The following is a 72,089-nucleotide window of genomic DNA, read 5'->3' on the forward strand; positions in this document are numbered from 1 at the left end:
CTCAACCGGTGCTTCAGTCCTTTTGTACTTCGTCATCCTTTATCACGTCCTTCTACTAGGAAAGTATATCCTTTCTCCCATCTACATTGTCCAGTTCCTTGGGCCAGGGATCATGTTTACTAGAGTCGTCCGACACCTCCAACTACATAGGTCCAAAACCGTCCTCCTTCTCTTCCAATTCGAATTCCAATTCGAAACCTGTCCCGACACCTACTTTTTTATTGGTCTCTTTGCTTTTTCTTCTACTGATATTTTTTCTTAAGCACTGGCTAGGTGCCAAATACCGTTCTCGGAGCTGGAGTAAATTCAAGCTACTCTGGTTGGGCATACTCCTGTCCCACATGGGAATCACAGACTTCACCTTCTCGTTTTACAGATGAGGTCAGTGAGGCCCAGATAATTCATTCATTTATTCCTTCCTTCCTTCATTTATTCATTCAATAGCATTGATTGAGCGCTTACTGTATGCAAATCACTGTCCTCAGTGCTTGGGAGAGTACCTATAACAGTAAACAGGCACAATCCCTGCCCACAGTGAGCTCACAGTCTAGAGGGGGAGACAGAAGTCAATATACAGAAATAAAGAAGGAAAGAAAAAAATTGAATCAATCAATCATTTACAAAGAGGGGACTTGCCCACAGGGTGACATAGTCAAGAGCCTGAATTAGAGCTCTCGCTACCAGGTCCAGCTGCTTTCCTTTCACATCACTGTAAATCATACGACTTTTCTTCCTGTTTCACAAATCCGTATTTTGGTGTTGTGTTTAACTCTATCAATTGATCGATCGACCGAGGAAACGTGTTGATTGAGTGTATTCTGTGCGTCGAGCTCTGTACTCTGCTTTTGTGGGAGTACAACCCAACAATCAAAGAGACACATTCCGGGGCCACAACGAACGTTCAGTTTCCGCGGGAGACAGGCAATAATAGCACTCAATTCATTGCAGCTAAAGACGGAAAGGCTGGGGGCTTGGGGTTGTGGGGAGAAGTTCAGCGCGGCTTCTGAGTTGCGCAAAGCAGCCCTTTCCCAGACTGAATATCGGCTACCCAAGCCTGCATCGAGCCCCTCAACGTCCTCGGGATTGGCTGTGGGGCATGGCGGGGATGGTAGCTTGGTAGGTGGAGGCGATCACTGTACAGAGAGAGCATCAGACTACGACTCCCAGAAGACTTTGGGCCTCGACACTCCACAGAAACCATCTGACATGGTCTGATTGACTGGGTCGGTGCCTGTGCTAGGCTTCGCGTCAGATGACAGTGAGCACGGATTACTAATAACTGTTGGCTCCCGTGGAAACATCCTGTGGAAAACCAAGGACAGTTGCCTGGATCAGCGGTGAGCGGATTCATGACAATGAAAGAATGTGTAAAAACCCCCCCTGATTTAAAGGCCCGGCCTTCAGTACATTGGGACGCTCAGTGCCTTGGCGATTGGTTCATTCATTCATTCAATCGTATTTATTGAGCGCTTACTGTGTGCAGAGCACTGTACTAAGCGCTTGGGAAGTACAAGTTGGCAACATATAGAGACGGTCCCTACCCAACAGCGGGATCACAGTCTAGAGAGGAGAGACAGACAACAAAACAAAACATATAGACAAAATAAAATAAATAAAGTAGTAAATATGTACAAGTAAAATAAATATAGTAATAAATCTATACAAACATAGATACAGGTGCTGTGGGCAGGGGAAGGACGTAGGGCGGGGGGGGTAGGGAGGGGGATAGGAATCGGGGGCTTAGTCTGGGAAGGCCTTCTGGAAGAGGTGAACTCTCAGTAGGGCTTTGAGGGGAGGAAGAGAGCTATCTTGGCAGAAGTGTGCAGGGAGGGCATTCCAGGGCAGGGGGAGGACGTGGGTCGGGGGTCGATGCCGGGACAGGTGAGAGCGAGGCACAGTGAGGAGGTTAGCGGCAGAGGAGCGGAGGGTGCGGCCTGGGCTGTAGAAGGAAAGAAGGGAGGTGAGGTAGGAGGGGGCGAGGTGATGGAGAGCCTTGAATCCGAGAGTGAGGAGTTTTAGCCTGATATGTAGATTGATTGGTAGCCACTGGAGATTTTTGAGGAGGGGAGTAACATGCCCAGAGCGTTTCTGCACAAAGATGATCCGGGCAGCAGCCTGAATTGTAGATTGAAGTGGGGAGAGACAAGAGGATGGGAGAGCAGAGAGGAGGCTGATGCAGTAATCCAGTCAGGATAGGATGAGAGATTGAACCAGCAGGGTAGCGGTGTGGATGGAGAGGAAAGGGCGGATCTTGGCGATGTTGCAGAGGTGAGAGCGGCAGTTTTGGGTGACGGATTGGATGTGAGGGGTGAACGAGAGAGCAGAGTCGAAGATGAAATCATGGTTGCGTGCTTGTGAGACGGGAAGGATGGCAGTGCCGTCAACAGTGATGGGAAAGTCAGGGAGAGGGCAGGGTTTAGGAGGGAAGATAAGGATTTCAGTCTTGGACATATTGAGTTTTAGATAGCGGGCAGAAATCCAGATGGAGATGCCTTGAAGCGAGGAGGAGAGGAGGAGGAGGATGCCTGAAGGGAGGGAGAGAGAGCAGGGGCGGAGATGTAGATTTGGGTGTCATCAGCGTAGAGATGATAGTTGAAGCCATGGGAGCGAATGAATTCACCAAGGGAGTGAGTGTAGATCCAGAACAGAAGAGGACCAAGAACTGACCCTTGAGGAACCCCTACAGTAATGGGATGTGAGGGGGAGGAAAAGCCCGCAGAAGAGGCTGAGAATGAAGGGCCAGAGAGATAAGAGGAGAACGAGGAAAGGACAGAGTCTGTGAAGCCAAGGTTGGATAGCGTGTTGAGGAGAAGGGGGTGGTCGACAGTGTCGAAGGCAGCTGAGAGGTCGAGGAGGATTAGGATAGAGTAGACGCCGTTGGCTTTGGCAAGCAAGAGGTAATTGGTGACCTTTGAGAAGGCAGTTTCGGTGAAATGAAGGGGACGGAAGCCAGATTGGAGGTGGGTGGAGGAGAACGCTGGCGTTGAGGAATGAGAGACAGCGGGTGTAGACAACTCGGTCAAGGAGTTTGGAAAGGAATGGTAGGAGGGAGATAAAGCGATAACTAGAAAGTGAGGTGGGGTCAAGAGAGGGGTTTTTTGAATGGGGGAGACGTGGGCATGTTTGGAGGCATAGGAGAAGAAACCAGTGGAGAGTGAGTGGTTGAAGGTGGAAGTTAAGGAGGGGAGGAGGGACGGGGCGAGAGATTTCATAAGATGAGAGGGAATGGGGTCAGAAGCACAGGTGGCCGGAGTAGCACTTATGAGGAGGGAGAAGATCTCATCTGAGGATACTGCTGGGAAGGGTGGGAGAGTTGTGGAGTGGGTTGACAGCCGGGGGACAGAGAAGGGGTAGGAGTGACTTTGGGGAGCTCAGACCTGATGGAGTTAATTTTACTAATGAAGTAGGAGGCCACGTCGTTGGAGGTGAGGGAAGGAGGAGGGGGAGGAACCGGGGGGCTGAGAAGGGAGTTAAATGTACGGAAGAGCTAACGGGGAATATGGTCATGGGTGTCAATAAGGGAGGAGAAATAGTTTTGTCTGGCAGAGGAGAGGGCAGAGTTGAGGCAGGAAAGGATAAACTTGAAGTGAACAAAGTTGGCGTGCTGTTTAACGCCAGCAGCGTTCAGCAGCTCGAGCATAAGAGCAAAGGAGGCGGACAGTGGCAGTGATCCAGGGCTGTGGGTTAGTGGCACGAGAGCGGTTAAGGGAAAGAGGAGCGAGCGAGTCGAGCTGAGTAGAGAGGGTAGAGTTGAGAGCAGAAATCTGATCATCAAGATTGGGTAGAGAGGAATGGGAGGCGAGGTGGGGCGTGAGACCCTCAGAAAGATGGATGGGGTCGAGAGAGCAGAGGTCTCTGTGAGGTAGTAATATAGATTTACAGGGGAGAGGAGTGTGAGTGAGGAGGCAGGTGAGAAGGTTATGATCACAGAGGGATTTCAGAGTTGATGAGGGTGGAGATAGTGCAGCGGTAGGAGATGATGAGGTCGAGTGTGTGACCAGGTTGGGGAGTAGGCGAGGAGGGGTGGAGCAGGAGGTTGGTAGCATCTAGGAGAGATAGAAGGCAGGCGGCAGAGGAGTCACCAGGGATATCCATGTGGATGTTGAAGTCTCCGAGGATCAGAGTGGGCATGGAAAAGGAGAGAAGGAAGGTGAGGAAGGGGTCAAATCGTTAAAGAAGATGGACGTGGGGCCGGGGGGGCGGTAGATGATGGCTACAAGAATCTGAAGAGGGTGGTAGAGGCGAATAATGTGGGCTTCAAATGAAGGGAAGGAAAGGGAAGGGGGAGGAGGCATAGTGCGAAAGCGACATTGGGGGGCGAGAAGGAAACCGACACCTCCTCCTTTTCCGGTGAGTCTGAGGGAGTGAGAGAAGAAGAGGCCTCCACTGGAGAGAGCAGCCGAAGAGACCGTGTCGTCCGGAGACAGCCATGTTTCATTTAGGGCGAGGAGGAGTAGCGAGCTGGAAAGGAATAGGTCCAGGATGAAAGGGAGCTTACCTATAACGGAACGGGGGTTCCAGAGGCCACACTTAGCAGCAGCTGTGGAGGGAGGGGAGGAAGGGGGAAGGGTGCGAGGGGTGGGAAGGGTTTGGATTGGGATGAGTTGGCGGGGACCTAGGCGGGGAGAGTGGGAAGAGGGTTGGCGATGACAAAGAAGAACTGGTTTGGGGCGGGGGCGGGGAGGAGTGGAAGGAAGGGGGTGGGAGTTAGGAGTTGAGGGTTGGCGGTGGTACAGAGGGATCCTGGAAAAAGGGTGACGGGTGGGGTTTTCCGGGGGTAAAGGGAGGGAAAGAGCTGGGCGGGAGAGGGGAATGAGAAGGTGAGGAATGGGAATGGCAGTTGGGAACAGGGGAATTCATAATTCATGGTGAGATCAGCATAGCACAGCAGGACAGCACAGCGGGAGGTTAACAGTGGAAATTCAGAAGCAATAACACATTAGCAATGATCTAAGTAGGTGATGACATCACAAAGAGTAGTTAACAATTAACATGCTATGGCAATAATAAAATAGGCAGATGACAATATCACAAAGAGCAGATAACAACTACTATGTGATGGCAAAAAATAAGCAGATGATGACATCGCAGACGGCAGTTAAATAAGCAGGTGATCATCTCATGGAGAGACGTTAGCAATTAACATTCTGTGGGAATAATAAAATAAAATAAAATAAGCATAACAGAGAGTAGTTAACAATTAACATGCAGAAGCGACCATAAGATGGGCAGATGATGCTTAAAGCAGAAGGATGTCAAAGAAGGTCAAAGAGATTAATGGAAAGCAGAGTCCAGGGGCTCTTGGCAAAATTGTCTTGGAGGTGTAGGAGAATGTAGTCCTATGGATGGCAGCTCCGGAGTAGGGCGGAACTGTTAAGGGGGTTCAGGGAGCGGAGTTGCCTAGGGAGAGGAGTGAACAGCCAAATAGCATGAGAGGGCTGACTAGGTACGAATGAGGTTGTCGTTAAAGTAACTTGGTCATAACAAGGGCCTTTTTCCCGCGGGAGGGGAGGCGGGGGGTGGGGGGAAATGAGTCAAGTCCGGACCGGGAGTGGGGGAGTGGGGAGACTCTCAAAGATGGTCGCTTAAGCGGTCGTGGGGGAGGATGGAAGCAGGGGGAAACAAGGACCCACGGACAAGCAAGGGGATACAATGATCCATGAACAAGCAGGGAGACACAGTGTTCCACGATCTAGCAAGAGGACACAATGTCCCACGATCCCAGTTGGCTACTTGGACAGAGTGTAGGTGGCTTGGAGGGGTGAGTGTAGCGATGATGGAGGGAGTGGAGATCCAGCCCAGGGGTCTCGGTGTGGTCGAGCGGGGTTGCAGATGCCAGGGTGGGGGCCGGTCAGGATCCCGGCCTCGGGGCATAAGCACCCGATAGCAGGCTGCTTGGGGACGGACGGGTGGATGGACTGACGGAGGGAGGGAGGATGGGGGAGCCCCGGCCCTCGCGGCGGCGTCCGAAGGACAGGATCCTTCTGGGAGCAACGGGGCCACGCGGTGTGATGGCGGCCGGCCGGGCGGGCCTCTAGGGAACGGAGTCCCGGGCTCCTATGGCGGCGCTCTGCCGAGAGGATCCTTTTGAGAGCAGGGCCGCGCGTTGGTTGTGTGGTAAACTCTCCCGAGAGTCAATGGGATGAAAGGAGGCCGATTTGGACCGACTTTAGGATCTCTGTGTTCCCTGCGCTACACCCTACAGAGAGTGGTAGCAATTATTTTTAAAATGCCGTAATTACTATCAATCCCAACTAGAAAATGTTCTAAACAACAGCCGCCTGCGCCTTCCACGCTCTGGCCCATAACCACCTCGTTGGGCACGATGCGACTGGTAATTCAGGAGGCTGAGGTGAATGGCAGTCAAGAGCGAGGGTCAGCTCCCAAAAGTCCCAAAAGAGCGACTCCCAAAAGTCTTTGTGACCCGATGCGCCACGCCACGACCCCTCCCACTGCCACACACCCGGGTTGTTTCTGTGGGTGCCTGGGCTGGTCTCTGTCGCCTCCGCTTTCATGCAGTGTTGTTGGTTCACCGATTACTCTTGGCCAATCGGGGTTGTGGGGACCGTATGACCAGAGCAGAGACAGCCTGCATCCCACATCGGGACTTGCAGCCTGTGGAAGAGGGTTAACACATAGTTCGTCCCCAGGTTTAGAGATATGGCAGCTGAGGCACACGGATTCCAGAGCGTGGAATCCCCACTTTGCAGATGGAACTGAGACAGTTGCCCAAGGTCACACAGCAGAAAAGTGGCACTACCAGGATTACAGTCAAGGTTCTCTGACTCCCAAGCCTATGCACTTTTCACTAGGCCACAATGTTTCTCAAAATCCAATGCAAGAACCAGGTTCAAGTTCTTGTAAAAGCACCTTCAAGAGAGACAAGTCCATCTGCATTTGACAGCGCGGAGAGGGCTCATTCAAATAAAAGGTTGTGTTATAGCCTAGCTCGGGTAAGATGCCCGAATACAGAATGTGGGCCCTCTCAGTGCCTTGACACATGGTAGAGTGGTAAGCTCTTTTGGGAGGGAATGGTATCTAAAAGGTACCTAATTTGGAAAGAGGTTGGTGTCTCCGTGTTCTCTATGTGACACCTCAAGGGGAGTGGTTACAGGTACTTAACAAATATCATAATTACTATAATTTTGAATGAAAAAATGCCCTGAACATCTGCCTCCCGCGCCTTCCGCCCTCCATAAATTGAACGCGGCTCCCCCGAAGGTGAACGCTCAATAGAGTGAACATCACACTAATAGTCCTAGACGTCTTTGTGCCCTGATCCGCCATGCCACGCTCCCTCTCTTTGCGACAGGGCTAGACATGGCCGCAGGCCTTGCCGCGGGGCAAGTGGTACTTCTTAAGTGGAGTGATCGCTGTCTAGAACAAGCATCATACTACTACTTTCAGAGTCTTTGTGCCCCGAGCCGCCATGCCACTCTCCCTCTCCTTCCAACAGGGCAAGACATGGCCGCGGGCCCTGCCAGGGCGCATGACAGAAATGGTAGTTCGGTAGGCAGGAGTGAACGCTGCCTAGAACGAGCATCACACTACAACTCCCAGAAGACTTTGTGCCCTTCGCCGCTCTGCCACTCTCTTCCTTGGGAAACTAATGAGGGTTTGCTCCTGTGGGAGTATTTTGGGGAGGGACAAGGGCAGCTGCCTGGACCAGCGGGCAGAGGGCTCATGCCATTGAAAGGATGTATAAAAACCTTTTCCCGATTTAAGGGGCCTTCCTGCAGTACATGGGGCCGCTCAGTGTCTTGGTGGATAGTTGTGTGGTAAACACTTCCGAGAGCAAATGGGATGAAAGGAGCCCGATTTGAACCGAGTTTGGGCTCTGTGTGTTCTCTGTGCTACATCCCACAGGGAGTGATAGCAAGTACCTAGGAAAATACCACAATTACTATCAATTCCAAGCGGAAAACGTTTTAACCAACTGCCGGCCATGTCTTCTGCTCTCGGGGAATGATGGGAGTGGGTGTTCAGTAGACAGAGGTGAATGCCAGTCAAGAACGACCATCAGACTACGACTCCCAGAAGTCTTTATGCACCAATCTGCCACGCCACTCTCCCTCCCAGGGCTACACCCCCGGATTGTTTGAGTGGATGCTTGGGCTGGCCTGTGTCACTTTCGCTTTCTTGCAGTGCCGTAGTTCAACGATTACTCTTGGCCACTTGGTTTCCGGACCGTACGACCAGGGCAGAGGCAGCCTGCATCCCATATCAGGTCTCGCAGCCTGTGGAAGAGAGTTAACACCTAGCTCATTCTCCAGTTTACAGGTGTGGCAGCTGAGTCACACAGATTGCAAAGTGTCTTGGCCAAGGTCACATAGCACAAACGTGTCGCAACAGGGACTTCATCCCAGGTCTGCCAAATCCCAGCCCTGCGTCCTTTCCAACTCGGTTCACTGCTTCCCGAGGGGGGTGCGAGGTTGTTTCGACGGCGGCGGGCCTCTGGGAATCCAGAGGAGTCGGCCGGACCCTGATGAAGCCGGGCAGCTGCCCTCCTGTGGCAACTCTGGGGTATTACATCGGCCCTCAACCGATGCTTCAGTCCTCTTCTACTTTGTCATTCATTCATTCATTCATTCAATCGTATTTATTGAGCGCATACTGTGTGCAGAACACTGTACTAAGCGCTTGGGAAGTACAATTTGGCAACATATAGAGACGGTCCCTACCCAACAGTGGGCTCACAGTCTAGAAGGGGGAATCATCAACTATGACGTCGTCCTACTAGGAAATATATTTTTTGTCCCTCCTCCTGTTTAGGTTGTCCTGTTCCTTGGGCTAGGGACGATGTGCACTAGGACCCTGTGCCAAGGTGACCCTGGACACCGGCTACCTCCAGGTCAAAATGCTACCTGTGACATAACTTCTCTGGCCGGAAGTGGGGGGGTGGCAGAAAGATAGGTGTCCCTCACCTCAGTGCCGACCAAATAAGGTATGGGGTTGAGAGGGGCGGAGATTGAGCAAGCAGAGGACAGAAGCCAGGACGGCCTAAGTCATAGGTAATAAATACCCATCGCCTCCTACCTTCTGGGCAGAAGACCAAGACGTGTAGCAGCAGCAGCTGCAGCAGCGGACCAACGTGTCTTTCTCTGCCCAGAACGTCAGATGTCCTCTCTGCAACCAGGAACAACCCACCGAGGAAAGGGCCGCGGGACGGGTGAGTGTCTCGCCGAACGTTGGTGGATGGGAACCAGGTGCTCCACTACGGGCGGGGAAAGCATAAGTGAATTCCTCCCCAAGTCGGAGTGCCGCTGGCGAGGGCCAACCGCCTCACCACGTGTGAATAACGCATAAGTGGTTTCTTCCTATGTGGGAATGCACGTGGCGAGGGCTAGGTGCCTCACCACGTTCGCGTAACGTAGAAGTGTATTCCTCCCGTTAGGGAAGCTCTAATAGTACTAATTCATCACATTCCTCCCGAAAGGGAAGTTCAATTCACTGCGCCTAAACATTTATACAATTCAATTTGCCTTGCGGAACAAATTTTATATAAAACTCAGGCTTTCCACCCCCGGCATCTCTCTCTCTCTCTCTCTCTCTCTCTCTCTCTCTCTCTCTCTCTCTCTCTCGCTCGCTCGCTCGCTCGCTCGCTCGCTCTCGCTCTCTCGCCTCACGATTCCCGAACGAACACGTACCCCGGCGACGGGTGACATAAATGGCGATGGGGATGGGATCGGCAATAGGTGACAGAGAGCCAAGATGACTGTTTGAATTCCTTGTGGGTCAGGGATGGAAAACCCTGAGGTGGCATAGCCTCTGGCTGTTGGGCCACTGGGAGAATACAGCCTATCTGGTGAGGGACTTTTGCGGTTTGCAGAAGGCTACCCAAATCAGGAAAACGGAAGGAAAGACCGCCCTCCTCGGTCTCCTAGCAACGGCGCTGCAAGCCGCTCCCCGGGGCCGACGACGATGGCGGCAGGTAAGGGAAGCTGTAGAGGTGAAACTAAAGGAGTGAAACTAAACTAACGTGACATGAAATGCCTCTTACTGCAGACAGCGGCTGAGGTAAAAATGCGGCAGGCGATCCTTTTAGAGTGGAAATTGGCAACGCGGGTGGCTAAGGAGTTGGAAGAGTGGAGGAAATTCCCCATTACTGAACAGAAACTTAAGCGGGTAATGTACTCGGGGCTGGATGGGGAAAAATCCTCTGAGGAGGGGGAGGGAGATCCCCATCCCTTACCAGAACTGAAACCGCCCCCTTCCCCGCGGGATTGGGAGGTGTCCCACAGAACCCCTAGAGGCAGCCCAAGCCCCTCAACCCTATTATCAAGGAAGATAATCCTCAGGGAAAGGTCACTACCCAGCCTACAAGCTTCACAGCCACTGAGCTCAGGCAGCTCTCTAGAGAGTTTTCCCGGGACCCCAGGGAACTGGTGATAGGCTGGCTGGACAGGGTATGGAACGGAGCGGCCGCCCAGGTGGACATCAACCGAAATGAAAGCAGCTTCCTAGATTTGGGCCCAGGGGTGGATGTGACCTACACTCACACTCAAGTTCGTACCCTTTGGACCCTCGCAGTACATTGGGTTCGAGCAGTCCCCCAGAGTGAACAGGGAAGGTCTGGCGCCCTCCGGTGGAACGACTCACCTGCATTAACCCAGTGTCATCTGGTGCTTGGAATTGAACAAATCCTGGATGATAGGGAGAAAGCCCAGGAATCTAGCCCCTGGTCCCTCCCCTCCCCAGAGGGCCTACTTCGTGAAATAGTAATGGGTACACCCCCAGGGCCAGATCGCGGGCTGGTCCACCATTTGAGGGATAGGGCTACTGGGGCACAAACCTGGAGCACCTTCACCGGTGTGGTCAACAGTGACTGGTCCCTATTCCAGTCTTCTGAGGTGCCGATTACCCGGCGTTTAGCAGCCATGAATGGAAAAGGCCTAGGGTTAAGGATGAGAAAGCCGGTTCTAACGAATACTAAAGGGCCACCCACCGACCCCCTCAGCGGGTCGGTTCAGGAAGACTGGGCACAGGAGAACGGGTGGCCATATAGCGGGAGTTGAGGGAATGGGGTTTTCCTATGGATGAGCTGGTTGGACTTCCCACCCATATCCTGAAACTGCTCGCTCAGGAAGGTAGACCAATGTCCCCACCCACCACTAAGCAGGGAAACTAGAAGGGGAATCCGGCGGGCCTTTCACAGCCCGAGTGCTCCCCATAAATGACCGTCCCAGAAAATGATCGTCAGGAAGTCTCCTTCCCGGGAGATGCCGGGACCCAGATATCTATGATTAGGAGGCATGCTTGGCTAGGGAGCAAACCATCAATTATGGGAAATGTTTCCATAATTGGGGTCACCAAGAAATGGCAGACCCTCCCCATCACTCGATCATCCAGCTACGTGCAAGAAATTTGCAAGTTAAGGCATGGGGGTAGGAAACTTAACCACTTTGCCGTCAGGGTAGTGCTATTAGTTTGGAAGATCAAAAGGGAACTCATTTGAAAAAAGGCTCCTCCTTCCAGCAAAGGGTTGCCTCCCTCTCAAGTGAATGGTTGTCCTCCTCAATCTAAGGCACCTCCCCCTAGAAACTACAATAGCCATAATTGAGAGTGAATTTGAAATTTTCTTCCAGCCTAGGAACAACTGTAGGCGTGGTGATTTAACTATTATTTCTGAAATTTTACTACCTTAAATTTCGCTAAATTGGTAAAAGAGAAGCAAATCAAATACAAAGTGTCATCTTGATATATTTGGAATGATAATTGAATCCGACTGGGCAAACCTGTGCAGCTAGTAGCGATGAGAGCTGTCCACTAACTCTGGTAGAGGCTTGGAAATCCTCCAAGACCTAGACCCTTCTCTTTTGCAGACACCATGCCTGGGAGAGGGGGAATGACGACACATCACTCTATGAAACTGCTTGGCCTGCTGGTCATCTAACTTGTTAAATATTATTAGGAAAAAGCTATTATTTCAAACTTTATCGGTTGTACCTGGCTGTACTATGCTCCTGGATACTTCTGTACCTCACAATTCTATGGTCAGGATTGTCCGACTTCCGGACAGGTTGAGCAAATGAATCATCACTGAACTGCTTCCCAGGGAGTCTGTGTTCAGTCTTAGCCATAATGTGAGAGCATTAGGGAAGGGAACCTTTTTCTATCGGACCACCTGTTTCAACATGACTGGTGCCCCTTGCCCCTTCATTCCGGTGATTCTGGACAATTGGACACGATGATCTCTAGCAATGTACCATGAAGCTCACCAGGAGTCCACACCACCAGAGAAGTTTGGGACTGGTTCCATGGACTCTTTAAACTGGGAGGAGCTCGCTATTCCATGAGTTGCTGCTACTTTTGCTCCTGGCGGTGAGCTTAGTGGGAAGATGTTGAGTATTAAGTTGTTTGGCCCTATCCACACAGCTGCGACGAACTCTACAGCTGCTCCCAGCTCCCGCCTCTGTGCTCTATCTTAAGACTTTTGTAGTCCATCAGTCACCTTCCCTACCTTTGGTCCGCACACCTTGATGGCTCCACCTCCCGTCACACCTGGCCAGGGGATGGGCCCTGTCCTCTGCCCCAACCCATGGATCCACTTTCCCAGCTTCCGTGGCCAGCCAGGGAAGAACATTGGTCCTTGCGGTCAGGGGAGGGATGATGCTGGAGGGCACTTCACCCCACCACCACGCGCCAGGGAAGGGACGCAGGGAAGGTTGAGGTCAAGTGGGTACATGTGGCTAGGGCCAAGGGGTTGGTATGCGCCAAGGCGACCCTGGGCAATGGCCATCCCAAGGTCAAAATGCTACCTCTGACGTAACTTCTCTGGCCGGAGGGGACGGGGCGGAAAGATAAGTGTCCCTCACCTCCATGCCGACCTAATTAGGTTTGGGGGATGAAAGGGGCGGAGATTGAGCAAGCACAGGACGGAAGCCGGGACGGCCAAAGCTACACGTAATAAATACCCATCGCCTCTGACCTTCTGGGCAGAAGACCGAGACGTTCAGCAGCAGCAGCTGCAGCACCGGCCCAACGTGTCTTTCTCTGCCCAGAACGCCAGACGCCCGCTCTGCAAACAGGACTAATCCATTGAGGTAAGGGCCGCGGGACGGGGGAATGTCTCGCCTAACGTTCGAGCGGGATCCAGGTGCCCCGCTGCTGACGGGCAACATAAGTGGATTCCTCCCGTGTAGGGAGAGCACATGGTGAGAGCTAACCTTCTCTCCACGCACGTGGGCAACGCATGAGTGAATTCCTCCAGAGTGGGGAACACATGGGCGAGAGCTAGCTGCCTCACCCACGTGCGACTAACGTATGAGTGTTTTCTTCCTGTTAGGAAAGCTCTAATATTACTAATTAATCACATTCCTCCAGAAAGGGAAGTTCAATTCATTGCGCTTCAACAATGAAATTATTCAATTCACCTCGGAGGATAAATTTTATAAAAAAAAAAACAGGCTTTCCGTCCCTGGCATCTCTCTCTCTCTCGCGTGCCGCACTGATTCTCAAACGAATCCGCCCCCAGGCGACGGGTGACAGCGACCCGTGACCACTTTGCCTGTAGACAAAACCGTGGCTGTATTTATACCTTCGTAACCTCCATGCTAAACCTCCTAACCTACACTCTGAGAAATGCAGAGGTGAAAAATGCCACGAGGAAACTATGGAGAAGAAAAGTGTCAAGACACAAGGTAAATGGTCCAAAATGAAACTGAAATGCGAGAAGCAGCTGACTTTGTAAGAGAAAATGGACGAGGAGAAATGTGGCCATGAGTGTTCGTGGTCAGAAACTTTAATTGTGTATTCCCTTTCGTTATTTAGAAACCTCTCCAGATTTTAGGTGCTTCTTTTTCATCTTCTTCCAGCCGTATATAGTGTGTGTTTCTAGCTTTCTACAGGGAATAATAATAATAATAATAATAATAATAACAATAATAATAATAATAATAATAATTCTGGTATTTTTTAAGTGCTTACTGTGTGCCAGGCACTATACTAAGCGCTGGGGTGGATACAAGCAAATTGGTTTGGATGCACTCTACCCTACGTGGGCTCACAGCCTTAATCCTCATTTTACAGATGAGGAAACTGAGACACAGAGAAGTGAAGTGACTTGCCCAAGGTCACACATCAGGCGAGTGTCAAAGCTGAGATTAGAACCCACTTCCTTCTGACTCCCAGGCCCGTGCTATATACAATATGCCGTGTTGCTTCTCAACCCACCTGCTGCTAGAGTGTGGGGTCTGTTTCCTGGATGAACACTACTACCTACTCTAATTTACCAAAAGAACAACAACAAAAAAAAAACCTCTACTCAAAGCCCCCCAAACAGTAGAATTATTCATAGTGTCTTTGTCCTAGCGTTCTATTAGACCATTTGTGTCTGGCTATAATCAGTGGAGGGTATCTCCGCCCAGAGGGATAATATAATAAAAATGGCTGAGATGCTGCACAGAGAGGATGTTCATGCCTTTTTCATGGTATTTGTTAAGTACTTACTATGGGCCAAGCACTGTTCTAAACACTGGGGTAGATACAAGGTAATCAGGCTGTCCCACATGGGGCTCACAGTCTTAATCCCCATTTTACCAATGAGGTAGCTGAGGCATTGAGACGTTAGATGATTTGGACTTGGACTTGGACTTAGGACTTGGACACCTCCTTCTCTTGCTTACTGCACTACAGCTATGTGAATACACCCAATAAAGAGGCAGAACTGATCACTCTGTCTCGGTGTCTGGTCTTCGGCTCGTCTCCCAGTCTAAATGACTTAGCTAAGGTCACACAGCAAGCAAGTGGTGGAGTCAACATTAGAACTCACATCCTTTGACTCACAGGCCCGTGCTCTTTCCACTAAGCCACCTTACCTCAGGATAATTTCAATTGGAGTTTTCTGCTGTTCACCAAGTCTAAGGTGGGACTTGCAAAGGGTGCAATGAGTTGTAGTGGTCTAAAAAAGAGCAGTTCAGGCTGTTAGCATATTGAGAGTCAATCATGCTATTTGCAAAATTGCACCCAGCTTCCCAGAGGGACAACTGCTGAGAGCATTGCTGAATTCTTCAGTTTCTCCGCATATTCTCTCCCACTGAGGGAAGCTTTGAGATGACAAATCAAAGTCCTCTAACTGCCAAGAGAGGAAAAACATACAAACAAGAATGATAGAAAACTGGGGTGAACTCATCAGTGTTCAATTCCTAACTGAAACTTACCACTTAAACTCAGTACCAACCTCCCAAGTGAATGCCCCTTTTGGACTTTTCTGATGTTTCTGGAACTCTAACCAGGCGTATTGTCTCCCGAAGGAAGATCATCTGGCTCTATGTCTTACCTATTTTCTCACAATAGGGGTTAATGAATGGGGAAAGGGAGTGGGCCAAAGAGTGTGGATGGATCAGAAAATGACGAGCATCAGTTAATCAAAACGTTTTATTGAGCACTTACTAGATGTGGAGCACTGTATTAAGCGATTGAGAAAGTACAATGCAAGAGCTGGTAGATGTGATGACTGCTCACAAGGAACTTATACCTACAGAACCAAGGCCTGCTGATGGTAGACCAGACTATCCCCGTTTTAGCAATCAATCAATGATATTCATTGTTTACTGTGTGCAGAGAGCTGGACTAAGTAATTCGGTGAGAATAAGGGAGAGACGTAGCATGGCCTAGTGGAAAAACCACGAGCCTGGGAGTCAGAGGACCTGAGTTCTAATTCCACCTCGGCCACTTGCCTGCTATGTGACCTTGGGCAAATCACTTAAATTCCTGTGCTTCAGTTCCCTCATCTGCAAAATGGGGATTCACTGCCTGTTATCCCTCCTACTTAGACTGTGAGGCCCATGTAGGACCTGGTCAGTGCTTAGTGCAGTGCCTTGGCACACAGTAAGCTCTTAAAAATACCAGAATTATTATTATTATTATCTTGTATCTACACAGGTATTTAGCACAGTGCTTGATGCAGATACTGAAGATACAAAAACTGAACCAAAAAATGGTGACAGACTGTGGGTGGGTCTCATGGCTGTGGGGGTGCGGGAGTGTAGGAGCGGGACATTGGTCCCAGTGGATCGTGCTAGGGTGCCTCGTGCTCTGCGCAGCTTTGGTGCTAGAATGTTGTAAATTGCGCAGGCTCTCCACCAAAACTATCGTGGTCCCCAGCTCCAGATTTCTCTAGGCGTACAGAGGGGGTGAAGGGGTGGAGTGTGGGAAGAGTGCCCTATTTGTGAATACACCCCCTCACTACGCCTGAGCAACCCACAGCAAGTACACAGAACTGCTACACTACAAGTTTGTGGAACGGGAATTGTCCCAAACGATAAACATCCTGGGAATACGTGGAGAGTTAACCGGTACGAGGGGGCTTCGTATATAAGAGGTATTGCAGCTATTTTTAGTTGTAGGTGTTTAGTCCGAGCCCTTCAGAGCCTGCCCTGCTAATTAGGACTTGGACAGTTCCTTCTCTTGCTTACTGTGTTACAGCTATGTGAATACACCCAATAAAGAGGCAGAACTGATCACTCTGTCTCGGTGTCTGGTCTTCGGCTCATCGCCCAGTCTAAAAAACCCAGAGCTGCCCTCTGGTCAGCGACCCAAACTGAGTTGGGGAGCATCTCCCTGCAGGGTCTCATGTGAGACAGGAACCGACCTGATTGATTTGTATCTATATCAGCACTTAGAACAGTGCTTGACACATAGTAATTGCTTAGCAAATACCATTGAAAAATAATTCCATTTTATCCCTCCGTTTTTTTGTTGACACTTGAACGAAGTGACTCATATCTCTAATGTCCCTGGAGAATGAATATGAAAAAAGATAAGGCAAAGAATCAATAAATCTATTTACTGAGCACCTACTGTGTGCAAAGCCCTGTACAAATAACTTAGAAGAGTATAACAGATATGGTAGACACATTTCCTGCTCACGACAAGATTATGTTCTGAAGGGGTAAACAGTAGAATCAACTAGAACTATTATGGAATGAAGAAATTCCTGTGAATTTTATCCTCAAAATTATGGTCAGGAAGACAACGGTCATTGTTCTGGAGTGCAGTCATTCAGTCATATTCCTATTGGGCACTAGCTGTGGCACTCTTGGCGGTCATGATTGAAATTCAACTTTCTGCTAGATGTTCCAAGTCTGAGCCTCAGAAGATCTGTACCAGTCATAGAGGATGGTCGATTCAAGAAAATAACCAGAACCTTCTCTCTTGTCTCCGGTGAAACAGACATTCATATAAAGCATATTCTGCAATGAGTGATAAAACTCCCAAATTACTAGCTCTGTCTGTTCTTCAAATATTGCTTGTGAAGAGATGTTTTGAAATAACTCGGCTCCGTCAGCAGAGTAATTTAATATGTTGGGGTAATAGTTGAGGATTTATTGAAAAATGAGTCACTTGGCAGGATTACCTAAGGACAATGTCAAAAGATTGTTTTTCACGTTGATCCAAACTCTTTGCGTTTCTGAGGAGAACTCCATGCCCCCAGAATTGAATTACTGAACAGCACTGATTTAAATGCATAATATAGACGAAAAGCTGAATAAAAATAAATGTAATTTACCTCAAAGGGAATTTCAATTTGCCGAGTGATGGTGTTAAAATTAATCAAAATGGAATACAGGTGAGCAAATTTCACAAGAGAAGTAAGAATAACAGGTAATGATGAAATATTTGGCTTTTCTGACAAGTACATATCTTATCTAGCACAAGAAACAAGACATTTAAGACCTTTTAAAGAAGATAAATGCCACAAGAGGAGAAAGGTATTGGGCAACATAGTATTGCCACTACAGTATACCAAGAGAGAAACCAAAATATTAATGGGTCCCCGAAAGTGAAGACCAGTGCAGCAATATCCATGTAATAATGTGGAGCAGAAAGGTATCAGGAGCAAAGAACCTAAATCAATCAATGGTATTTATTGGGCACTTACTATTTGCAGAATAATGTACTAAGCACTTGGAAGAGTACAATACAAAAGAACCTAAAGTTGAGACAGTGACTAAGCTCAAATGAAAACAGAGGTCCTCTTGTTTACAATTGGTCAAACCCTAATAATAATAATAGTCTGAAATTGTAACATCACTCCACAGTTACAACTGTCAAATTTTCAGATAAATGTACAGGATATATTCTAGCAGCCTGGTGTGGTGGATAGAGCAAAGGCCCGGGAGTCAGAAGGTCATCGCTTCTCATCCCAGCTCCACCACTTGTTTGCAGTGTGACCTTGGGTAACTAAATTGACTTCTCTGTGCCTCAGTTACTTCATCTGCATAATGGAGATTGAGACTGTGCGTCAATGTGGGACAGGGACTTTGTCCTACCTGGTTTGCTTGTATCTACCCCAGCACTCAGTACAGTGCCTGGCACATAGTAAGCACTTACCAAATGCTATTATTATTATTATTATTATTAGTGAAATGTATCAAAAATATCAACATTGACTGTGGATTAGGAAATACTGAGACCTTGGTTAAAAGTGACAATTGATCTCTTTTAATATAAGGGAAATGTATGCTTTAGTTATTCAAATTCCAATTTTCTAAATGGGAAATCCTGATTAGGATTATGGAGAGTGTAGAAGCTAGCATTAAGACTATTTTAGTAAGCCATCATCATCCTTGTAGCATTGCATTCAAAAAAAGTGAATTGGATTTAAATTTCCTATGTATCACTGCCTGTCTAGGATTAAATTCCTGTGTATAGATTTAGCAGAAAAAGGGTCAAAATAAATTAAAAAAAGACTATTAGTCAAAGCTAAACATTTAGGAGAGAGCTCCATTTGGCCTTAGGAAATTCACACCATGTTTGGCAATAGGACCAAAAACCACCAGAGTTTTCATTCTGGAAGCAGGTCATAGCTACATTTCCAATTACCTTGGAGGTGAAATGAGCGAAGAAGGGGACATTTAGTTGAAATAGGATGTCAAGAAAACAAAGCAAGAAGCTCAAGGAAATGCTGCAGAATGGATGAACACATAAAGAATTTATATCTACTTGTCTTTTCTTTCATTCAATTGTATTTATTGAGTGCTTACTGTGTGCAGAGCACTGTACTAAGCACTTGGAAAGTACAAGTTGGCAACATATAGAGACGGTCCCTACTCAACAGCAGGCTCACAGTCTAGAAACGGGCTCACAGTGTTTTGAGTTTAAGGATGCCACTATTGAGGTATTTATTGGGCTACATAAGTGTGACTAACAATTCCTTCCACACTGTGGGCATATAAAGATGCTCTCTTCCCCCTTTTTGGATATTTGTTAAGTGCTTACTATGAGTCACTCTTCTAAGCACTGGTGTAGATACAAGATGGTCAGGTTGGACACAGTCCGTGTTCTACATGGGGCCCACACCTTTAATCCCCATTTTACAGGAGAGGTAACTGAGGCACAGCGGAGTCAAGTGACTTGCCCAAGGTCACACCGCAGACAAGTAGCAGGGCTGGGATTAGAACACAGTTCCTCTGATTTCCTGGCCATTCGCTATATTATTGCATTTGTCATTCCCAGTTTTAACCAGTGAATCAATGCCGTGTATTGAGCACTTACTATGTGCAAAGCACTTAATTAAGCACTTAAATAATAATAGTAATTGCGGTATTTGTTAAGCATTTACTATGTGCCAAGCACTGTTCTAAGCACTGGGATACATACAAGGTAATCAGGTTGTCCCACGTGGGGCTCACAGTCTTAATCCCCATTTTACAGATGAGGTAACTGAGGCACAAAAAAGTTAAGTGGCTTGCCCAAGATCACACAGCAGACAAATGGCATATCCAGGATTAGAACCCACATCCTATGACTCCCAAGTCTGTGTTCTTTCTACTAAGCCACGCTGCTGGGAAAGTACAATATAATAGAATTGGTAGAAATGATTTTCGAACACAAGGACCTTATTTCTAACTGCTGAATGCCAGGCTGATCTGTCAGCTTCTGCTGTCTCCCAGATGATTGACACTATGTCACATCATTTCGGGCTTTGTTTCACTCGATCCTGAAAGCATTTCTGCTTCCGATCGATCGATTAATCGATTGATCCTGTTGCTCACCCTGCTTATGGTTACCCTATTTCAGCTCACCCACTCACCCAAGAGCAGCTGTTCGGGTTTCTTGGGTCATCTATTTTCCTACAGCGTCCCACCCAGTGAAACAAACAAAGGGACCAGAGTTTCTTTGGTCAATCAATCACCCAGTGGTATTTCTCGAGCATTTACATAAGGAGCAATGTAGTAAGTACTTGGGAGAGTGTGATACTTTGATACCGATGGATTGTCTGTTTTCCAGGACCACCTTGTTTGTGACCCTCTCTAGTCATTGGATACTAACTATTTTTCATAGGCAGGGTTTTTGGAACTTCTCTACAAGTCGAATGTGGCATCTGATGGTTATGGTATTTGTTAACCATGTACTATGTGTCTGATGTTGTTCTAAGCACTGGCGTAGATAGACATTTATCAGATTAGACACAGTCTCTGTCCCACATGCGGTTCACAATCAAAGTACTTGGGAGAACAGGCATTGAATCCTATCTAAAGCTGAGGAAACTGAGGCACAGAAAAGTTAAGTGCTTTGACTACGGCCACACAGGCAAGGGGCAGGGGTGGGATTAGAACCCAGATCCTCTGACTCCCAGCCCCATGGTTTTTCCAATAGACCATGCGGTTTCTCTCTTTTGTGTAATATAATTTCTCCATTATAATTGCTCCATCTACCTTGAGATTCATTTGGATTTGTATGCCATGTAGGCTCCCACTCTCTTAAAGGAAGTCTTAATGTTCTTAATTCTGTTTTCTACTTCTTTTTCTATTTTTGCATCATTTAAAGATGTAAAGAATTGTGGGTCAGTATTTAGGTCTATGTCATTGTTGAAGATTCTTGTTTGTGTACAGGGTGGTAAATAACCTTGATTTTCAAATTAATCTGTAGCCCACAGCAGTTTGCTGACAAACGGTTCCCTAGAAAAGTGGTCCCAGAAAGAGCTCAAGCCTGGGAGTCAGAGGACCTGGTTATAATCTTGGCTCTGCCATATGACTGCTGTGTGACCTTAGGCAAGTCACTTAACTTCTCTATGCCTCAGTGACCTCATCTACAAATGTAATGTCTGTCTCCCCTTAAAGACTCTAAGGTCCTCGTGGGCAGGGATCATGTATACCCATTCTGTTGTACTGTCATTTTCTAGGTTCTTAATTCAGTGTTCTGCACACAGTAAGCATTCAGTAAATACTATTGATTGATCTCAGAACTTTCTCCAACCCATTATTCAGTACCCTCTCAGGAGCGCATCTGGATAATTTCCAGTACTCTACTAATCTCGGCTATGGGAGGGAGAGTCAAACAGAGGCCTACCCATTCCATTCCATTACTATCTTGGGCAGTGGCTAGCGAGTGGAAGGCAATCTGCTACAAATCAAAACTTACCTGTGTTGGGCAGCAGCAGCATGGGAGAGAGATGAGAGTGGAGACTCGTGTACTGAGAGGAAGAAGGCAGTGGTAGACCACTTCTGTATTTTTACGAAGAAAACTCCATGGATATGTTACCAGAATGATTGCAGGTGGAAGTGAGGAGATCTGGGCGAGAGGTGTCCATGGAGTCGCTGTGGGTTGGAGACTACTCAACAGCATAAGACAAGACAATAGGGTAAAACCACCCCCAAATTAGTAAGCATCTCTCACTGAATTACAATGTATGCTACAAGAGGGCAGGGAAGGCATGGCTTCTTTACGTTTTTCAATCCCAAACACTTAGTACAATGAACTGCGTTTAGTGGAGTGCACTCAGTGAGTGTTCAATAAATACTTTGTCAGAGGAGTTCTTGAACTGTCTGTTATTATTATTGTTAAGTGCTTACTACAAGTCAGCTATTGTAGTAGCCCGCCATCACACCAAGCGGCCTTGTTGCTTCCGGAAAGATCCTCTCCTCAGAGCGCCGCCACTGAAGCCGGAACTCCGTTCCCGAGAGGCCCGCCCTCCATCACACCGCGTGGCCCCGCTGCTCCCGGAAGGATCCTGTCCTCCGGACGCCGCCACGAGGGCCGGGGCTTCCCCACCCTCCCTCCCTCCGTCTGTCCGTCCCTCAGCAGCCCACTATCGGGCGCTTATGCCTCGCGGCCGGGGCCCTAGCCCCACCCGGGCATCTGCATCCCCGCCCGACCACACCGAGGCCCTTGAGCTGGACCCCCACACCCATCATCGCTACACTCACCCCTAGAAGCCACCTCCACTCTGTCCAAGTAGCCAACTGGGATCGCGGGACATTGTGGCCCGCTGCTAGATCGTGAATCATTGTGTCCCCCTGCTTCCACCCCCCAGTACCACCGCTTAAGGGACTATCCTCCAAGAGCCCCCCAGTACCCCCCTTCCGGGTCCGGACCTGACTGATTCCCCGCCTCCATTCCCCCGGAAAAAATGCCCTTGTTATCACCAAGGTACATTAACGACAACCTCATTGGCACCTACTCAACCCTCCCATGGTATTTGGCTGTTCAATCTTCTCCACAGGCATCTCCGCTCCCTGACCCTCCTTAACAGTTCCACGCTACTCCAGAACTGCCATCCATAGGATCCCATCCTCCTCCACCTCCGAGACAGGTTTGCCAAGAACCCCGGGATTCTGCTTGCCATTAACCTCTTTGACCTGATTTGACTAACCTATGGACAATACACGGTCGCTTCTGCATGTTGATTGTTAACTGCTCTCTGCGATGTCATCGTGTGCTTATTTTATTATTTCCATCGATTGTTAATTCCTAACGTCTCTCGATGATGTCATCACCTGCTTATTTTACTGCCATCGTATATTCATTGTTAACCGCTGTCTGCGATGACATCACCTGCTTATTTTTTGCCATCACATAGTAGTTGCTATCTGCTCTCTGTGACATCATCATCTGCCTATTTTATTATTGCCATAGCATGTTAATTGTTAACTACCCTTTGTGATGCCATCGCCTACTTATATCATTGCTACTGTTTCATTGCTTCTGCATTTCAGTTGTTAACCTCCCGCTGTGCTGTCATTTACCCTGCTGACCTCACCATGAACTATCAACTCAATTGCTCCCAACTGCCATTCCCTTTCCTCACCCTCCCCTACCCCTCTCCCACCCAGCTTTTTCCCACCCTTTCCCCCACCACCACAGCTCCCCCTCACCCACTACCCAGGATCCCCCTGTACCAGCGCCAACCCTCAACTCCTCCCTCCCTGCCCCCTCCCTCCCCTCCTCCCCGCCCCCAACCTATCCCAGTTCTCCTTTCCCATCGCCACCCCTCTTTCCACTGTCCCCGCCTAGGCCCCCGCCAACTCATCCCAATCCATACCCTCCCCACTCCTAGCATCCTTCCCCCTCCCTCAGCTAGCTCTCTTCCTCCCTTCAAAGCCCTACTGAGAGCTCACCTCCTCCAGGAGGCCTTCCCAGACTGAGCCCCCTTATTCCTCTTCCCCTACTCCCCCTCCTCAACCCCCCCACCTAACCTCCTTCCCCTCCCCACAGCACCTGTATATATGTTAGCACATATTTATTACTCTATTTATTTTACTTGTGCACATTTATTCTATTTATTTTATTTGGTTTACATGTTTTGTTTTGTTGTCTATCTCCCCCTTCTAGACTGTGAGCCCGCTGTTGGGTAGGGACTGTCTCTATATGTTGCAAACTTGTACTTTCCAAGCGCTTAGTATAGTGCTCTGCACATAGTAAGCGCTCAATAAATACAACTGAATGCATGAATGAATGCTGGGGTAGACACAAGCTAATCAGCTAGGACATGGTCCCTGTATCACATGGAGTTCACAGCCTAAGTTGGAGGGGAAACAGATATTTCACCCCCAATTTACAGATGAGGCAATAGAGACTTTAAATGATTTGACCAAGGTCACACAATAAGTCACTGGCAGAGCCGGGATTAGAATCCACTTCCTCTGACTTCCAGGCCTATGCTCTTTCCATTAGACCATGCTCCTCTTCATCCTTTAATGACACTCCTTCCCTTTATTCTCTATGCTTGTATTAGAAAAGGCTATAAATGAACGACAAGTAGCCAGAGGATGGTGGTAAAACAGCATCTAAAACTAGAAGATTTCCAAATTATCAATGAAATGATGTTCATTTGACCTCTGACCTAAAATCGATAAAAACCAACGACCAAGTTTCCCTTGATCAATACAGAGTGTGTTCTCCAAAAATGGGGGCAAGAACATTCTGCCGCTGATTTTTCCTTATTTATATTAATAACCCTTTTCCTAAGTTGCCACTTATTCAAGGGCAAAAGTCACTGTTTTTCTCAGTGACTTTCTAATGGAATTTATCATCTCTGCATTTCTCACTGTGTAGATGAAGGGATTTAGCATGGGGGTTATTATAGTATAAAACACTGTAACAGCCTTCTCAATGGATGAGGTAGTTGTGTGCTGCACATATTCAAAGATGCACGGAATAAAGAAGAGGATGACAGCGGTGAAGTGGGAGGCACAGGTGGAGAGAGCTTTGAGTTTACCCACGGCACTGTTGGTCTTCAGGGAGTGCAAGATGAAGGCATAGAAAATCATCAGCAGGAGAAAGATTAACACGCCCATGCCACCACTGTTAAAAGTAACCAGCATGCTCAAGATGTGAGTATCGGAGCAGGCCAGTTTCAGCAAGGGGTATAAATCGCACATAAAGTGGTCGATGACATTGGGACCACAGAATGGCAAATGTGCCATGAAGAGATTTTGAACTGCGGTGTGAAGGAAGCCTCCGGCCCAGGCCATGGCCACCAGTGAGCTACAGAGATGTCTGCTCATGATGGTCGTGTATTGCAACGGCTTACATATCACCACGTAACGGTCATAGGCCATCACTGTGAGGAGAATGATTTCAACCCCGGCAATAAAATGCTCTCCAAAGACCTGGGTCATACAGCCTTTGAAGTAGATGATTTTCTTCTCAGAGAGGGAGTCAATGATCAGTTTAGGTGTGTTGACTGAGGAATAGCAGGCATCAATGAACGACAAGTGAGCCAGAAAGAAATACATGGAGGAATCCAGAGTCTGACTGGAAACTACGGTTACCACAATGATCAGGTTTCCCACCATGGTGACTATGTAGATTATTAAAAACACAACAGAGATAATTTTCTGCATCCTTGGGTCCTGCGTGAGTCCCAATAGAATGAATTCTGTCACATTGTTTTCATTTTCCATCAACTCGAGGTAGGCAATCAGTACACAAGTGAAAGCTGCAGATTTGGTAAAGAGAACGATGAATTTTGTTAGGTTTGTCTTGAGATGATTAAACGATGTTTCATAAAGGAGCTCAAAACACTTTCATTCATTCATTAATTCAATAGAATTTAGTGAGTGCTTACTATGTGCAGAACATTGTACTAAGCGCTTGGAAAGTACAATTCAGCAATAAAGGCTATCCGCGCCCACATCGGGCTTACAGTCTAGAAGAGGGGAGACGGACATCAAAACAAATGAACAGGTATCAATATAAACAAATAGAATTAGAGGGATATACACATCAAAAGAAGTAAACAGGCATCAATATAAATGAATAGAATTATTGATGTACATATATACATATACAGATAAGTGCTTTGGGGTGGGGAGGGGGGAAGGGCAAAAGGAGCATGTCAAGGTGATGTGGAAGAGAGGGGGAGCTGAGAAAAAGGAAGGCTTAGTCTGGGAAGGCCTCTTGGAGGAGATGAGCCTTCAGAAGGGGTTTGAAGGGGGAAAGAGTGATTTGTGGATTTGAGGAAGGGGGGCGTTCCAGGCCAGAGGTAGGACATGGATCAGGTGTTGACAGGGGAACAGGCTTCTAGACTGTGAGCCCACTGTTGGGTAGGGACCGTCTCTATATGTTGCCAACTTGTACTTCCCAAGCGCTTAGTACAGTGCTCTGCACACAGTAAGAGCTCAATAAATACTATTGAATGAATGAACAGGCGAGATGGAGCCTGTGTGTGGCTCAGTGGAAAAAGCCCGCGTTTGGGGGTCAGAGGTCATTGGTTCTAGTCCCGGTTCCAGCACATGTCAGCTGTGTGATTTTGGGCAAGTCACTTCACTTCTCTGTGCCTCAGTTTCCTCATCTGTAAAATGGGGATTAAGACTGTGAGTCCCACGTAGGACAACCTTGATTACCTTATAGTCCCCTCCAGCGCTTAGAACAGTGCTTGGCACATAGTAAGCACTTAATGAACACCAACATTATTATTATTACTACTGTTATTATTAATATTATTATCATTATTATTACCAGAGAATCAGAGTGTGAGGGCTGGGATGTAGAAGGAGAGAAGGGAGGTGAGGTGAGTAGGGGCAAGGTGACGGAGAGCTTTGAAGCCAATAGTGAGAAGTTTTTGCTTCAACCATTGCAGCTCAATTTTCCATAAGCTTTCCTCACGTATGGTTTGACTGTGCCCAGATTGTTAATTATGGCATTTATTAAGGGCTCACTATATGCCAAACACTGTGGAAAAGGCAGGAGTCATTTTCACAAAGGAATATTGAGATAATTGTTTCCCTGCTCAGGGTTCTTTTGCCAATGTCCACCTGGCCAATATTGAAAGTGGTTTAAATCCAGCCCACCAAAACCCAGCTCAATGTTCAAGCCCTTGGACTTAGTTTCTTTTCAAAATCTCAGGGACTGTGAGTTCAGGAAGGTGTGGCCTTATGACACAGAATCACGGGACTTAGAGCGGGAGCCCGTTCATTTTTATCCTGCCTTCCTCTCTGAATCAAGGCAGTAAGAAGGGGACTCCTGGGTCTCTTTCTTCCCAGAAACGTGCAATTTGGAGCTGAATGCTGTTGAAAAATAACTCACTCCAGCTTCTAGCCTTGCAGTTACTGCTAGGACTTGGTGGTATCCTTCAACAACTAGACGGGGAAGCTAGGAAGCATCCAAAATCAGGGTCTTCCTGGACGAATTGTGAAATACAGTCAACTGGACAATGTACAATAGCCTTCACATCAGCGTCCTTTCCATAGATAACAAACTTCTTAATTGTCTATTATCTTAACTACCAGTTGACTAATGCATTTATGGCTCCAGAAATGGACTCATGACTAATATTTCTCAGACCTTTAAAAAGACTCCTAAATATTTGGCTTGAGTTGTAAATATAACACCAACCAGATAGGAAACCTGCATGACTTAATAATAATAATAATGATATTAATAATAATAATTATGTGCCACACACGGTGCTAAGCCCTGGAGTATATACAAGATAATTAGACGGAACACAGTCTCTATTTCAGATGGGTCTCACAGTCTAAGGGGAAGGAAGAACAGCGACATGAGAAGCAATGTGACCTATTGGATAGAACATGGGCCTTGGAGTCAGAAGGACCTGGGTTCTATCCAAGTTCTGCCACTTGTCTGCTGAGTGACCTTGGAGAAATCACTGCACTGCTCTGTGCCTCAGTTACCTCATCTGTAAAACGGGGATTAAGACTGTGAGGCTCGGTTGGGACTAGAACTGTGTCCAACAGGATTAGCTTGCAAATACTCCAGCACTCAGTACAGTGCCTGGCACAGAGTAAGCATTTAGTAAATACCATTAAAAAATGGTAGTCAGAATTAGAATACAAATCTCCTGACTCCCAGTCTCTTTCCATTAAATCACATTGCTTCTCATTGCTTTTCTCCGAGGGGTTCACTAAATCCCCCAACCTCAGGATGTGGGGAGAACCATTAAAACATGAAGGTGCTGGGTTCAAAACAATTCAAAGGAAATACTTCTTCATGCAGCAATTGCTGAGCACCTGGCTAGCAAAGGAAGTTGTGCAGGCACAGAGTTTTGGGAGCTTTAAGAAGGATTTCAACTAATTTGTGGACAAATCATTCAAAATTGGTTGCACTAGAGGGAAAGTTTTGATTATATGGGGAAAAGAAAGGATTGTTAAAAAGTCCCTAAACATTAGGTCAGATTAGGTAACTGAGGCATAGAGAAACTAAGTGACTTGCCCAAAGTCATACAGCAGAAAAGCGGTGGAGCCTTCTGACGCCCAGGCCCATGTTCTAGCCACTATACCGTGACAGCAGTGGGCAGAGAAAAAGGGTTGGTGAATCGGAGATTTCTAAGGAAGTGAGGGGAAACCTCCCAAAAGCCTCACACAGCCACTGAAAGCAAACACAAACAGGGAAGCAAAGGGAGAGAGAGTCATAAATGGAGTCACAGAGGGATTCAGCAAGGCAAAAACAGAATCTCAGATGGGTAGAGACTGTGTCAGAGACAAACAGCCATAAAGTACTGGAATTCAGACACGGAGAGAAGTTCAGGAAGAAAAGAGACAACAATATAAATACAACATATTTTACAAAGCTTTTTAAGTTTTAAGACCAATAAAGCTTAAAGCTCAGCAAACGTTTTTATATTGTCAATAATCTAGCTTTAGCTTCAGGTTCACAAATTTACTTTCCAAGGCTGATCGATTTCACCATTATGAGGAAAAAACATCGGACAAGAAATTCTTAAACTCTTCCCTAGCCTGAGTCGGTCCAGTTGCCGGTATTCTATGTCAGACTCTTTCACGTCTCCTCTCTCAGCTATGCATGTTTCATAAGGCTCTGTTATGGGTCCCCTATGCATCTACGCCCATTCTCTCTTGGTGCTTACCCACTTTCATAGTTTCAGCTACCACCTCCATATGGAAAACTCCACAGAGCACATAGGCATATCATCATCAATCGTATTTATTGAGCGCTTACTATGTGCAGAGCACTGTATATATCTGTAATCCTATATTTATTTATTTATATATAATTATTCATATTAATGTACGTCTCCCCCTCTAAACTGTGAGCTCATTGTGGGCAGGGAATATGTCTGTTGTTATATTGTACTCTCCCAAGTGATTAATACAGTGCTTTGCATACAGTAAATGCTCACTAAATACAAGTGAATAAATGAACGAATTCCCAAATAGACCTTAGCCCTATCCCTCATGTTTAACCTGCAATCCCACATCCGTCTTGCCTCCAAGACATATCCACTTGGACATCCCACTGGCCCCTTAATCACCATCATAATCAATGGCATTAACTGAGTGCTTACGATATACAGAGTATTGTACTAAGCGCTTGGGAGAGTACAATTGAGCAGTTGGCGGACATGTTCCCTGCCCACAGTGAGCTTACAGTCTAGAGGGGGAGACAGACATTAGTATAAATGCATAATTTAAAATATATAATTTAAAGATAGGTACGGAAGTGTCATATCTTTATTTCCTGTTTTACAGGTGCTAGGTACAGTCCTTTACTCCCTGTGGGTACTCAGTAAATATTACTACCACTACTTCTTCTCCCCTTTATCCTCCTCTCCTCTTCCTCCCCTCCTCCTATTACTATTACTAGTGAAGCAGCGTGGCTTAGTGGAAAGCTCATGGGCTTGGGAGTCAGAGATCATAGGTTCTAATCCCGGCTCTGCCACTTATCAACTGTGTGACTTTGGGCAAGTCACTTAACTTCTCTGGGCCTCAGTTACCTCATCTGTAAAATGGGGATTAAAACTGTGATCCCCACATGGGACAACCTGATTACCTTGTATCTACCCCAGCACTTAGAGCAGTGCTTGGCACATAGTAAGTGCTTAACAAGTACCATTATTATTATTACTATTATAGGGGATCTGAGAAGACAGTGAATAGGACAGGTAAAATGATTTTATTTTCTTAAAGTATTGCTTCCAACAGGAAGATATTCTGGTGCTCATACCAGTGATGAGGTTTGAGCCTACAAATGAAATGGGAATCAGAAATGGTTTAGCAAACCTTTCTGAATATGTTCCAGACATCCTGCTAAACAATCAATCAACCAATCAATCATATTTACTGAGCACTTACTATGGGCATAGCATTGTACTAAGCGCTTGGGTGAGTGCAATTTAACAGAACTGGTAGTTATGTTTCCTGCTCATATTGACATAACAGTCAAGAGGAAAAGAAAGAGCTTATATAAGTAAATTAAGTATATGTAATCAAATGCTGTGGGGCTGAGGGAAGGGTGAATAAAGGGTGCAAATCCAAGTACATAAAAGATGCAGAAAGGAGTGGAAGAAGATGAAATAAGGGCTTAGTTGGTCAAGGCATTTTGGAGATGTGCCTTCAAAGAGACTCTATTTGGGGTAAGGAGAGTTTGTGTAACCAATCTGCAGCCAGCCCATCACTGAAAAATAACTCAAGTAGGGAAGTTTTGATGTAAATGAATTTCAGATCTTGATAGCCTAACATGACCCACTCTCATAATCACAGTGAGAGATTTCAACCAGTAGAATGAATTCTATCTCTTTGTTTTCACTTATATACTTTCACCCAACTTTCTACATCACCTCTTGGTTAATGGATCATTTTAGCATACTGGATTGATCCTTACATCACTTCAGTCCTGTGTTCAAATATTGGTTTCCAAACATTCTCTTTTTATCAGTTTGTATCAGTGAACACCAATGCACATCTCTCACCTACAGGATTTCCATCCAGAGTATTATTCTCACAGTTCAAGGAGATGCCAAAGGTTTCTTTGAAATTTTTGATCAAGGATGGATTCCTAGATAATAATATTACTTAGTAATATTGAGAAGCAATATTTCCTAGTGGATAAAGCACAGGCCTGGGAGTCAGACGGACTTGAGTTTTAATCTGAGCCCTGCCATTTCTCTGCTGTTGTGACCTTGGGCAAATCGCTTAACTTCTCTGGGACCCAGTTACCCCACCTATAAAGTGGGGATTAAGATTATGAATTCCATTTGGGACATGGGCTATGTCCATCCTGATTAGCTTGTATCTACCCCAGCCCTTAGAACAGTGCATGGTGCAAAATAACTGCTAATCAAATACCAAAAAATCAATATAAAAAAAAATGACATGAACATGTGGCTATCTCTGAGCAATCAATTGTTTTGTGATGCCACACACTTATAAAGCCTTTACAATGAGGCTAAAAATTTGGTAAGCATATTTTTGAGAATCAGAGACATTGCCAAAATATCAGAGAAAATAGTAAAAAAGTATCCTTTTTAGTTAAATGGCTTCTCATGAGATAAAAAAAAGAAATTTAGTAATAAACTGTACAAGCCAATGAGGCAGAAATCCTTACCTTGAGTTGCCATTGTGGATCTTGATGTTCTTTGGTGAATTCAGGATTTTACCATCCGAGCTCTTAGATCTTCACACGATAAAGCTGCTTTAGAGAGGAAGGACACAGTGCACTCTTGGGGTAGACAGGTTGGATATGTGGTCACAAAACAAGTAAATCATTTAGGTAAAACTACTCAGGGTATTCAAGCTCAGCTGGCAGCTGGTCTACCACGTTCATTTGGCAAAGATCGTGTGACCATATGCTCTGGCAGAGGGCTGAAAACTTAATGCCTGGAGGACAGCTCACTGACCTTCCTTTTTGCAAATCTATAGCTGCAGGAAATAGGAAAGACCACTAGGAGGGCACCGTTTTATTAATGCCTTTCCATCTCTCCTCCCAGGCTATAACTTCACAGGTTTCTCTTTGCACTGCAGACAGGCATTAAAAGGGTATCCCATACAAGTTCACAGCTCTATTATAATGCTTAGGTGTCTCTCCCCTTCTCTCAGAGGAATTACCTTTTTTTTCTTGAAGCATATGCCAAAGCAGTTAAACCCTGGGCTATCTGGGAGATCAACTGTGTCTCTGCCTAATCAACTCCTTTAATTTAGGAGCTGCCCTGGGGCCAGTGTTGCTGAGTCAGATTCTTCAGATGTGTGCACGAGATATATGGGTGTGCCAAAATGCATACCCATGCCTATGGACCATGCACCTGAAAAACATAGCCCCTGAACCTTGGAGAAGCAGTGTGGCATAGCTGATACAGCATGGGCATGGGAGTCAAGAGGTCATAGGTTCTAATTCTGGCTGTGCCAATTGTCTGCTATGGACCTTGAGCAAGTCACTTCACTTCTCTGGGCCTCAGGTGCTTCATCTGTAAAATGGGGAATGAAACTGTGAACCCCAAGTCGGGCAGGGACTGTGTCCAACCCAATTGGCTTATATTCCCCCAGCACATAGTACAGTGCCTGGCACCTAGTTATGGTTTAAAATTATTATTATTATTATTATTATTATTATTATTTTTATTATTTTCATCATCATCATTATGGTACCTCGAGTGAAACAGCGATACGGAGGGCTGGGGAATTTCTGGGTGCATGGATTGGGCTGTTGGCTACAGTTCTCCCTGCCTTTCAGTCATTAGTATTCACAAGGGCTTATTATAGTTCTCTGCCCACAGTAACCGCTCAATAAATGCGATTGAATGTGCTTACTTTGTGCAAAGCACCGTAATAAGTGCATATTTATTGAGCACTTACTGTATACAGAGCATTGTACTAGTAATACATAATATACATATGTACATAGAAATACATAATATAATGCAATAACATTGATGGAAACTATCTCATACCTACAATGAGCTTACGGTCTTCCAAAGTGGAGTAAAAGGTCATCGGTCTCCCCTTACCCCCTTCATATTTTCAATCTGGATGGCTCCATTGTCATTAATTCCTCTCCCCTATGAAATCTTCATCTTCTTACCTGGGCTTCTCATACAGCTCTCCCTGAGTCTACAAGGCCTAGCTCTTCTCAGATTCAACTTTCTCAAGCCACCACTCTGACTCAACCCCTTACTGACTCACTCTCCCTCTGTTCTCTGGGGTAGGTACAGACCAATTAGGTCAGACACAGTCCCTGTCTCGCATGGGGCTCACAGTCTAAGTAGGAGGGAGAGCAGGTAATGTATCCCCATTTTACAGTTGAGGAAACTGAGGTACAGAGAAGTCAAGTGACTTGCCAAGGGTCAAAGAGCAAGCAATTGGCAGAGTGAGGATTAGAACCCGGGTCCTCTGACTCCAAGGCCTGTGGTCTTTGTGCTAGGGCACAGAGCTTCCCTACTCCCCCGATCAACTCTACGGACAATAGGTAAGTTTGAAACTGTCAGTGAGGCAAGAGTACATGCGCAAGACAGGTCATAGGGGAAACTGTGGGAGGGTCTGGGAAATTAAAAATGAGGAGTTAGAGAATGGAGTATCTACCTCTAGTTCTGGTGGCCGGGGGGAGAGGATTCTTTTGAGTCTCTCGTCTTCTCCCTTTCCTTCCCCACAATGAAAGTCATTTGTCACAGAGATGGAACTAGGATTCCCACCATCACCACCAACCTGATGGAACAGGATATCCTGACATTGCCTCCTCCCCTGACCCATTCCACTGACTTATTCCAGAGCATTTTCTAGCACCTTGTGACCAGCCCCAGCTCTACAGGGCTACCTCAATCGTTCTGGGCTGGGTTAGGGAGCCCTGAGAAGTCTCTCAGGCCTCCAGTCGACCCTGTTTCTGCGTTGTCTGAGCTGAAACTCTTAATGGACTTTTGGCTTAAACTTCCTTGTCCAATCCCTTGTGCCTGAGTATCTGAGAGTCCACCTTTGGGCCTATACCTAAGGACTTCTACTGACCCCCTCCATACCTGAAAGGGCAGCAGGCTTTTCCTGACCCCATGGGCCAAAGATATGGAGGTCCTGGGTAACCGTTTTCTGTTTATGTCTCTCAGACATGTGACAATATTAAATGCCAGGTGGTTGTGGTAAGAAACTTTTTTTTTTCACTTTCACCCCTGCTCCCATCTATCTCTATCTCCTTGGGTTGCTCAAACCTAAGTTCTCTTCTCTCCCCGCCATCTCTTTCCTCCCTTCCCTCCAGCTCCAAGACCCCAACCATCCTCTCCTCTCAACTTTCCTCCAGTCAATCAGAATTATTTGTTAAGTGCTTGCTGTGTGAGAGCATTATACTAAGCTTTTGGGAAAGTACAATATAACAGAGGTGGAAACCATGTTTCCTGCCCACAATGAGCTTATAGTCTGAAACAGCGTGTCTGTTGCCTTTTCTTCCCCTTCTTGTCCCTGTTCTTGCTTCAGCACCTCATCATGTGCTTTTCTCCAGAGGTGAACTGTGGAAAAAGAGGGAAGTGTGGGAAAGCAGGTGAGATGAAACTCTTCTGACTCAAACCAAACATTTACCATTCACTTTAAGATGCTGCCTTTAGTTTGTGGGGGAATGAGAGGTGTGAGAAAGAGAAGCAGAAGGAAGTCTTGAATGTGTTCTGAAGGAGGGACTAGATATAGAGCTGACCAACACTTTCACACAGGTGCCTCTGCCACCCAGATAATCCAAAAATTCCCCAAGACGGGTCTTGCAAACCCATTTCCAGTGTTGTGCTTCTGCTCTTGTCACAGCCTCAACTGAAGCAATTAGTGCATTATTTGTGTTGACTGGGCCTGGGTCTTTCTAACAACTACCCATCACTTTGAAAACCCTGGGGCTGGTCAGTTCCTAACCTGGATAGGGCCCTCATAGAGGGATAGAGTGTCTTATGATCCCAGGCCTTCCATGCCTATAAGGAATTAAGCAGCCACACATTAGAGGATGGAGCTCTCTCTGCCTAGGGAGAATACTTTCATAGTCAGTCGTATTTATTGAGTTTTTACAGTGGAGAGCACTGTACTTAAACCTTGACAGAATACAATGCAACATTAAACAGACACATTCTCTGCCCACAATGAGCTTACAGTTTGGAAGCCTCTTCTCTAATAGCTGACTCCTCCAAAGAGGAGGGCCATTTTGATAGCAGCCCAGCAACCCATCCACACCCCAGATCATCTAGCAGGACTCAGGGTTCCGCTGCACCTCCATCCTGCAAGTGACCCAGAACTGTCTTCCCAGTGGAATGGTTTCACCTGGAATTAGAGGCAAAAACTCTGGCTCTTGCTTCTTCCTGGTTTTTTTAATGGTATTTGCTAAGCTCTGACTGTGTGCCAGGCACTGTATTAAGTGCTGGGGAAGATACAAGCTAATCCGGTTGGACACAGTTTACATCCCACAAGGAACTCGCGGTCTTAATCCCCATTTAACCAATGAGGTAACTGAGGCACAGAGCAGTGCCCTGGCCAGGGTCCCACAGAGGAGAAATGAAATTAGAACCCAGATCCTCTGACGCCCAGGTCTGAGCTCAATCCACTAGGCCATGCTGTTTCTGAGGCAATCGAAGTCTGCAAAAAGATTGGCTGATGATACCAGCCTGTGCCATTAGCTCTTCCCAGAGTTTCACGGTGTTGGTTGGGGTAATTAATTCTCACCCGACTCTCAATTATGTAGACTGTTCTGTCATCTAGGATTTGACTGCATCAGGAGAGACATTCTCTATTTTTGAGCAAGGCTGTGAAGTATAACGGGAAGCCTCAATGCCTTCGTTATCACCTCCAGATAGAGCCACATAGTCCCTCTGAAGTGCTTCTAGGCCTGATTAATCAGATGCTTAATAACTTCTTGGGTCTTCTTCTGTGATGGCACTTGGAACCAATCCATTCTCTATCAGGTAATAGCTTGTGTCCCTGAGAGAAAGGTAAAAACCAACTGACAAATTCGTCACCACAAGCACCTCTGTCTTTTCCTTTTCTCTCTTTTTTTTGTAAATGGTATTTGTTAGGTGCTTACTATTTGCCAGTTACTGAAGTAGGCGCTGAGGTGGATACAACATAAATCAAGTTGGACACATTCCCTGTCCCTCGTGGGGCTTAAAGCCTTAATCCCCATTTTACAGATGAGGGAACTGAGGCACAGAGAAGTGAAATGATTTGCCCAAGGTCACACAACAGATAAGTGGAGGAGCTGGGATAAGAACCCGGGTCCTCTGATTCCCAGGCCTGCGTTCTTTCCAGAGAGTCATGTTGCTTCTCATAGTGGATCCAGACTGGTCCCTAACAACTCTCATTTTCAGGAGCAGATGCAGATGTATGAGGCATTGATCCCTCACATTGGACACTGACCTATTTAAGCAGCTTTCTTTGGGGTGGAATAGTTTGTCAAGCAGTCTCAATACCTCTGATCTGATCCTGATGTCCTCCAAGTTGGTTTTGTTTTCTGATTTGCTTATTCTAGTGCACAATTAATGAATGAAAGCACACTTTGCCTTCATAGCTAAGCATCGTGATATGGATGTGGAATGCTATCACAGATGATTCTTCCCAATACTATCCCTCTCCCGATTGTTGATTGGAGAAAGAGTTAGCGTTGGTTTGTTTTGAAATTCACAAGTAGTTCCCATCTTCTATTTCCTGCTTCACAGGAATCGAATTAGGAAACACCCATTCTATTGTTAATGACTGTGATATGTCTGGTACAATGTGATATTCAATGTAGCTATAGTAAAAAGGCAATAGGAAAAAGACAACACTCTGTTGCTAAAGAAACATTTATTTTATTCTTTAAAGTAGAACAGGTCTGACTGCGCTATTGAGCAGGCTCCTCTCATTTCTACTCATTTGGGTTGAAAGAAGGATAAAAAGATAAATTAAAGCAGCTGTAGCAGGAGCAAAATCAGCCTCTTATCATATAAAGGTTGCTAAATAAGCTGAAGTGAGGATGACTACCTCTACATATAAGAGACTCTTTAGTAGTTCACGTAGTGGTATTTCTTGAGTGCCTACTGAATGCAATATTCATTCACTCAATCACAATTATTGAGCACTTACCGAGTGCAGAGCACTGTACTAAGCACTTGGAAAGTATGATTAGGCAACAGATAGAGACAATCCCTACCCAACAATGGGCTCACAGTCTAGAAGGGGGAGACAGGCAAAACGAAACAAGTAGACAGGCATTGATACCATCAAAATCGCAATAAACTCTAACAAGCTCTTGGGAAATACAACAGACATGTAAGACATGAGCTCCACTGAGCTTTGAATGCCCTATACATTTTTCCTAAAAATATTACCTGAAATCCATGCTTGTCACTTCCTTCACTTGGACAAATATCATCAGTTTCACGGGGTGATGCCTATTTACCTTCAGAAATCACTTTTCTGCTCCATAGTTTCCTGATGGCATTTTTCATCTGGACATTTCTCAGGGTGTAGATGAGGGGATTTAGCCTAGGGGTTATAATTGTGTAAAATACTGCAATAGCTTTATCCATGGGGAAAGTGGAGGTGGGCCGCATATACATAAATATACATGGAACAAAGAACAGGACATCGATGATGATGTGGGAGACGCAGGTAGAGAGTGATTTGCACCTACCTTCTTTACTGTATGTTTTCAGGGAGCACAGGATCATGACATAGGAAATCATCAACATGACAAAGTTTAATAGATAGATCAACCCACTGTTGATGGCTACAAAGAGGCCGAGGATGTGGGTGTCTGTGCAGGCAAGGTTCAGCAAAGTGTTCAAATCACAAAGGAAGTGATCGATGATGTTGGGGCCACAGAAGGGTAAATGGACCATGAAGAGAATCTGGATCGTTGCGTGCACCAGGCCTCCTGTCCAGACTACCACCACCAGCATACCACACCACACACACACAGATTCATGATGGTCATGTAATGCAGTGGCTTACATATTGCCACGTAACGGTCATAGGCCATCACTGTGAGGAGAATAATTTTGGCCCCGCCAAAAAAATGCTCTCCAAAGATCTGAGTCATACAGCCTTTGAAATAGATGATTTTCCTCTCACAGAGAGAGTCGATGATCAGTTTAGGTGTGTTGATTGAAGAATAGCAGGCATCGATAAATGACAAACAGGCCAGAAATAAATACATGGGGGAGTCCAGGGTCTTCCTGGTGGTTATAGGTATCACAATGATCAAATTTCCCACCATGGTGATGTTGTAGATGATTAAAAAGACAACAAAGATGACCTTCTGCATCCTTGGATTCAGTGTAAGTCCCAATAGAATGAATTCTGTCACATTGCTTTTATTACTCATCAATTCAGGATAGACGATGAGGGCACAGGTGAGAGTTGCAGATTCTGTATAGAGAATGATGATCCTCAATAGTTTTGCTTTGAAACGATCAAGTAACAGAACTCAAAGTACCATATCTTTCATCTTGTCAATTTTCTCCAAACTCAGGGCGGGATGGGAAAGTATTTACTGTACTCAATTCACACGGCGGGAAATTGAAGCAAAACAGGTTAACAACATAACTCTTCAATTCCAAAGGACAATTACTGTCCCCTGTTTCAAAGACTTATTGAAGATACATCTCCTTTAAGGGGCCTTCCCTGATTAAGTCCCAGTTTTCTTTTCTCCCACTCTGTTATGCATCATCCTGACTTGCTTTCTTTATTAATCCCCCCCCCCGCTCCCAAGCCCCACAGCACTTATGTACATTTCTGTAATTTATTTATTTACACTAATATCTGTCTCCCTATCTAGACTGTAAGCTTACTGTGGAAAGGGAATGTCTATTTATTGTTACATTGTACTATCCCAAGTGCTTAGTCCAGTGCTCGGTACACAGTAAGCACTCAATAGATACAATTTAATGAATGAATGAACTTACCCAGAGGTGTCCTTAAATGGTCAGTGGTGGAGTTGGGAACACAGTCAATATCTTCAGAGCCTTTTCCATGCATTCATCCCTGGAGTACACTCTGTTTGATTTCCATGCCCTTTTCAGTAGACAAGAAGCTCAGTAACTCTTACTATCCCAGTCTCATAAATGCCAACTGATAATCAAATTCATATTCCCCCTAAAACTGCATTAGGCTGATGGCTCAGAACCTTTTAAAATCCTACTGGGCAGAAGATGATAAACCAAATATTTAGCAGACAAGAAAACTATAATCTTTTGTATTCCCCTGATTCTCTTCTGAGATTATTTCTCTTCTTATGTCAGCTTTAGGTTTCTTCCTCCTTCTTATGGGATCAGTGCTCATTTATTTTCCAGAGAAAGAAGAAAAGATGTTCTGCCAAGGAAACAGATTGTAGGTAACCCAGGAATCTCACATAGGACCATGAAATACACAATAAACTCGGAATTTAATGTAAACTAGCAGACTCTTTTCCCATTGATAAGAGGGATAATTGCAACCTCTCCAACTTCTACTGGTGGTAGGGCCAATCTTAAAGTCTTTGTTATAATGTTAATGCGTGTGTATTGGTACAAACAAAGCATTGGAAGGTGGTATCCAAACTTTCAAAAACTATCAAGCTCTGAGAAAAGACCTGAATAGTGGTTTTGAGCAGAAAATGTGTCCATGTATTGTTATACTGCACTCTCCCAAGTGGTTAATACAGTGTTTTGCAAACAGTAAGCGCTCAATAAATAAGATTGATTGATTGATAGTCCTTATTTTTAAAGGTGTTTGCTAAGTACTTACGATGTGCCAGCACTATACTAAGTGCTGTGGTAGATACAAGTTGATCAGGCTGGACTCAGGCCCTGTCCCACATGGGGCTTTTAGTCTTAATAATAATTTTACAGGTGAGGTAACTCGGGCACAGAGAAGTTAAATGCCTTTCCCAATGTCCCAAAGCAGACAAGTGGCACAGCTAGGATTAGAACCCCGGTCTTTCTGATTCCCAGCCCGTGCTCTATCCATGAGTCTATGCTGCTTCCTAGGTCCTTGGTGAAAAATGCATAGCAGCCCTGTTATAACGAAGAAACTCAGATAGGTCTCAGTATGGACAGAGATTAGATGAGAATAGATTTAGGAAGCTATCAATCAAGATTGTGTGCACAGCAAAGCGACACCCCCAAGATTAATAATAATAATAATAATAATAATAATAATAACAATAATAATAATATTTGTTAAGCACTTATTCTTTTCCAGGAAATACACTAAGCGCTGGGGTGGATACAAGCAAATCAGGTTGGGCACAGTCTCAGTCTCACATGAGCCTCAAATTCTCAATATTCATTTTACAGATGAGCTAACTGAGGCCCAGAGAAGTGAAGTGACTTGCCCAAGGTCACATAGCAGACAAGTGTCTCAGCTGGGATTAGAACCCATAACCTTGGTTGGTGAAAATGGCAGAGGTTTAAAGACTATGTACAACAAAACAGGAAATGTATCCACACCTCTGAGCTCCTGATGATCAAAACAAAACAATTATCTACGAAATTCTGCCATGGGATTTATAGTTTAGGCTAGGTTATGCAGATAAGCAACGGTGGAATACCAGAGTGGAAGAGATCAGATACATGCTGAATGCCATAGTCTAAGGGCAAGGGCTAACAAGAAGAGAATTACCATTTTACAGATGAGGAAACTGATGTACAGAGAAGTGAAGTGACTTGCCCAAGGTCACACAGGAGAGAAGTGGCAGAGTTAGGTTAGAACTCAGGTTCTTGACTCTCAATCTCATATTCTTTCCACTTGGCCATACTGCTCCCAGTTGCAATATGTTTATTAAAGAATCCTTTCAAGACAATATCAAGTGAATGTGAGTATAGACCTAAAAAGATACATGGAATCTATTTGTAGACTTCACCAAAAATATTAAAGAGCAATGATGAAAATTTGTTTTTTTGAATGTGATTGCAAAGTAAAAATCAGGAAGGCTGGAAAACTTACAGTAGATTTGTTGATGCTGAAAAGGTCTGAAGAATTGGGGCTCTATCCTATCTCTCTACTTACCTCTTCACATGAGAAAGTCCTTTACAGATGAAAGACAAAATAGGCCTTTAAAGCAGAAACCTCAGATTGTCTAGCCACAAGGTCAGCAGTCAGCAATCCATTTTAATAATTCTTCTCAGGGAAATGCATTTAGTGGTAGAAATTCACATCCTGTTCACCCGACCTCTTTGCTCATTAAGGAGACAGGAAAATGAGTAGACCAAGGATGACATTCTGAACTTCCCCTTTACAAATCAAGAACCACAAAAAAGGAAAGAATTGGCATTAATAGCTCTCCCTCCAGCCCCACCCTCAAATTGCTCTTACTCAGATTTTTCTTTGTGTTTCAGAGAAATATTTAAAGTCGCCTCTCCGAGAGTGTGAGGATCTATTGTAATACCTAGGGTTCTGAGTCTCTGTGGAATTTCTTACCTCCCTTTCTGATAGGGTCTTTATGCCAAAAGCAATAGTTAAGACTTACGTGAATTTGGCTAGTTCTTTGGGAAAATGCCAATGTCCTTCACTAATTGGTTCTTTTCATTACGAGCCTCGTCTTGTAACAGGTTCTTGACTACATCCTTGAAAGCGGCACCAGTTACTATATAGACTCTGACATTAGCTCCCATCTTGGGTGTCGGTGAGAGGGTTCAGCACCCAGTGGATAGGTTTTGAACAATAACAGCCTACAGGGTTGCATCATTTGAATGGACTATCCCTGATGCTATGTCTGTTCTGTGAATTCAGAGAGGATTTCTGCAGTTCCCCAATGAATGTATCACCTTCCATGTGAGCCTAACTGGGGTTCAGACTCCGACGAGATTCTCTGGGATGAAAACACCAGCAAGGTAAATTCTTACTGTGGACAAAACACCTGCCAGCAGTTCTTTCAACACTGAAGTTCATAAAAGGGTTTCATTGACTGGGACACTTCCCTTGAGAGCTTTTGATAGAATAGAGAGCCGTCCCATCTCCGCCATTTGGAATGGCAGGGCCACCCCAGGTGATTGACAGCTGTTCCTGGGAAGTTACCCAAGTCTTTCCTCTCAGTCTTGAAATTCCTAGCAATGAGGAGGGAAGGACCCTCTGCAGGCTGGACCAGGAAAGAGAGGCAACTGACAGACCATCTGGATAGATGATAATAATAATACTAATAATAATTATGGTATTTGTTAAGCTCTTACTCTGTGCCAGACACTGTACTAAGTGCTGGGGTGGATAGAAGCAAATCGGATTGGACATAGTCCCTTGCCCCACTTAGGGCTCACCCAAATGTTTGGCCTTTAAGTTGTAACTATAGTGAATCTCAATGTTTGCAACACTTCTTGTCTCTTATGTTGTCATTTAGCTTCCCTGAAATCTCTCAGCTTTGAGGGGAGATGCAAAGCTATCTCCACTTGTGCTACCCACATCACTGTTGTCGTCTAATTTTTTGTACATTTTGTCTTTGTGTGTATGTGACCTACATCCACCCTGCCCATTGATGAGGTGACAGAAGTATTTTATTCTATTATAAGCCCCATGCTAAACCCCTAAATCTACATTCCGAGAAACTCAGAAGTGAAAACCTTTATGGTAGAGATGTGATGCAGGGAAGTGACTGGTTATCATCCATAAATGCCTCAGTACCAAATTAATTTATTGGTATATAGAGAAATTTGTTATAAGTGATTTTCTGTTGATTTTTTGAGGAGAAATTTCTCCACTATTGATCAAGAGGATGCTGGACACTGAAATAACTTGATCATTCATGCAGACAAGCACACTGTAACGCTTCTCTCCGAAGTTTCATGTTCATATTAATGTCCGTCTCTCCATCTAAACTCATTAGGGGCAGGGAATGTGCCCACTAATTCTCTTGTATTACACTCTCCCAAGTCCTTAGAACAATACTCTGCACATAGTAAGCACTCAATAAATACCATGGTTTGATTGATTAATTGATTTGTAGAGAGAATGGGTGATCCAAGAATCAAGGCAAGGAATTCAAGTCTTCTCTACGTTCGATAGCTGTCAAGACAGAGTAAGGGAGAACATTTCCCCTGCCCCTAAACCTGGATTCAGAGATGTTGAGATGCTTTTAAGTCTCTCTACCTCCCTTGGGGGAATGATTTGGACTGGGAAATAGATAGGGAGGGTTGGAGATGTAGTGATTTGCTGCAGCTGTCCTTAGCTTCCCCAAAATGCCCCAGACTTATCCTTTTCCCTCAATGATTTTTCAGTGTTTCGAGAGGTCTTACTTTGGCCATCAAGCCACCAGGACTGCTGGTTGTGAAGTTGACAATCAGTTCTCTGAGGTAACCAAAAGCAAACCTCCTAAAGAGATAGAATGGGATAGAAGGAAAAATTGAGATGTTCTTTCAAGCAAGAGGGGAAGAATCAAATTTTACATGCAAACTTCGATTTCAAAATTTGCTTACAAATGGTTTTTCCAAATTTTAGATCCTGCTGGACATGCTCCCTCTAGTTATTTGTAGCTATATCCTGATGTTGCCATCAATACCTCAAAAGCCCAAATCTTCCTTCCCACTGATCCTAGTGCCAGGTCAAACTTGTCAGTTCCTCCTCACTACCGAGTCCCAAAAAGGGCATGGCCTCCATGGTATCCTCAAAAGGATACATATGAAATGGTAATAATAATGATAATTGTGATATTTGTTGAGGGCTTACTATGTTCCAGGAACTGTACTAAGTGCTTGGGTGGAAAAAAGCAAATTGAGTTGGATGCTGTCCTTGACCCATGTGGAGCTCACAGTCCCAATCCCCATTTTACAGATGAGGTAACTGAGGCCCAGAGAAGTGAAGTGACTTGCCCAAAGTACCACAGCAAGCAAGTGGTGGAATGTTTTGATTTGATGTTAGGTCCTTGACCAGCAGCAGATATATGATGGACAGAGGAGGGGGTGAGGGGTGGTGCTGCTTACCTAATAGGTATTTGATTGGATTATGGTTGTGCCTGGGCTCCCCTATTTGATTGACCACAATCTTGTTAAAGGGGGTGATTTACAACTTGTTAATGAGTTGACGATTCCTTTGGAAGATTTCCCAGTTCTAGAATGCAATCTGAAGCAACCTGGGAGGGCTTGGGCTCTAAACCTGGCCTGCCACTTGTCTGCTTTGGGACCTTGGGTAAATCACTTCTCTGGGATTCAATTACCTCATTTGTAATATGGGGATTAAGTCTGTGAGCCTCATTTGGGATGTGGACTGTGTACAACCTGATTAGCTTGTACTTACCCCAGCACTTACTACAGTGCCTTTATATGATATGATTTATATATTTATCTATATATTTATTTATATTAATGTCTGTCTCCCCTTCTGGACTGTGTTCTCGTTGCGGACAAGGAATGTGTCTACTTGTTATATTTTACATTCCCACATGCTTAGTTCAGTATAGTACTTTACACACAGTAAGCACTCAATTAATACAATTTTATGAATGAATGAATGAATTCCTGGCACACAGTAAGCACCTAACAAATACCATTAAAAAGTAAAGCATTACAAAACAAAATAAAAAAAATACTCTGCAGCTTCTTACCTCTTTTGACCAAGACATAGCAAATGGGATGTGGTGTCAGCAAGTCAGTAAACCATATTTATCGGGTGTTTACTGTGTGCAGAGCTCTATACTTAGCGCTTGGGGAAGTACAATATAACAATATAATAGACACCTTCCCTGCCCACAATAATAATAATAATGATAATAATGGCATTTATTAAGCGCTTACTATGTGCAAAGCACTGTTCTAAGCGCTGGGGAGGTTACAAGGTGATCAGGTTGTCCCACGTGGGGCTCACAGTCTTAAACCCCATTTTACAGATGAGGCCACTGAAGCACAGAGAAGTGAAGTGACTTCCCAAAGTCACACAGCTGACAAGTGGTGGAGCCGGGATTTGAACCCATGACCTCTGAGTCCAAAGCCCGTGCTCTTTCCACTGCTTCTCTAATCATACAATCTAGACGGGGAGACAGACATTAATATAAATTAAATTACAGATGTTTATGTACGTTCTGTGGGGCTGGGAGGGAGGATGAATAAAGGGAGCAAGTCAAGGCTATGCATAATGGAGTGGAAGAGGAAAGGAGGGCTTAGTCAGGGAAGGCCTTTTGGAAGAGATGTACTTTCAATGACTAAGAGGGAGAGAGTACTTTCCTTTTAGATATAATAATAATAATGATAATAATGACATTTATTAACTGCTTACTTAATGTACTTACTGTATGCAAAGCACTGTTTTAAGCACCGGGGAGGTTACGAGGTAATCAGGTTATCCCACAGGGGCTCACAGTCTTAATCCCCGTTTTACAGATGAGGTAACTGAGACCAAGAGAAGTGAAGTGACTTGCCCAAAGTCACACAGCTGACAATTAGGGAAGTCGGGATTTGAACCCATAACTTCTGACTCCAAAGTCCGTGCTCTTTTCACTGAGCCACGCTGCTATGAAGAGCAGAGTGATATGAAGAGGAAGGACATTCCATACTACAGGCGAGATGTGGGTGAGAGGTCGATGGCAAGATAGACGAGAAGGAGGTACTGGCATTGGAATTGGCATTGGAAATAGGAGAATGAAGTCTTCAGAGAGATGCCAAGGAAGCTGGAGCCTTGTGTGTTTTGAAAGGCCACTTGAATGGACACCATCTCTACTGCTGAATGATTCCCATTATTAAGTTGATGTTATCTATATAGACCTGAAGTGTAGATGAGCTGTCATTTGTGGATAATATTTTCATCCATGCATTCTGTCAGAATTAATGCATTAGGCTTGGCTAAATCTATGAAAGACCCTTGAAGAAAGGTTCTCTGTGGGTGTAAAATATTCCTTCCCCACAAAACGTGGTCGTTGGGGGGCAAGGGTTGGGTAGGTTTGGGAATGGAACAGGGAACATCCAGGATAGGAATTGTGAATCTGGACAAAACTGCCCATCAGAAAGACTCTTGACAATCACCCAAGCAGGAAGGCAAGGTTGGAGTACAAGCCCAAACTTTGCCTGAATTTAAGGAGAAATCTGTTAAAATGAGAGCAATTCAGTAAAACCAAGTGTACTTACCATACATATTAAGATCAAATATTACCTCCTTCCCTTCCCCACAGCACCTGTATATATGTATATATGTTTGTACATACTTATTATTCTATTTATTTATTTATTTTACTTGTACATATCTATTCTTTTTATTTTATTTTGTTAGTATGTTTGGTTTTGTTCTCTGTCTCCCCCTTTTAGACAGTGAGCCCACGGTTGGGTAGGGACTGTCTCTATATGTTGCCAATTTGTACTTCCCAAGCGCTTAGTACAGTGCTCTGCACATAGTAAGCGCTCAATAAATACGATTGATGATGATGATGAAATATTAAATAAACCTAGAATGGATTAGTTTTAGTAGGATCTGTTCTCTCTTCATCTTTGTTTTTGTTTTCTGAACTGATAATTTTGTTTCCTGTTCATTCATTCATTCAATCGTATTTATTGAGCGCTTACTGTGTGCAGAGCATCCTGTTGCCAAGATGTAACACTGGCTATTTTCCTAAGGGAGCATTCTGTTTGTCATACTCAATAATTTTGTCCTCTAGTTTGTAAGCTTGCTGTGGGCAGTGAATGTGTCTACCAACTCTGATATATTTTACTTTACCGAGCACTTAGTACAGTGCTCTGTGCAGAGGAAGTGCTCATAAATATCATTGATTGATTTTGTCTATTAACGACGTTATCAACATAAAGTGCCCACTGTTGCTGTTTTCCACTTGACAAATGTGTGAAATCACAGATGCAAAAGTTAGGCAAGCAAGTAAGCAATCTCTTTTGCTTGAAATACACAGACAAATGAGCTGGAAAATTACACTCCAAAATTATCTGAAAAATTTTCTCAGCTATCTTCTCCAAATCAGCAGGGGACATTTGGTTGCAAGGTTCTGGTGACTGGCAATTTGACGGTGGTCATAAGAGAAACAAAAATGATTTTTCTTTGGGGATCAAAATCCAGTGAAAATTTGTTTTTCCTACCCTGCATCTATACTCATTTTCTTAAAGCAAAATTCAGTTTGGCATCATCTTTGGCAAAACTTCTGCAAAGGAGACTGGTCATATTCCCATGAGGCTGATTAGACAGAACGTTATGAGGTTCCTGAATATCTGTAGAATCCAGTTTAAATGTGAGGGGAGAAACAGTCTACCTAATGAATCTGCTTCAGGGCAGACCTAGAGCAAGGATGCACAAATTGAGTCAGGTAGAGATGTTTGTCACAGTCCCAGCAAAATATATTCTTTCTGATTTCTTGGAAAATTCACCAAGTTTTTAGAGCACTTAGAAGTGCTCCTTCATAATGGATCTAGATGTTCTGAGAGGAGGATCTTGAGCTAATATTGCAGAGAAAGATTGGCAATGAAAGGAAATTGGACTAAAATTCTGTGCTGCTCTAAATCCGGACTTTACTCCAGGAAAAGAGATCCCAGGCATATTTTAGGTTTATCCAGAAGCTATGTGGGTTCTTATGGAATCTCAGACATGATGCCTTTCTAGTTTCTAGGATTTTGTAACTTTGGCGGGGGTAAGGAAACAAAGCTGGGAAACATGGTTGTGGCTGGAATGGAGTGGCCACCAGTTCCTTTCACGTAACTATTTCAGGCTTGTGCCTGTTCTACCTCAAGGACACTGTAATTGGAGCAAGCCATTGCTGGAGTTGGGTTAACAGGGAACAAAGGAAGAAATCCACATCTACAATGGCACAGAAAGTGTGTGTTTGGATAGGTTTTGATCACTCCTCCCACGTAAAACAGTCACACTTTGTTTTCATCTTGGAGAAATCAGGATACTGTAAATTGATCAATTTACTGGGCACCTATTGTGTGCAGAGCACTGTATTAAGCACTTGGGAGAGTACAATCGAATTAGTAGACATGGTCCTTGTTCTTGAGGAGCTTGCATTTTAGCAGGGGAAACAGATATTGAAATAATGTAGAGAGAGGAGGAAAGAGGAAAAGGGGAGGTGTACATGAATTAATACTTGAATAATTTATTATATAAGATATGGACATAAGTGTTATAGAAGCTTGAGTTTGTTAGGTACTCAGATGGCATTAAAGTGCTGAGACATCAACTGAAGGAAATATAGCCTGAATAGAGGAAATCATTAATTAGAGTAGATCTCTTTGTCGGAAATGTGATTTCAGTAGCATTTTGAAATTGGTGAGTTTGAGGAAGTGGGGGAGGGGGTTCTGTAGGATTTGCAGAGGAGGGGAGTTCCAGGCACAGAGAAAAACATGAGAAAGCGATCCCTAGCACAAGAGACAAGAATGAATCGTCGTCTGGAAGGAGCAAAGAGTCCTAGGTGGGTGAAGTGAGAAAAGTGAATGAATAAGTAGGAAGGACAGTTTATTGAGTGTTTTAAAGCCAGTGATTAGGAGTTCCTACTTGATGCGGAGAGGACTGGAGAGCCATTGGAGGTTTTTGAGGAGTGGAGAAATGTGGCAGAACAATATACTAGAAAGATCAACATTTTAGAGAACCAGCGTGGCCTGATGGATAGAGAACGGGTCTGGGCATCAGAAGGACCTGAGTTCTAATCCCTGCCCTGCCCTTAGCTTGCTGCGTCACCTTGGGCAAATCACTTCACTTCTTTGTGCCTCAGTTATCTCATCTGTTAAAATGGGTTAAGTTTGCGAGCCCATTGTAGCCTCGCCACAAACTGTACCCAACTTTATTAGCATGTTTCTACCCCAGCACGTAGTATAGTGCCTGGCACATCGTAAGCACTAAACAAATTCAATAAAAAATGATGCTGGGCTCAGAGTGAAATATGGATAGAATATGGATAGAAGAGGAGATATGGATAGAAGAGGAGAGCGACTGATGCAATTGTCAATCCATGAGTGTGTCTCTGAGAGGGACTATCTTGCGAGCTACTAGCTAAAGTAGTTTATCAAATGAGCTACTGAGATTGGGGGACAATACTACAAAAATCACAGGAAATTATCCACTAATATCCAGCATTCTCTCTAATGATGATCATGGCTGGAGACTGTAAAATCCATATGAATGTCCATTTCTCCTTCATGTGCTTATATCAAGGCAGGTAATTGGAAAACCACATACTTAGTGCACCAATAAACTCCACAAAACTGTGAATAAAATTAGGAATTGACCTAATTTGCCCCAAACCCGAAACCAGTTAAGAATAGAGGGAACAGTTATGTGTTTCTATTGGAAATCTCAGATGTAAACAGTTGCTCAAAATGCCTTTTTCACTGCATTTATATGTGGCCCTTCAGAAATATTGCCCATATTTGTAATTTCCCAAGCACTCAGTGCAATGCTCTGCAAACAGTAACCAATCAATCAATCAACCACATTTATTAAGGGTTTGCTTTGTGCAGAGTACTGCACTAAGGGCCTGGAAGAGTACAATATGACAGAGTTAACAGATACATTCCCTACCTACAATAAGCTTACAGGCTAGGGGAACAGACGATATAAATAAATAAATTATGGGTATGTACATAAGTGCTGTGAGGCTGAGGGAGTGATGCAAATCCAAATGCAAAGGTGACACAGAAGGAAGTGTTAGAGGAGGAAATCAGGGCTTATTCAGGAATATCCTCTTGAAGATGTGCCTTCAACGAGGCTTTGAAGGTGGAAAAAGTGATTGTCTGTTGGTTATGAAGAGGGAGGGCATCCAGGGCAGAGGCAGAATATGGACAATAGGTCGGCAGTGAGATAGATGAGATCAAGGTACACTAAGTAGGTTGGCATTAGAGGAGTGAAGTGTCTGGGCTGGGTTATAGTAGGGCGGAGGAAGGTAAGATAGGAGGGGGCAAGGTGATTAAGTGTTTTAAAGATGATGGTAAGGAGTGGGAAATTATAGACTAAATGATTTTGCAGAACAATAATCTGGGCAGCAGAATGAAGTATGGATTAGAGAGGAGACAGATAGGAAGCAGGGAGGTTAGCAAGGAGATGAATACAGTGATCAAGATGGGATAGGATAGTGCTTGGATTAACATGGTAGCACTTTGGATGGAGAGGAAAAGGCAGATTTTAGCTATGTTGTGAAGATTGGATTTAGAGGATTTAGTGACATATTGAATATGTGAGTTGAATGAAAGAGTTGAGTCTAGGATAACACCAAGGTTATGAGCTTGTGAGACAGGAATGATTGTGGTGCTGTGTGCAGTGATGGCAAAGTCATGGGCAGGACAGGGTTTGGGTGGGAAGATAAGAGAGTGCTGTTTAGGACATGTTACGTTTGAGGTGTCGGTGTCACATCTAAATAGAGATGTCTTGAAGGCAGGAGGAAATATGAGACTGCAGAGAAGAGAGATCTGGGTTGGAGGTATAGATTTAGGAATCATTATCGTAGAGATTGTAACTAGTTGGAGCCATGTGAGCGAATGAGTGGGGGTGGGTGTAGATGGAGAATAGAAGGGGACCTAGAACAGAACCATGAGGGACTCCCCACAGTTAGGGGATGTGAGACAGAGGAGGAGCCTGGGAAACAGACTGAGACTGAGCAGCCAGAGAGATAAGAGAACCAGGAGAACCAGGACTGTAGACATTGAATACATTGATTGATTCATTGATTGATTGATTGATGTAAAGAGTGGGTGGGCATTGAAAATTTGAGAGAAAGGTTGCAGGATACAGGATACAAGGCATCTAAGGACTTGATAATTATTTGTTAAAGAGGGAGAGCATGAAGTGGGAAGGGTCAAGGGCAATGCTTTAAAGGATGAGTCCTACACATTTCCATATGTTTTCTTCTGGCAAGCAGAAGCCAAAGAGGGGATTTAATAGAAACCTATGCCTGGAAGGAGAGGAGTAAAGTCCCAGGTATGTTTCTTGTTGTAACCATTCTTGTTTCTGAGAGCACTACTCTCCCCATCTTCAAAGCCTTCTAAAATCCGGTCTCCTCCATGAGGCTTTTACTATGAACTCACTTCTCTAATTTTCCCTCTCTTCTACATTACCTGCACTTGGGTCTCTACGCTTTAAACACTTTGACATTCACCCAAGCCCCAGAGCACTAAGGTGCATATCCATCTATCATTTATTTTAATGTCTGCCTCCCCCTCCAGTCTGAAAGCTTCTTGTGGGCAGGTATCAGGTCTACCTAATCTAGTCAGTTAATCATATTTATTGAGCATTTACTACGTGCAGAGTACTATACAAAGCACTTTGGGAGAATACACTATAGCAACATAGACACATACCCTGCTCACAACGAGCTTAAAAACTCTATTGTATTGTTCTCTCCCAAGCATTGAATATAGCACTCCACGCACCCAACAAATATCACTGATTGATTGATTGATAATAGAACAAGAAGGAGCATCCAATATCCTTAATTAAATCAATCAATCAATCAATCGTATTTATTGAGCGCTTACTGTGTGCAGAGCACTGTACTAAGCGCTTGGGAAGTACAAATTGGCAACCTATAGAGACAGTCCCTACTCAACAGTGGGCTCACAGTCTAAAAGGGGGAGACAGAGAACAAAACCAAACATACTAACAAAATAAAATAAATATAATAGATATGTACAAGTAAAATAAATGAATAAATAAATAGAGTAATAAATATGTACAAACATATATACATATATACAGGTGCTGTGGGGAAGGGAAGGAGGTAAGATGAGGGGGATGGAGAGTCGGACGAGGGGGAGAGGAAGGAAGGGGCTCAGTCTGGGAAGGCCTCCTGGAGGAGGTGAGCTCTCAGTAGGGCCTTGAAGGGAGGAAGGGAGCTAGCTTGGCGGATGGGCATGGTGAGGGCATTCCAGGCCCGAGGGATGACGTGGGCCGGGGGTCGATGGCGGGACAGGCGAGAACGAGGCACGGTGAGGAGATTAGCGGCAGAGGAGCAGAGGGTACGGGGTGGGCTGTAGAAGGAGAGAAGGGAGGTGAGGTAGGAGGGGGCGAGAAGATGGAGAGGCTTGAAGCCGAGGCTGAGGAGTTTCTGCCTTAAGCTCAGATTGATTGGTAGCCACTGGAGATTTTTGAGGAGGGGAGTAACATGCCCAGAGGGTTTCTGGACAAAAACAATCTGGGCAGCAGCATTTAGTATGGATTGAAGTGGGGAGAGACACGAGGATGGGAGATCAGAGAGAAGGCTGATGCAGTAGTCCAGACGGGATACGATGAGAGCTTGAACGATCAGGGTAGCGGTATGGATGGAGAGGAGAGGGCAGATCTTGGCAGTGTTGCAGAGCTGAGCCCGGCGGGTTTTGGTGACGGCTTGGATGTGAGGGGTGAATGAGAGAGCGGAGTCGAGGATGACACCAAGGTTGCGGGCTTGTGAGACGGGAAGGATGGTAGTGAGGTCAACAGAAATGGGAAAGTCAGGGAGAGGGCAGGGTTTGGGAGGGAAGACAAGGAGTTCAGTCTTGGACATGTTGAGTTTTAGGTGGCGGCAGACATCCAGATGGAGATGTCCTGAAGGCAGGAGGAGATGCGAGCTTGGAGAGAGGGGGAGAGAGCAGGGGCAGAGATGTAGATCTGGGTGTCATCAGCGTAGAGATGATAGTTGAAGCCGTGGGAGCGAATGAGGTCACCAAGGGAGTGAGTGTAGATAAAGAACAGAAGGGGACCAAGCACTGAACCTTGGGGAACCCCTACAGTAAGGGGATGGGAGGGGGAGGAGGAGCCTGCAGAAGAGACTGAGAATGAACGACCGGAGAGATAAGAGGAGAGCCAGGAGAGGACGGAGTCTGTGAAGCCAAGGTCGGATAGCGTGTTGAGGAGAAGGGGGTGGTCCACAGTGTCGAAGGCGGCTGAGAGGTCGAGAAGAATTAGAATAGAGTAGGAGCCGTTGGATCTGGCAAGCAGGTGGTCATTGGTGACCTTTGAGAGGGCAGTTTCCGTGGAATGTAGGGGACGGAATCCAGACTGGATGGGGTCGAGGAGAGACTAGGTGTTGAGGAATTCGAGGCAGCTTATGTAGACAACTCGTTCAAGGAGTTTGGAAACGAATGGTAGGAGGGATATGGGGCGATAACTAGAAGGTGAGGTGGGGTCAAGAGAGGGTTTTTTTAGGATGGGAGAGACATGGGCATGTTTGAAGGCAGAGGGGAAGGAACCAGTGGAGAGTGAGCGGTTGAAGATGGAGGTTAAGGAGGGGAGAAGGGATGGAGCGAGAGATTTCATGAGATGGGAGGGAATGAGGTCAGAAGCATAGGTAATTCAATAATTAACCCCCTTAGTTTGAGAATAACAAAGTAGAGAGATTGTAGTTTCATGGATTATGAACATTATCAGGAATCTTTGTGACCATATGCTTCCTCTCACCAATAGAACCCCTTACCTATAAGGAAGTATCTCTGGAGTGGAATCACAGAAATAGGATTGTCTGAAAGAGGAACGTTTAGTTGTCTTAACCTGTACCACTGGAGGCATTCACAGTGAGAGGAGGGAGTAAACTTAACCTGACAGTACGTACACCTTGTCTACTAAAAAAAGACAACACTTTTCTAAAGCAAACAATTCAGCAAGCTGATTCATGGATTAGTGGAAAGAGCACGGGCTTGGGAGTCAGAGGTCGTGGGTTCTAATCCTGGCTCTGCTACTTGTCAGCTGTGCAGCTTTAAGCAAGTCACTTCATTTCTCTGTGCCTCAGTTACCCCATTTGTAAAATGGGTATGAAGACTGTGAGCCCCACGGGGGACATCGTGATTACCTTGTATCTACTCCAACACTTAGAACAGTGCTTGGAACATTTTTAAGTGCTTACCAAATGCCATTATTATTATTATTATTATGATCCACCTAAGTAAAGCAAAATGGCTTCTGTTGGGACCTAAAGTGTGCTGTGAAATCCATCAGTCAATCAATCACATTTACTGAGCACTTAAGGTGTGCAGAGCCTCATGATGATGATGATGATGGTAGTTGTTATGTGCTTACTATGTGCCAAGCACTGTTCTAAACGCTGGGATAGATACAAGGTAATTAGGTTTTCCCACAGGAGGCTCACAGTCTTCATCCCCATTTTACAGGTGGGGGAACTGAGACACAGAGGACTTAATTGATTTGCCCAAGGTCACACAGCTGACAGGTGGTGGAGCCGGGATTAGAACCCACGACCTCTGGCTCCCAAGCCTGTGCTCTTTCCACTAGGCCCCGCTGCTCCTCAAGCACTGTACTGTACTCAGGAAAATACAACAGATTTGGTAGACATGTTTCCTGCTCACATTGAGCTTACCATCAAGAGGGGGAGACAAACATTAATTATAAATGAATAAATTACAGGTAGGTACATAAATTATGTGGAGCTAAGGGAGGTTTGAATAAAGGGTGAAAATCCAAGCGATACTAGTGATACTAGCCATGCTGGTTGACAAGCTCTGAACTAAGTCGAAAGAATACTGGATTCAGCATGTCGAAGCAGTTACTGCAGCACTTTGCAGAGAGTAAGCACTCAGTAAATACCATTGATTGATTGTCACATGGCTTGATTTTTCTTTCTGTAAGGTGGGACCAAGGTCACTTATCTGACCATCACGAATGAATGAAATATTAGGTTACATAAATTAAGTACCTTGGGTTCCATGGACAAAATGGTGCTAAAGAAATTCAATTATCTTTATCTATTCAGGTAAACAAGTTCTCCGTTGTGCATGCTCACCGGGCTTTTCATCACGAACTCCGAACTGATGGAAAAAAGGAACGATGTGACTGAATTCATTCTCTTGGGACTTATCCGGAATCCGGAGTTGACGAAACTTTTATTTTTTTTTGTTTCTAATCATTTACCTGGTAACTCCTTTGGGAAACCTGCTTGTGGTTGTAACCATCAAGGCCAGCCAGAATCTCAGCTCCATGTACTTCTTCCTCTGGTACGTATCTTCCATAGATGCCTTCTACTCCTCTTTCACGACTCCCAAAATGATTGTAGACAGCCTGCCAGCTAAAAAAGTCATATCCTTTGATGGCCGTACGGTCCAGCTCTTTCTGTCACACTTCTTTGGAAGGACTAGACGGTAAGCCCATTGTTGGGTAGGGACAGTCTCTATATGTTTCCGACTTGTACTTCCCAAACACTTAGTACAGTGGTCTGCACACAGTAAGCGCTCAATAAATATGATTGAATGAATGAATGACAGATGTCATCCTTCTCATTTTGTTGGCCTTTGATTGTTACGTGGCCACATGAAAACCCTTGCACTATTTTATCGTCATGAACCGGCAGGTGTGTGTCCTCCTGGTGGGGGTAGCCTGGGTATTGGGCTTCTTTCATTCAGTAATTCAGATTCTCATCCTATTCCGGCTGCCCTTCTGTGATCCCAATGTCATTGATCCTTTTTTCTGTGACAAGTACCCTTTTTTGGAACTCTCCTGCACAAACACCTACATCTTGGGCCTGTCGGTGGCTACCAACGGTGGCCTGATCGGCACTGTCTGTTTCCTCATGTTGGTCGTCTCCTACGTGGTCATCGTGAACTCCCTAAAATATTATAGTTCAGAGGGAAGGTGAAAAACCCTCTCCACCTGTGTCTCTCCCGTCAAGGTTGTCATGCTGTTCTTTGTTCCCTGTATCTTCACCTACATGAGGCCTGCCTCCACCTTCCCCATGGATAAAACAGTGGCCATATCCTATGCTTTCAGTACTCCCATGTTAAGCCCCTAGATCTACACTGTGAGAAATGCGGAGGTGAAAAATGTCATGAGGAAGATATGGGGCCAAATAATGACTTCGGAAGAGAAGTGAATCACTTTCCGAGAATTACGTTGTTTTTTTCAGTGGGAGAAGGAAGAAACCAGTGGGTTCGTCAGATGCTTTAAGGAAAATCGCTGGCATAATCTCTTCTAAAAGAACCATACTTGAAGGTTTTAATGTATTTTGAATTGTCGGAACAATGAATGTCATTTTCTGTACATGTTTATGTCTTCCTTCTCACTATACACATTAATTAAAAAACTGCTTTTAGTGCATTCTAATGGTAATTGGAATCCTCTTAAGGGAAGAATAGAAGGGAAAACAGATAGCTTTGGTAAATGAGAGAACACTCAGGATTATATACTCAAAAAGTGAAATCAATGTGTCCAGGGTAACATAGTAATGACTTTATGGGTGAAGGAGAAAAGAGACCTTTATTGGTATTTGGATAGACTTGAAGCAGCAGAGCCAGCATTCTGTGATGAAGAAAGAAAAAGCAAAACCTTAGGGACCACCTGGACTAGGGAAAATAATTAAGAATGCCCCATACCTGCACAGGTATCAGTTTTTTAATCACCAAAATAGCCACCCACGTTCAGATGAAACAAAACCCATCTTGAATATACTCCAACACAAGCATAGCTCTTGATGGCAATTATACTCTTTGACAGTGAAACCTGAAACCCATTCAGATTATTGTTGCTATACATAATGTAGAATGCTTATCTGACCATCACTAAACACGATAACAATAATTAGAAGAATAATGAAAATAATAAAAATTGTGGTATTTAAGTGCTTACTATGTGCTAACTGCTGTACTGAGCCCTGACATAGACACAAGATAATTTGTTTGGACAGTTTCTGTCCCACAAAGGGCTCACAGTCCAAGTAGGAGGAAGGGCATGTATTTAATTCCCATTTTACAGTTGAGGAAACTGAGGCACCATGAAGTTAAGCCACTTGCCCAAGGTCACACATCAAACAAACGGTAGAGTCAGGATTAGAACTCATGTCTTCTGATTCCCAGACCTGTGGTCTTTCGACTAGGCCATGTTGCATCTCCAAATCCAATCCAAATTTAGTTTAACAATCTAAGTTAACAAAAATGTTAGTTAAATTGTCCAGATGATTTGATGTCCATCTTCTGGAGAATTAAAATTCCTTCAAGAGGCTTAATGATGACCTTCTAAAGCCCTGTCAGAGCAAGGGATACCGTGTGCGTGGCTCAGTGGAAAAAGCATGGGCTGTGGATTCAGCGGTCATGGGTTCAAATCCCGGCTCCACCAATTGTCAGCCGTGTGACTTTGGGCAAGTCACTTAACTTCTCTGGGCCTCAGTTTCCTCATCCGTAAAATGGGGATTAAGACTGTGAGCTCCCCGTGGGACAACCCGATCACCTTGTAACCTCCACAGCGCTTAGAACAGTGCTTTGCACATAGTAAGCCCTTAATAAATGCCATCATCATTATTATTATTATCACTTATTTTTCTATGTGAGATAGTACCTTGGGCAGTATCTCAAATCTTATATACTCTATTACCTAGTCTCATCTGTCATTTAAATTGTAAGCTCATTGAGGGCAGAGATCATGTATTTTCATTTTATATGAGAAGCAGCACGCATGACCTAGAGGAAAGAGTACTGGTCTTGGAGTCAATGGACAAGAAGTTTAAACCCCTCTTCCACTTACTGTGTTACCTTGGGCAAGTCACTAGTTTTTTGTGGTATTTAATAAGCACTTACTATGAGTCAGGCACTGTACTAAGCACTGGGTGGATACAAAATTACAATAATTATTGTGTTTGTTAAGTGCTTACTATGTGCCAGGTACTGTACTAGGTGCTGGACACTGTACTAAGCTCTGGGCACCATATTGAGCACTGGACTCTGTTCATATCCCACATAGGGCTCATAGTCTAAGTGGGAGGGGGTAGGATTTGATCCCATTTTACAGATGGGGTAACTGAGATACAGAGAAGTTCAATGACTTATCCAAGGTTACACAGCAGACAAGCGGCAGAGCCAGGATTAGAAGCCAGTTCATCTGACTCCCAAGCCCATGCTCAATCCTCTAGGCCACGTTGCTTCCCACTTAACTTCTCTGTGCTTCGGTTTCTTCATCTGTAAAAATGGGAATAAGATCCCTGTCCTTTTTCTCTCTTAGACCGGGAGCCCCATATGGGACTGGAACTGTGTCAGATCTGCTTACATTATGGTAATGTAAAGCAGAAGCTCCTTACCATTGGCTTTAGAGTACACGATCACCTTGACCCTTCCTACCTCCCCTTGCTACTCTCCTAGTACAACCCATCCCACACACTTCGTTCCTCTAACGTCAACCTTCCCTTTCTACCTCGATCTCATCTATCTCACTGCTAACCCCTCACCCATGTCCTCGCCATGGAAAGCCACTTAATTTCTCTGTGCCTCAGTTACCTCATCTGTAAAATAGGGATTAGGACTGTGAGCTCCACGTGGGACAACTTGATTACTTTAGAGCACTTAGAACACTGCTTGGCACATAGTAAGTGCTTAACAAATACCATTATGATCATCATCATGTCCTACCTCTGGCCTGGAATGCTCTCCCTCTTCCTATCCAACATACATTTACTCTCCCCTCTTTCAAAGCCTTATTGAAGGCACGTCTCCTTGAAGAGGACTTCCCTCACTAAACTGTCATTTCCCTCTTGACTTGGTCCCCTCATTCATCCCCCAACCCAACCCCACAGCACTTATATACATATCTGTAATTTATTTATTCATATTAATGTCTGTCTCCCCCTCTAGACTGTAAGCTCAGTGTTAGCAGGAAATGTGCCTGTTATATTAGTGTGTTGTACTCTCCCAGTCACTTAGTAAAGTGTTCTGTACACAGTTGGCACTCCATAAATGCTACTGATTGGTGGATTTATTGATTGCACCTACTCCAGGTATTAGTACGGTGCTTGGCACCCTAGTAAGGATCATTCTTATAATTATTTTACTATCCCAAGTGCTTAGTACAGTGCTTTGTACTCACACATCCATGACACTTATGTATATATATCCTTAACCTCAGTTGCTTCCTTTACCTGTAATTCATTTTAATGTTTATCTCCCCGACTCTATTGCAAGTTCCTTCAGGTCAGGGATCATGTCAACCAACTGTATTGTACTCGCCTAGGTGCTTAGCGCAGTGTGCTGTCCAAAGTAAATTCTCAGTAAATATGATTTATTGATTAATCTGTATACAGCAGATACTCAATAAATGCTATTAATTAATTGATTGAAGAAATACTGGACTTCACTGCTATGGAGATATCAAAGCTATTCCTTTGGTTCCCTCTAGACTGTGAACTTGTTATGGTTAGAAAATGTGTCAGTTGTTGTATCGTAGTCTCCTGTGTGCTTAGTACAGTGCTTTGCACACGGTAAGCGCTCATTAAATAGCATTGAATGAAGTAGTGAAAGTTCAGCTGCTGTTGCTTTATCGGGGCCAATTTAGTGCACCTTCAAATGCCTACTTAGGAAATACGAAATATTTTGCCCAATCAGAACACCTGTAAGGAGGTAACAGGCTGAAATCGGGCACATAACCCTATCCAAATAACTTGTTGCTTATTTCACATCTGCCTGGCTTATGAATGCTTTCATCCTTGAAGAATCTCTGCAGATGTTACACACCATAACAGGATGGTATAGAAGGTAGCAAATTTCCTGGGCACTGAGAAACTCCCAGTGAATTCAGCCAGTGGAGAAATAGCACTGCGAGAATGATGAAACTGTGTTGTTGTTGTTGTTGTTCATAATGGATTAAGGTCATTCATATCATGGGTTCACCTCCTAGTGAATATTTTCTATAAAGTGCTCTTCAAGGAAACAGAAGTGAAATCTCCCAAGATCAGTTCAAATCCCCCAAATGGGGACATGCATGTTTGTTTCAAGTAAAATACACTTTAGTCATTTTTTTTGCAAACCTTTGTCAGAAAGAAGATTTGGTGCCATTAGAGATATGGTCTTCATCAGACTCTTGGATGTTAATGGAGTTCTCCCTAGAAGTGAAAATAATTTTCTGAAAGCTTTTCAGGATTGGAAGAAAGGATTTCTAACACTAGAGATTGTGATCCCGTTGTTGGGTAGGGACCGTCTCTATATGTTGCCGACTTGTGACCGTAAAGCCACATCTGTTTCCTTGAGCTCTTCCATCAGCATCTCTTCTTGGAGCAAAATGGATAACAATAAAGTTATCCTGATTAACTTGTATATACCTCAGTATTTAGAACAGTGCTTGTCATATATTGTCAGTGACTTCCTAGCTATACTTGCTAGTAAGCTAAGTAACTTAAGTTCTAGCTAGCAAGTGATTGACAAAAACACAATTAATGAATTATATACTAGACACTGCTGTTTGGTACATTCCATGAAGGAGCAATGTCCCTGCTATTTGGCCAAATCCTCCAAGGAAGCCTGTGGATCAGTTATTTGTAGTTTAGCTCCTTTATTGTGCAGACCGTGTAAGTACATATGGGAGACATTGTTATACTGTGTTTCTCCCAAGTGCTTAGTACGGTGCTCTGCACACAGTAAGTGCTCAATAAGTACAAATGAATGAATGAATGACTTTCTCCTGCACTCTCCTTATGCATGGACACGAGAAAATTCTTAGCCATTTCTGTCCTTTGTGTTTACTTGGCTATCACTGTCACTTGAATATTGATCCCAGCCATACCCCATCAGAGGCTAAGTCATCACCTGTAAAGCTGTCAGGATTCCACCATCCCAATTGTGATTTTGTTGCGTATTTCTCTGGACACTGGAGTTACACACTGGAAAAATGGCTGGAGAAATTCCTCTCTTACTTCCAGCAGCTCGTAATCATAATGGTCTTTGAGTATGAAAGACAACTGTATACATATAGTTAGATTTTCTTGAATATGAAAGAGAACAGAAAGAAGGATCATTTACCAGAAGGAGGAAACGTGAACTTTTGTTTCATGGGATTAGTGTCAGAACCTTGCTCAAGTTACTTGTAAAATGGAGATAGCGGTGACCCATCTCTGCCAAGACTAAACTCCTTATCTTCCCTCCCAAACACTGCCCTCTGCCTGACTTTCCCATCACTGTAGACGGCACTCCCAACGTTCCCGTCTCACAAGCCCGCAACCTTGGTGTCATCCTCGACTCTGCTCTCTTGTTCACCACTCACATCCAATCCGTCACCAAAGCCTTCCGGTCTCACCTCCACAACATCGCCAAGATCCGCCCTTTCCTCTCCACCCAAACCGCTACCTTGCTGGTTCAGTCTCTCATCCTAGCCCGTCTGGATTACTGCATCAGCCTCCTCTCTGATCTGCCATCCTCCTGTCTCTCCCCACTTCAGTCTATATTTCACTTTGCTGCTCGGATCATCTTTGTGTAGAAACGCTCTGGGCTTTTTACTCCCCTCCTCAAAAATCTCCAGTGGCTGCCTGTCAACCTGCGAATCAAGTAAAAACTCCTCACTCTCAGCTTCAAGGGTCTCCATCACCTCGGCCCCTCTTACCTCACCTCCTTTGTCTCTTTCTAGCCTACACCCTCAGCTCCTCTGCCGCTAAGCTCCTCACTGTGTCTTGTTCTCACCTACCCTACCGTCGACCCCCGGCCCACGTCCTTCCCCTGGCCTGGAATGCCCTCCCTCCACACATCCGCCGCTTAGAACAGTGCTTTGCACATAGTAAGGCTCAATAAATGCTATCATTATTATTATTATTATTATTATCCACCAAGCTAGCTCTCTTCCTCCCTTCAAAGACCTCCAGGAAGCCTCCCCCCTTTTCCCTCTCCTCCTCCCCATCCCCCCGCCCTACCTCCTTCCCCTCCCCACAGCACTTGTATATGTTTGTACAGATTTATTACTCTATTTATTTTACTTGTACATATTTACTATTCTATTTATTTTGTTAATGTTGTGCATATAGCTTTAATTCCATTTGTTCTGATGATTTTGACACCTGTCTACATGTTTTGTTTTGTTGTCTGTGAGCCCATTGTTGGGTAGGGACCGTCTCTATGTGTTGCCGACTTGTACTTCCCGAGCGCTTAGTACAGTGCTCTGCACACTCTAAGCTCTCAATAAATACTATTGAATGAATGAATGCCTCTCAAAAAGTACCGAGAATCAGTGTCCTGAGCTAATTAAAGCAAGATGTTAAAAACATTCAAATACCCACTTTCATAACTGCCCTTTTAAACAGAATTTTCCAAATGCCTAAGTTTGTTATTTTGAGGCAATCAATGATATTTATTGAGTGCTTACTCTTTGCAGAGCACTGTACTAAGCTCTTGGGAGAGTACAATACAAGAGGGTTGGAAGACACGAACTTCCAGTCTGGAAGATCTTCCCTTCTGCAGGTACTTCTGGGCATGAATTTTGCCTGTAGGGGTCTATCATCCCCATCCATCTCCACCTGAACCCTAGGCCCCGCCTCCTTTCAGATTGCTGCTTCAACAAAGGGAGAGATTTTGGCATTCAATTCTTCAGTTCTCCTCCCAGACAAATTAAGGTCTAGTTAGCAAGTCATAAAAGGGACAGATTCAGGAGGGACATAAACGTTTCCTCAAACACATGACCAAAACAAAGCCCAGTATAGATATACTTTGGCAAATGTTCTTGACAGGAGAGATTTGCTATTCCTTTGAGAGAGTGAAAATTGGTACTTAACTAGGTCTCTGAACTTTGAATAAGATAAAATATTTGTTGTGAGGAGATGGTTAGAGAGCTGATGAGACTGCGAGCCCACTGTTGGGTAGGGACAGTCTCTATATGTTGCCAACTTGTACTTCCCAAGCGCTTAGTACAGTGCTCTGCACACAGTAAGCGCTCAATAAATACGATTGAATGAATGAATGAATGAAAGATGGTGACAAAAAGCAGACTGAGTCTGCCATGATAGCCGAGTTTTGACTCCAAATGGCAGAGTAAGCTTCCTCCTGTTTTCTGAGGACAGAGAGATGTACCAAGTTCTGATCAGACTTGCAGGAAATAACTGCGTCCTTAGGTCCACTTAGGACATAGGATTCTTTGAAGTCAGTGCCTGAATTGAGTGTTGATATTGACTTTCTAACCTGAAGGTGGACTGGTGCTTTGCAATCTGAAGTTGTGCAATACCTGAGAGAGTCAGAGCTGGGAAGAAAAGCCAAATCAGACACCGGACATAATCACTTTCAGAATGCAGCAAATGTAAGATTTGAATATTGGCTTATATTTGGTTTTTATCAAAAACAACGCACAATTTTTTCTTTGTCAGATCAATGCAATGCAAACACCATCAACTTTGACCTTGTCATCTATTGTGAAAGTGTGAATATTATTAATAATTGTCTGAATGGACATACCCAGGGCCGGCTCTAACATACCTCATCTGTAAAATGGGGATTGAGACTGTGAGACCCACTCCGGACAGGGACTGTGTCCAAGTCAATTTGCTTATATCTTCCTCAATGCTTAGAACAGTGCATGGCACACAGAAAGCACACTATACTAATCCTCCTCGACCTCTCAGCTACCTTCGACACTGTGTGTCACTCCCTTCTCCTCAACATGCTATCAAACCGTGGCTTCACAGACTCTGTCCTTTCCTGGTTCTCCTGTTATCTCTCCGGCCATTAATTCTCAGTCTCCTTTGCGGGCTCCTCCTCCCCCTCCCATCCCCTTACTGTAAGGGTTCCTCAAGGATCAGTTCTTGGTCCCCTTCTGTTCTCTATCTACACTCACTCCCTTAGTGAACTCATTCACTTCCACAGCTTCAACTATCATCTCTACACTGATGACACCCAAATCTACATCTCTGCCCCTGCTCTCTCTCCCTCCCTCCAGGCTCGTATTTCCTCCTGCCTTCAGGACATCTCCATCTGGATGTCTGCTCACTATCTAAAACTCAATATGTCCAAGACTAAACTCATTATCTTCCCTCCCAAACCCTGTCCTCTCCCTGAATTTCCTGTCACTGTAAATGGCACTACCATCCTTCCCATCTCACAAGCCCGCAACTTTGGTGTCATCCTCACCCCGCTCTCTCATTCACCCGGCACAACCAATCCGTCATCAAAACCTGCCAGTCTCACTTCCACAACATCGCCAAGATCTGCCCCTTCCTCTACATCGAATTCGTTACCTTGCTGGTTCAATCTCTCATCCTAACCCAACTAGATTACTGCATCGGTCTCCTCTGTGATCTCCCATCCTCCTGTCTCTCCCCGCTTCAGTCTATACTTCACTCTGCTGCCCGGATTATTTTTGTGCAGAAACGCTCTGGGCGTGTCACTCCCCTCCTCGAAAATCTGAAGTGGTTGCCTGTCAACCTATGAATGAAGCATAGGAAGTGGGTAGATGTGTATGTTACATTTTCTCCTACTGGTCTTTTCTTACGTCGTCATCTGGCACTTCCTGAGGACTCACATTTCTGCAGGGAGACGGAAATCCCTCTCTACCTGTGTCTCTCACATTGTCGTAGTCGTTTTGTTCTTCTTTCCATGTGTTTTCATGTACATAAGGCCCATGTACACTCTCCCTGTGGTCATGTAGGTAGCCATATTTTACACTATCATCACCCCCATGTTGAACCCCGTCATCCGCACCATGAGAAACGCGGAGGTGAAAAGTGTCATGAAGAAGCTTTGGAGCAGGAAAGTGAAATGAATTCTTTCATTTATCCAAGTGGTTGGGTGATGAGTGGGTTGACCTGAGAGACTAAGAAGGGACAGGAATTGTTCATTGATTCCAGACCATCTCGGGCATGAACATAAAATTCTGGGCTCATTCTGGGCACAGATACAGGGGATAGAATAACTAAACACAAATCTCTGAATGGAGGCTGGGTTGTCTTGCCACAAGCCACTTATCTTTTCTCCTTTTGGTGTAGATAGACGCACTACTATGACAACTGTTTCTTTTTGGGGTCCAGTTCATGTCATCCCCTTTCCTCCACCCTCAAGATGCCTCCAGGCATCAAGCTAGGGCCAATAGATTGGAAGCTGGAACAGTAATGTTCTTAGTCCTTATAAGGAGGGTTGGCCATGCAATCCCTTTCATAATGGGACCACACTGAAGGCTCCTTTAACGCTATCAAAGTATTACTGGCAAGACATGTAGACTCAAACCTCTGTAAGATCGAACCAGACCATCCTGTGCCCTATAGCTTAAGGAGCTCAGTAATAATGATATTGGTATTTTGTTGAGCACTTACTATATGCCAAGCACTACACAAAACACTGGAGTAGGTGCAAGATCATCAGAGTGGATACAGCATAGTGCCAGTTTACCCACTGTGTCCTGATCTTGTCTATCTCACCTCCATCCCCTTTCCCACGTCCCCCAGCCTTCCCCCCCGCCCCCAGTTTGGAACTCTCTCCCCTCTCCAAATTTGCCAGACCATCACTCTCTTCACTTTCGAAGCATTATTAAGGTCACATTTCCTCCAAGTGGCCTTCTCTGGTTAAGCCCTCTTTTCCTCGACTCGCTTTCCCTTCTGTATTGTCTAAGCATTTGGATCTGAGACTTTAGGGCATTTGATATTCACCTCACTCCCAGACCCAGAACATTGTATTCACGTCTCTAAATTATAGATTATAAATGATTTATTTATGTTAATGTCTCAATCCCTCTCATAGACTGTAAGCTCGTTATGGGCAGATACTGTGTCTCCTCTGTCTATTGTATGTGAAGTATTGTACTTTCCCAAGCACTTAGAACAGTAAGCACTCAATAAATACTACTGATGATGATGATAATGATTATGATGATGCTGGGGCTTCTCTCCTGACATGCTCTGAGTCAGTCGGGCCAGAAAAGACTCAAACATTGGCAGTAATTCCTCCACAAATTTTAGAATGTAGGGAAGGTTATGGAGGTTACTGAGGTTGCGACTGTTGGTCTCTGAGCCATGAGAAGACGGTAGCTCTGCTTCTCTCAGTACAGTACATGTTTCCCTTGGGAAACTCCATGTGAGGTTGAGGTGATAGGCTGGAAAATTCAGGAAAACAGATCAATAACAACTATCCCTTATGCTGACTAAACTAGATCACAGTTTCTGAATTTTCTCAATTTTCTCAGTGTTTTAACCACGAAGACTAGAACTCTATTATGAGAGAACTTAGAATACAATTTGGACAGGATCATGAATATGTCGGATACTATTTAGCTATTAAGATCAAAACATTCAATCTTACAGCATGAAAAAAGCTAGCATCCCCTGTGCATCACACAGTGAGCTTTGCATGACATCTTCGATCCCCCCAGCACAGACTTAAGCAGTCGGTCAAATACCTTTTACCCACCTTTGTGGGCAGAGACTACCAACTCTGTTACATTGAATGCTCCCAAGTGCTCTGCACACAGTAAGCACTCAATAAATGCCATTGATTGATTGATAGGATCTCCCACCCATGCCTCCGACAACATCAATATGTAAAGGGTGCCGTTCATACAGAAACAAGCATGTGGCTTATACAGAAACAAGCATTGTTTATACAGAAATCACAAACCATTGGTGAGCTTTGAGAGGGCAGTTTCAGTGGAGTGTAGGGGATGGAAGCCAGATTGGAGTGGGTCTAGGAGAGAGTTGGAGTTGAGGAATCCGAGGCAGTGAATGTAGAAGAGTCATTCTAGGAGTTTGGAAAGGAATGGTAGGAGGAAGATAGGGCGATAACTAGAAGGGGCAATGGGGTCAAGAGAGAGTTTCTTTAGTATGGGGGAGACGTGGGCATGTTTGAAGGTAGAGAGGAAGGATCCAATGGAGAGTGAGAGGGTGGAGATGGAAGTTAGGGAGGGGAGGAGGGAAGGGGCGAGAGTGTTCATAAGATGAGAGGGAATGGGGTCCGAAGCATAGGTGGATAATGTAGCACTTGAGAGGAGGGAGGAGATCTCATCTGAAGATACTGCTGGGAAGGATGGGAAAGTGGAGGATAGGGTGGGGGGGGTGGAGAAGTGGGAGGGGTTACTTTGGGGAGATCAGACCTGATGGTGATAATTTTACTAAAGAAGAAGGTGGCCAGATCGTTGGGAGTGAAAGATGGAGGAAGGGGAGGAACAGGAAGCCTGAGAAGGGAGTTAAATGCACGGAACAGCTGACGGAGGTAATGGGCATTGGTGTCAATAAGGTAAGAAAAATAGTTTTGCCTGGCAGAGGAGAGAGCAGAGTTAAGGTAGGAAAGGATAAGCTTAGAGTGAACAAGCTTGTCTTGGTGTTTAGACTTTCGCTAGCACTGTTCAGCAGCTCGAGCATAAGAGCGAAGGAGGCAGACATGGCAGTTACCCAAGGCTATGGGTTAGTGGTGCGGGAGTGATGAAGGGAAAGGGAAGCAAGCGAGTTGAGTTGAGTAGAGAGGGTAGAGTTGAGATCAGTAACCTGGTCATCAAGAATGGGAAGAGAGGATAGGGAGGCGAGGTGGGATGTGATGCACCAAGAGAGATGGATGGGGTCGAGAGAGTGGAGGTCTCTGTGGGGGAATAATATAGATTTAGGTGGGGAGGAGTATACGTGAGGAGGCAGGGGAGAAGGTTATGATCAGAGAGTGGGATTTCAGAGCTAGAGAGGGTGGAGATAGTGTAATGGTAGGAGATGATGAGGTAGAAGGTTTAGACTTTTAGACTGTGAGCCCACTGTTGGGTAGGGACTGTCTCTATGTGTTGCCAATTTGTACTTCCCAAGCGTTTAGTACAGTGCTCTGCACATAGTAAGCGCTCAATAAATACGATTGATGATGATAGAAGGTATGACCAAGTTGGTGAGTGGCCGAGGTGGGGTGGAGCAGGAGGTTGGCAGAATCAAGGAGAGATAGAAGGCGGGAGGTAGAGGAGTCACCGGGGACATCCACGTGGATGTTGACGTCTCCGAGCATCGAAAAGGAGAGAAGGAAGGTGAGAGAGAGGTCAAAATGGTTAAAAAACGTTGGAGGTGTGGCCGGGGGGGGGGGGCGGTAAATGACCGTTATCTGGAGGGGGTTTTAGAGGTGGATAATATGGGCTTCAAAGGAGGGGAAGGAGAGGGAAGGAAGAGGAGGGTTAGTGCAGAAGAGACATTGGGGTGCGTGAAGGAAGTCAACACCTTCTCTCTACCTGGTGAGCCTCGGGGAGTGGGTTGAGAGGTCTCCGCTGGAGAGAGCAGCAGAAGAGCCCATGTCACCCGGGGTGAGCCAAGTCTCGGTAAGGGTGAGGAGGAGGAGAGAGCGAGAAAAGAACAGGTCAAGGATGAAAGGGAGATCTGATTTATGGCCCTTGACATTTTTGCAAACTGGCATGCTTCATTGTTTTGAGTAAATTATTCTGATATTTGGGTTGTTTTGACAGGCGGCTCGGGAGGACAAGCAGAAAGGCATTTCTTTTGCTAGTGAATTTAAGAAACTGACCAAGTCAAGAAAACAGCTGTGACGGGTGGTGCTCTATTCCCAATTTACAGCTCCATATAATCAGGAAGAGAAACCAACATGCAGCCTGTCCATCAGTAACGAGGCAGAATTTCACCCGTAAATGTACCCAACCCGGTCAGGATGAGCTTGGCAGGTATGTATACCATCCACTACCTCATACCAAATTAGATAATAGTAATAATAATAATAATAATAATAATAATAATGATATTTGTTAAGCACTTGCTATGTGTAAGTGCTTACTATGTGTTGGAAAGCACTGTTCCAAGCACTGGGGAGGATACGAGGTGATCTGATTGTCCCAGGTGGGGCTTACATTCTTCATCCTCATTTTACAGATGAGGTAACTGAGGCACAGTTAAGTGACTTGCCCAAAGTCACACAGCTGACAATTGACAGAGCTGGGATTTGAACCCATGACCTCTGCCTCCCAAGGCCGTGCTCTTTCCATTGAGCCACGCTGCTTCCCTAACATTCTTCAAGAGCTTGTTCCATTCTGTGTATCCTGGTGGCTTTCCAAGTGCAGCAGGAAAGAATAGGTTAGAAACTCCAGCTTTGTCCATAAACCAATCGTGGGCAAGAACTTGGTTCTTGTCCATCAGCCTAATCAGCAATCCAGACAGCTGAGCCCAGACCCAAAGCTGAACTGGAAGTGCCTGAGGGCCAGACTGGAAAATTGTGTGTTTGTGAAAGTGTGTTTGTGTGTATATGCGTGCTGATGAGATAAATTTGAGGAGTGGAAGTTCCTTAACTGCAACCATTTTCCGTTCATCTGACTCTCCTACTTGACTCAGAGGTAAAACCTTATTAGAGTGAAATGGCTTTGGCTTGGAGCCACGTAGGAGTGTGATGGCATGATCCATTGGAAATAACGTAATTTCCAGGGACCACTAAGTGCCACATGGCTGGCCGACACAGCCCACCCCATCAGCATACATATGCCCACTGAGGCTTCAGAGAAACAAGAACTTTGTCACATCAAGTTTAATCTGGCCCTCACTATGCAATCAGTCTGTGTTTACCTGTCTCTCCCATTAGACGAGAAGCTTCTTGAAGGAATTAACTGTTATTCTTTTCGTGTACTCCCAAGCATACAGTTCATATAGTGGCTGACCAGATTTCTCCCATAATAGGTGCCCAGTACAGTACTCAGCCTCTCAGCTTAGGCCTCCAAATCTAAAGTTATCTGTCGCAATGACTGGATAAAAATAACTACCCTTCAAGAACTATACTAAGTCCAGGAACTCATCTCTTACAAGACAAGCTCGTCTCTAGACTGTAAGCCTGTTGTGGGCATGAAACATGTCTGTTTATTATTATTTTGCACTCTTCCAAGCGTTTAGCACAGTGCTCTGCGCACAGTAAGTGCTCAATAAATACAATTAAATGAAGCTCTCACAGACAACAGAAGACTGTCAGGTAAGCAACATATTTTGGATATTTTCATCAACAGGATTTGTTGAGTGCCCTCTCTGTGCAGAGCACTGTACAATCTGTCTTCTGTTTCCAGGGAAGCTGTACTGAGTGCCAACCTTTAGTGAAATGCTGTACTGGGCACTCTTTTATAAAGCTGTGTCCTGAATGTATATGTGTGTTGAGCACTGCCGTAAATACCTAATAGGATTACTAGAAGTAGTAGTAATAGTAGCAGTAGGAGTAGTAGTAGTGTCCAATCCAGTCACCTTGTATCTACCCCAGTGCTTAGGACAGTGCCTGGCACATAGTAAGTTCTTAACGAATACCACAGTTTTTTATCATTAGTAGTAGTAATGGTATCTATTAAATACTAACTGAGCTTTAAGTGCTTAGGAGAGGGTCAACAGAAGTACAAGACAAATTTCCTGTGTACAAAGAACATATGTTCTCTAGCGAGGGAGATAGGTATAAAAATATTTACAAATAACGTAAACAGAAGAAATAACTGAATGCACATCTCAGGTTCTCCTTTTTATTCATTCATTCATCCATTCATTCAGTGAATGATATTTATTGGTTGCTGAGATACAAGGATGAGAACTGGGTAAGGTAAGGTCCGTGGCCCTCAGAGAGCTCACAGTCTTAAAATGGGATGAGAGAAATGGCAAGAGATTCACAACAGAGGATTCAAATGATAAAATAGCTCACAAATGAAAAGAATAAGAGCAAAAGTTGAATTGGGGTTCAATTTTCTAGGCTTCTCAGTGTTCCAACAGTCCCGGTCTTCCCAACGTTTTCAATATGCGATGACAGGCAGGCCTCACTCCAGAGGCTTGGGAGAACATGGGCCACATAGTTGGACATTCCAATGCAAAGGGAATCAGGGATGAGTAGCTCCCCCTTCCGCTGATGCAGCAGGTTTCAGGGAAGTGACCCGTGTTGGGTAGGGACTGGCTCTATATGTTGCCAACCTGTACTTCCCAAGCGCTTAACACAGTACTCTGCACATAGTAAGCGCTCAATAAATATGATTGAATGAATGAATGAAAGTGTATAAGCCCATGGAACCTCAATAAAAACCTTAAGGCTTGCCTTCATTTTCCTACAAATTTCAACTCTTCTGTGTGTCCAATTCCAGATGCTTGCAGAGCCCAAAGAACGCAGCCTGAGTGAACAGACCCAGAACGTATGGTGGAAATAGATTGTGTCACCACTTTTCTTCTGAGAGGCTTTCATTTTTCTGAATTGGAAATGCCTAGGGGATTTCTGAAATGCAGTGTTCTTTTGCAGACATGTGGCAGGTGTTTTGGGGGACTGTTAAACTGGGTAGTATCACCCTGGCCCTTGAAAATCAAAGAAACCTGGGCCTCTGCCCTACGTTTGAGTAAAGAGAGCTCTTTGAATAAGCCGGTCTATTTGGAAGCGCTTAGTATAGTGCTCTGCACACAGTAAGTGCTCAATAAATACGATTGAATTGAAATTGAATTGAATTTGGCCACACCGTGATATTAAGAAGAGAAGTCTCTTTGTCAACAAGTCTTTTATTAGGAGAGATTACTGTGATTAATTCCATTTGAAGGAGAGTCTGTGGGGATTCCATTTGCCTGCTGTACTCTTTTAGAGGGGGAGTGTAAATACCTATAGTCTGTTTCGTTGGGTATGTCACAAAATGCTCAATTTCTTCTTATTCAGCTTGGTTCAAATGATAGAGAAAAGAAAAGTAGTAGCTAATTGAACTGAGCAGTATCTGTTGATGAGAAACTCAGTATTTTCTTAAGCAGATTAGTGTTTCAAGTTTGAGCTTTAAAGTAAAATAATCTATTGTTTCAAGCAGCGTAGTAGTACTGTAAAAATAAATTTATCAAACCTTTCTTTTAAAATGTAGATTTCTTTCTTTGGTGGAAATTGTATTAGGTGAGGTAAAAATCATTTCAGATATGTGTTCTCTGAATACCTAAACTGGTCAGGGCTTTAACTCTGGATGTTTCCTTCTTAAAACCTTCCTTTTGATAAATCGGACAATATATTTCTCCACATTTCAGATGTCTGTTCACTTCAGAATTGAATCCATGAAATCCTATTCATTTTCCAACTCAACCCTTTTACTGCAAGGACCTAGTAACCAGGCCACTCTGCCTGGGATAGCATCACCAGGATTCACGAGAAACCAGACAGCGCCTGAGGTTATGGTGACTGCAGGACAGGCAGAGGGATGACTCTAGGAATTGCCCAGTTCCTTGCATTTCCAAGTGATAACAAACTCATGCAGAAGCCCAACTGCCTATTCATGGCCACATACATTATCTGATTCCAGTCAGGCACTAGTATTTTTTGAGCATCTACTCCGTGCAGAGCACCGCAATAAGTGCTTATGGGAGTAGAGGAGGATTTTTAGAACGTAGATCCAGTCAATCTGAGCTCCGCATTTCCTGCTTTCACTCCAAGTTAAGTCCTCATTACTCGAAATTTGCAAATTAATTTTCATTAGATGATGCTTTGCTGCATGCCCTGCTCAAGAGAGTGCTGTTTGATTATATTAATTCTGAATTCCAGAATAGGAAGTGTTCTGTAATCCAGTGGCTGGGTGGACACACCCATCTTCTAGCCTGAGGACAGGAAAACATTTCTTGTTTTCCTGTCAGAGGATCTGTAGTGTTGTGGGGAAGGCATTCCCAGATATGTAAAGAAAATTAAATTATCTTCTGCTCATTCCTCCATTGTCAGTCTGGTTCTTTTTGGACAGTGAGTTTTGTGCTCACCATCCCACTGCTTTGATCTGACATGGCAGCCCAGGTTGCTGCACAGACATTTTCATTGTTGAATCTGAAAAAGCAGGCCTGGATCCTCCCCCTCCATATATTCTTCCAGGTGTCCTGCTCGTCAGGGCAGAACAGGCTTGATTTCCTGAACTCCTATTCCTGGGGCTCTGAGTCAAATTAAACGAAAAGAAACCGCACGGTCTTGCCCACTCTTGGTAGTAGTTTTTAAAGAGAGACTAAATCAAGCATCCTCAGTGTCCCCTTTTAAACATGAGCTAGTAGATGAAATTTCACATTTCATAGCTCCACATCAGGCCTGTTAGTCAGGCACACACGCAGCTATTTCAGCCGTCCTAGGGAAGATGATCGAAGGAGACCTAGTCAGCCCCTGTGGCAGGTTGAACAGGATGATCCTACATAGCCCCTGCCCTACTAACAATAGGGCTTTGTCAGATGGAGGTAGAAGTAAAACCATTAACTGTTCTTGCCCCCAGATTTAT

The 72,089-nt window shown here is 44.7% G+C and overlaps 1 protein-coding gene and 1 pseudogene across 1 annotated transcript; both read right to left on the minus strand.

The window, feature by feature from the left end:
* Positions 1-22,275: 22,275 nt before the first annotated feature.
* On the minus strand, positions 22,276-28,525 carry LOC119922201 (olfactory receptor 4C13-like). Its single transcript, XM_038742173.1, has 5 exons — positions 28,352-28,525; positions 26,755-26,820; positions 24,999-25,208; positions 24,273-24,836; positions 22,276-22,359 (listed from the first exon to the last, which is right to left on the minus strand). Exons 1-5 carry the CDS (start codon positions 28,523-28,525, stop codon positions 22,276-22,278), a joined length of 1,098 nt encoding a protein of 365 aa, XP_038598101.1.
* Positions 28,526-36,793: 8,268 nt separating this feature from the next.
* On the minus strand, positions 36,794-37,728 carry LOC119922214 (annotated as a pseudogene).
* Between the last annotated feature and the right edge of the window lie 34,361 nt (positions 37,729-72,089).

Source organism: Tachyglossus aculeatus, unplaced genomic scaffold (genome assembly GCF_015852505.1).
Source record: "Tachyglossus aculeatus isolate mTacAcu1 unplaced genomic scaffold, mTacAcu1.pri scaffold_100_arrow_ctg1, whole genome shotgun sequence".
Taxonomy (NCBI): domain Eukaryota; kingdom Metazoa; phylum Chordata; class Mammalia; order Monotremata; family Tachyglossidae; genus Tachyglossus; species Tachyglossus aculeatus.

Bases quoted from the DNA above. Each gene is read 5' to 3' on its own strand.
- LOC119922201 (XM_038742173.1), bottom strand. From the start codon at position 28,525: ATGCATAGGGGACCCATAACAGAGCCTTATGAAACATGCATAGCTGAG. The intron at 26,821-28,351 runs GTAAATTTGTGA...GATGCTTCCTAG, and splicing joins AAATCGATCAGCCTTGGAAA to CTTCCCCGTCTAGTTGTTGA. The intron at 24,837-24,998 runs GTAACCGTAGTT...TGTATGACCCAG, and splicing joins TGGGAAACCTGATCATTGTG to GTCTTTGGAGAGCATTTTAT.